Raw genomic sequence first — 71,855 nt, forward strand, 5'->3', positions numbered from 1 at the left:
CTCCTGCAAACACAGAAACACATGCTATCTGTCTGGGATAGCATCCCAGATGTCCCAGACATTGCTGACTGGGATTATGAATAAGACACTAAAGGAGAGAAGCCTGATAGAAAGTCCTGAGCAGAATACTAATTTACAGGAAAATCAGCAATCAGCACAACTGCATAGTACAAGCCACAGCCCTATACCTGGGCTGAGTAGGGCATTGCAGAGTATCACTAGATTATGTATTTCCTAAGTGTCAAGTCCTTAACTGACTGGCTCACTGTGGTATTGCCCACACCCAGAATAGTTCCATTCACATCATAGGTGCTCAGTAAATACTGAATAAAGAAATACTGATTCACCCCAGATGGAAAACAGGTTGCTAGGCAGAAGAAGCAGCTTGAGGAGAAAACGGTCTTGCTTGTACATGTACCACTGAAAGAAAGCTACTCTGATTTGGAAAAAAAAAATCTGTTTTTTTTGTTGGCATAAACAATAATACACTATAAAAATATATCAGCTAAACATTGGTTATTCCCAGATGGAAGTATTTAAAATATCTTTTCCTCCTCTAAACTTCTAAAGAACTTCATCAACAATTTTTCTTTATGTTTATGACTCTCTGGCCTGTATTACAGAAATGCATGTACATCTTAACTACTCTAAGACTCTCCACATATTTCCGTATTTTCCTGTCTTTCAGTACTCAACAGAGTGACTTCCAGGCCCTCAGATATTGGTTAATTGATTGAATGAATGCATGAAACAGGTCAAAGCAATGTAACTTTCTTATTCTGCATATTTAGTGAAGGAGATAAATTAGTAAGAATGATGAATGATTTAAATTAATTAGTTTAAAAGAAGATTTAAATTAATTATATAAAAGAAGAGGAATAGCAAGTGAACGTTCAAAGTTATAAGTGGGAGGACTCTGGAGTGGCAGTTTTGGATATAATAAAATATGAAAAAAGCTCATGAGAGAGGTCAATTCAAATTTTTTTAAATAGATTATTCTACATTGTCAGTGAACACAGAAAAAGCAGAGGACTCACCCTGGTGGATCCCTGGTTGAACGTCTTCCTGCAAGTCAAACAAATGAGCGCACATGTCAATGGAGGAACTCTTTCTCAGTGCTTTCATATAGCCCTTGTGCGAGGAATGTTCCTCGTGCCAGCATGTCCATAGCAAGATGCCATTGTGTGCCCAGAGAACATTCTGGTTGTCATTTAGGCAGATCTTTCATTTTGTAGATGAAGAGACTCAGGTCCAGAATAGTTAAGCTAGCTTCCCAAACACAGTTTATACCAGAGCTAAGACATGAATCCACACCTCTGAACTCTTACACCTATTATATTTTTTCCTTTTGGTTTTACAACCACGCCACCTAATCTTATCACAACAAGACTTCTCAGAAGCAGGCAGTCCCCCATCAACATTATAGATGGGTGAGGTGCCCAAAGATGCAGGAAAAGCTTGGAATTTAACTGAGAACCCACATTGTCTTCTCTTGCCCCCATCTTCCTCTTGTTCAATGGAGAAAAGGAGACCAAGATTAAACATACAAATAAATATGTAATTACCAATTGTGATAAAGTATGAATCTAAATAACTCGGTACTCTGATGAAAAATAATAGAAGAGAATCGTAGGCAGTGTGGCCAGGTGAAGCCTCTTGGAGAAAACGATATTTACACTGAAAAGTGAGAAAGATCTAGCATTGAGTAGAATGTGTGGATGTGTCGATGAGCATTTTAGGGAGAAGAAAAACCGTGTGACAATACTCTAAGGCAAACAAGAATTGAGGCATTGGGGGGGAGGGCAAAAGTGGTAAAGGGGGGCATTTGTATGGTAATGGATGGAAACTAGACTTTTGGTGGTGAACGTGTTGTAGTGTATATAGAAGTCAAATTATAATGATATACACTTGAAATCTATATAGTGTTGTAAACAAATGTTACCTTAATAAATAGAAAAGAATTGATGCATTGACTTTAACTGGGAGATGGTCAGTATAGCTGAAATTGCTAACTGTACTTCTCCTCCAGTGGCTGATTAGTTATTTTAGAGTTTCATTTTTGCATAAAAATTAAATCACAGAAGCACAAGATATAGGCTGAGCCTCGACTGATAACACATGGAGGATGGAGAACTTTACTAAAAACATCGCACTACTTTAATAGGTGCCATTCCCATGCTGGGGGTTGTGAGCAGATCTGTAGGTAGAGTGGGTAACAGGATCTATTCATCCTTTACAGTATACTTGTCACAAATCTAGCCTATTTCAGTGAAAAAAAAGGTCATAGTAACAAAATACCAATCCCAATAAATACTAACCGATTTTTCTCTTGAGCCAGCAGCAAAATAATAGGGCAATAGTGGTGGGACAAAGGATGCCAAGCAGCCCCTCAATGACTCCTGAAGTTAGAAGCTCTTTTCTGTCCTCTGTAGGCACTGAGGGGAGAGATCTGTACATGAGCTCCCAAGGAGAAGGGCTAGGGTTTGGAGAGCAGACATCTTGAGTGTGGGTTGAGGCCAAGGTCTGCTCTTCCCAGAGGGAGGGATGGGATGGGATTTATTTATCTAGACACTTGTATCTTATCACATGGATTAAAGAAGAAGGGAGGCACCCAGCCTTCATGTCCTCCATGCCCCAGATACACCTCCCGGAACAGTGCCACCCCCTGAAGCCCCATCTTTGGTAGCACACCACCAAAAACATTTGGGGTCAGCAAAACTCTCCCAGGATACTAGACAAGAGACATTAACCAAGACAGTTCCATAGCCTGAGCTATACCTGTGATGTTGAGTGGCACCACCTCACTGCGCTGGGCCCCCAGGCCATTGTTGGCCTCGCAGGAGTAGTTTCCAGAGTGTTCTGCTGTCAGAGAGAGGTTGAAGGACACTCCTCCTCCAGAAGAAGCCGAGCTGCTCCCCAGGGTGACATCTTCATGATAAAACTTGTACAAGATCGAGGGAGAGCCTCTCTGGGCCTCACAGTGAAGCTCCACCATGTCTCCCACAACAGCCTGGGCCCTGGGAGCCCTGAGGGTGAGGACAGGGCGAGACACTGGAACTGACAGAGATAGTGGACTGTCAGAGAGGGTCTCTGATGATGTGACAGACTCATAATCCCTGCCCACAGAGGCTCAGCCCCATTGAACTTCCTCAGGGTGCCCCAGGGGAACATGGAACCCAGTTTGCGACCTGCTGGCTAAGCTGAAGGTAGTGGAACTTACTTCTGACAGTGATTCTCACTAGCCCACTGAGACTGGGGCCATAGCCATTGTCAGCTGCACAGTAATATTGCTCAGCATCACTCTCCCTCACCGTAGGGATCTCAAACTTCGCTGTCAGTGAACGCCGAGTCTTTGTTTCCAGGTTTAAACCCAGGGCCCCTTTGTACCAGAGGAAAGTGATGTCTCCTGTGCCCCCAGCAACCAAGCAGACAAGAATCAGCTTCTCTCCCTCCATCACGTGTCCCCCTGGAGGTTGTATCTCCAAGCTCACATTACTGACGGGAACTCCTGCAGGAACACAAGATGACATAGGAGGGCCCTGAGTAGGGAGAGTTTCAGGGACCTAGAGTAGGCGTGACAGTCCCAAAAGCAAAGGCCTCAGATAAAGTCAATAATCTATATAGTTTAATGGCAGGGGTGAGGTGCAGCAGAGGGGAGTTCTGCTGATGTGGAATTGGTATTGGTTAGGTTGATAGTGGTAGGGTAAGAAAGATACCATAATATTACTATAGAGGATGCAGCATGACCTCCCTGCCTAGGACAATGTGATTCCCAGAACCCTGATCCCTCAAACTCATTTTTCAAGGCACGGTAATATAATGGTTACGAGTCCAGTTTACAAATCAAACTGCCTGGGTTTGAATGCTGGTTCCAACTCTTACTACGTGTGCTTGATCAAATTACTGAACTTCTCTGAGACTCAATTTCCCATTTGTAAAATGGAAATGATAATGACAGTTATCTCCTATAGTTGTGAAGGTTCAGTTGAACAGCATGTGTGAAGCTCCAGAACAGGGCCTGCAGCATATGAACTGTCCAGTGGTTTCTTTGTGGTGGTCCAGGTTCACCAGTGTTGAGTTTTGAGTGAGTCTGGGAAAGCCCAGCCTTCTAGAAGCATTAGACATTTGCTTTATGGCACAATGGATACGTCTTTGTCTGAGAAGGGGAGAGGATGTCAGAAGTGGCAACACTGACATGGAATAACATGGTTCAGAATCACAAAACTCCTTCTTTTCTTTTTGTCTTTCAAAATCAGTTCCCAACTTCTCCTCCCTAAGCCCTTCCCCACAAAGCCTTCTCTTACCACCTCAGTCAGATTTCCCCCTTCTCTGGGGTTTCTATTAATAGTCAACCCTACACACCACATATTTCGCCCTGGTTGTTTAGGGTGCCGGTCGAGCCTCAGCTTCTCGTAACCAGGGACCATGTATTATGCAGCTATTTCCCCCACACTCTCCAGAACAGTGAAGACACATAGTAAGGGTTTCCTAAACATTCTTCTGTTTGCTTGAATGGGAATAGCAAGGATAAGGGAAGATCCCTTAAGGACTCCGATAAAGAGAGAAGCTCAGGTATATCCTTCAAACAACTCCTATTCCTTCAGGAGCAGAATAAAACAGTCAGGGAAGACCGGCCTTGTGCCTCTGCCCTTCTCAGCCCACCCCAGGAAAGGGCCCCACTGGCACTCACTCTGCACATCTATCTGGATACTCTGGCTCCATATCGCTTTGGGTGATGCTGTCTTTGCTCCACACCAGTAGGACCCTGAGTTTTCCCTCCACATGGTGGCGATCTGGAACTCCGGGAAGCTGTTCCAGCCCTGCCCCAGGGTCTGACCATCTTTAAAGAAGCAGAACTGGGCATCTGACTTCAGTGGAGCATGCTGGATCTTACAAGTCAGGGTCATTGAGTTCCCCTCTATGGGCTGAGAGGGGCTGGCTCTCAGAAACACCACTAGAGAAAAGGATTAAACACATATTACAGGGCAACGGGGGTCAGAGTTTCTGGTAAGAGGCACTTTGTGTTCTCAGCATTTAAGACAAGACTCAAAGAACCAGTCGTTTGGACACACAGACCACCCCTCATATTGTCCCCTGAAGTGGCCCCTGGGCTTTTCTTTGCCGTCTGCTCACCCCCAGCACATCCTGCCCCTGTACAGCATCACCTCCTTCCACAAGGCAACTCTTACCTTTGACTTGGTTCTTAGTCTTTGTAGTTTTATCCATGAACTAAAAAGACCTTTTTCGGAGACAGTGCAGGGTTATTGATGACTGTCACTGGAGTTAGCATTGGAGATGACGATGCTTGAAGTTTTAGGAAAAGTGCTATATTGATTATTTTCTTCTGTTCCCTTTCCTCTGACATCTCAGACCCACACTATCTCTTTCAAAAACAGAATATGAGAACCAGAGGATCAATCAGTCTGGGAAAGACTTAGAGGAACTCAATTTCTTCTTTACTATTTCTCGCCTGTCCCTATTACTGCTATTACTAATGGAAGGGACAGGCATGCACTTGCCTGGAAATGCCCTGCATGCACACATCAGGGACTTCTATACAAACTTCTGTAGAAGCCATTGTCATAAGGAGCAAATTCAATCCATATCTTACGCCTCAGGGATGTATCCCTTTTTGGTCATAGGGCTCTTTTCTGTGTGAGTTAAAGATGGGTCAAGTTGTGTCCTGCTTTCATCTCATCCCCTTATCTGCCCCAGTTGCAGCAGCCCATGAAACATCAAAGCCCTGGTAGCACTGGCTCTTTGCGCATTTGTCTAGCCACTCTTCAGAGCCTCTGCTGTTTGGGAAATTTTAAGAATTTTCCTAGGAAAAGCCTTTTTCTCTCCACATCAGATGAAAATGCTAAGTGTTCTAGATCGCTGAGAGATGATTTCTGGTCTAATATCTGTAATCTCGAAGACTTCCTATTGGAATGCTTTACCCTGGAACTTTTAAAAAGTAAATTCAACCATGGTAACAGAATGTTTGCTCTGTGCTGAGTCATGGAATACCCTGTACATTAGAGTTACTGTCTCTCCTTGGAAAACTGTAGTCCACAGAGGACCGAGAAGCAGAAGTCCCCAGAGGACCTGCTCAGCTTTGGCGGCTGAGCAGAGAAAGGAATAAAATATGCATTAGGCACCTGTAACCAACTCTTCTGAATGAGGCTGGGGTGGGGTTGAAGTAGGACACTGGACAGGGTAGTTTGCAAGGGTCTGGAGCTTGGTCCTGCAGCCCAGAGTTTGTTTCACATAATTCTCAGCCACAGAGACTATCTGGAAAATTCCTGGTGACAGAAGCTTTGTTTCTTCATCCTGGATGTGGCTTTGGATTTCTGCTTAGGCTAGGATTGGACACATGCAATTATGAGGTAAAAGCTGGGCCAGGTACAAGGCATCATGGCATTAACACAAGGCATGAGTTAGAGTTGGGCAAACATCGGGTAAGGAACCCAGAAGGCTGAGTTGATTCTAAATATCTCTAGTCATGGGAATTCCTAATCCTGTGTTCCCTAGTTGCACATGCAGCCTGTGTTCTTGAGGTGGAAGGATAACCTCTTTTAACCCTGTGGTTGGTATGTACAAGAAAGCAGCTCTGCCATAGACTAGATTTAAACACGCTTTAGTGAAAGATTCCTTGTGGGGGAAAATTTCCTCCTCTCTTCATCTGGTAAAAGTAAGACTTTAAATCAGGATCAGAGCAATGAAGTAAGTTTGCAGAAACCAGAGTCTGAGAGAGAGAAATTGCACAGGGGTAATAGTTGTGGCTGTAGAGCAGGGCTGAAAACAGGAAGGAGGCAGCAGTACCACTTTGTTTTGCACATGGCCCGAGGATTGAGTGTCATGTTCTCCATGAATGTGTGACTTCAGCATTTCCTCCATCACTCCTGGTGGAGTACCCAGCTGGGGAATAAGCAGGACCCTGGGAGCCCCTGAGGCTGGGAGGGCAGAGATGCTTCTAATATTAATCTTCGACACCCCCTGACTTCCTTGTGCAAACAGCATCTTCCTCCCTAAGCTGGGATTTCCCAGAAAAAAGACTGTGGTTTTGAGAAGGTCAGAGCAAAAGTGCCCCTGAGCTGAGCAGGCATGTGTCAGGTACAGAACCTGGTGTGAACACAAGCAGCTTGGGCCCAAGGGAGCTGCTGTCATTTGTATATCTCAGGGGCTGTCACCAGACATCAGACAGCCATCCACAGGCCTCTTGCATTAGCTCAAGTGACAAGACACCCACTGACCATGAAGAAGAAAGGGAAGTGCAACTCACCAGTTGGTTCACAGAGTGGAGCTAGGAGAGAATTCAGCAGATATCAGTACAAAGCAGCAAATCCCAACTGTACACAAAGTTTAACATCCCCAAGAGCTTTCCCAACAACACATCTGCCTTCCCCCATGTCCTCCCCACGTCTCTCCCTTCCTCTCTCCATTACTCTTTCTCTCTCTTTCCTTCTCTTCTACTCTTCTTCCCTCCTTCTCTCCTTATTTTTCTCTCCCTTCCTTCTTTCTCTCTGTTCTTTTTCCCACATTCCACATCACCCACAAAACATCTGCCCACAAAACAACACATAGTTCATCTTTATGATCAGAAAGTAATTTCCAATAACTTCTCTAACCTATGGTTAGGAGGTGGTGCCTTTGTCCTCTAACAACCTGGCAGCTCCCTTCTCCAAGTCCCTGATTGCCATCCCCTCATCTCGAAAGTCTTGATGATCCAGCACTAGACTGGCTGACTCATGGTAACGACAGTCAGGCAAGGAGAGTGGAAGGGCTGGTGCTCAAGACATGATGCCCCTTTATTTACCAACTTCAGATCAGAGGAGGCTTAGATCCAGAGAATGAATTCAGATTCCTCCAACGATTCTCTTAACTCTCAAGGATTTGACTATAATACTATGGCATAATAATCAAGAATGGAAAATTCTGGGGAAAATGCAGAGTCTGCAGCCAGATGGCATAGATTTGAATCTTGGCTCTCCCTCTTCCAAGCTGTGTTACCCTAGGAAAAACACTTCATCTCTCTGTGCTTTAGTTTCCTTTTCTCTAAAATGGAGATAATTATAGACCTACCTCACAGAGTTTTTGTGAGGATTAAATAAATTGATATCCATAAAATGTTTAGAATAGTGCCTGGAATTTATTTAGCATTCACTAAATATTATCTCACTATTATTATCTAGTCTAGCCCATTTTTAGTCTGAAATGCCTGCTTTCTTTTAGGTTAAATGCTTATTTGAATAATTATTTCCTCAAGTAGGAGAAGGGAATCAATGGCGGCTAGCGTGAAAATCACATTTTATTTATTCATCCATACAACAAATAATTTTGGATGCTTACTGTACGCCAGACATTATACTTGGCACTGGGGTTACAGGAGTAAATACGAATGACAGTCTTTGCTGTCAAGTAATTTACATTATAGTGGTAGAAAGCCAATTAAAAAATAAATATATAACATGGTTTCAGAGAGTTATCAGTGCTATAAGAAAAATAAAGCAGCAAAATAAGTTACAGAGTATCTTAGGATGGTCTTGACTGTTTAGATAGATGTCAATTGAGTAGAAACCTGAATGCAATTAGAGAGCAAGCCTTCTGAATATTTGAGAAAGAGCATCCCCGGCAGAGAAATAGCAAATGCAAAGACCCTGAGAAGGAATGAGTTTGTCCAAGGAGGAATGAGAAGGCAAGTGTACCTGGAACTGACTAGGTAGGGGGACAGTGGTAGATATTGGTGTGTTCGAAGTAGTCAGGAGCAAGTCATGGAGAGCTTTGCAGACTTGGTAACAGTTTTGGATTTCACTTGAGATGTGATGGGGAGATATGGACAGTTCTGACTTAATTTGCATTGATAAAATCACTCTTACACTATGAGAAGAAAAGATGATAGTCATGCAACAGAAGCAGGGAGAACATTAGCAGCAATTTAGTCTGGAAGAGTGAGGATGATGGCTCAGGTTAGGCAGTACTGGTGGTGTGAAGTGCGAGATTTCAGTATAAATTTTGAAAGTAGAATCCATAAGAATTACTTATGGATTGGATATAAAGTATAAAATAAAGAGAGGAATTAAGTATGATGCTTAGATTTTTGGCTACAGCAACTGGAAGAATGGTGGTGATATTTATGGAAATGAAGATGTGATGGGGAAAAGTAGCTTAAGTTTTGTGGTAGTGGTGGTACACATGGCAGATCAAAAGATATGTTTGGACATGTTGAATTTAGGATATCTATTAGACAGCTGAATAGCAGTTGAATCTCTGAAAGGTGTTCAAAGGAGAGATCAAAGCTGGAGAAAAGCTTGAGTTTAAGCAGTTTAAGCTCAAAGCGGCTCAAAGCGGCTGTACAGTACTAAACTGTACAGCTTGGGAAAGTGATTACGGATGGAGAAGAGAAGTCTAGGTACCAACCTTGGGAAAGTCAAACATTTTGAGGTCAGAAAAGCAGCAGGTATTGAGTTAGAAAGAAAATAAGCAGAATATGGTATTCCAAAGCCAAGTGAAAAAGTATTTCCAGAAGAGGGACTGGTTGTGTCGAATACTCCTGAGAGGCTGAAGAAAATAAGAAATGAAAATTGAATCCTGGATAAGGCAACATGGAAGTGGTTGATGATATTAGCGAAAGCAGTTTCAATGGAGTGGTGGGGATGAAAGATTGAATGAAGTGGGTTCAAGGAAGGATGAGGAAGAACTATAAGGACCTAGAACAGTTTAGCAGTTGCCAGGGGTTAGGAATGGGGGAGAAGCTGACTATAAAGAAATTGAGGGCATGAGGAAATGTTTGAAGTGATGTAAATGCTCTGTATTTTGAGTGTGTCAGTGGTCACATGACCCTAAATATTTGTCAAAATCATAGATGGTATATCAAAAAAGTGAATCCTACTACCCTTAAGTTAAAAATGAATTTAAAAAAAGAAAAGGTGGAATCAGATGAAGTAAATGTAGCAACTCACTGAAAATTTTATAAAAGGAGATAAGAGAAATGGTTCAGCAAATGGGGAGAACACTACGTCACATTTCTATTATTTTAAGATAAAAGATATTGTAGCATGTTTGTATATTTAGGGAATAACCCAGAATGGAGAAAACTTTTGGTGATGGAGCGAAGTTTCTGAGAAAGCAAGAGTCTGGGACCCAACATACAACTGGAGTGTTCTGTCTTTGATAGGATTAATGACAATATATTCATGATAGGATGAAGAACAATATATTCACGATAGGATGAAGGACAATATATTCATGATAAGGAGAGAAAAGGCGGAGTGTGTGGATGCAAAGATAGGCAGGTTGACAGGCATGGCAGTAGGAAGGGGAGGCAATTTTCTTCTGATCACTTTTATTTTCTCAGTGAAATAGGAAGCAAGATTATAAATTGAGAGTAAGAAGGGAGAAGTTTGAGGAGAAAAAAGAAGGTATGAAATAGTGGTCACCAAGAATGGAAGAGCATTGACTATGAAAGTGTGGGAGGATTGCCTGGCACTGCTGATGGTCACCTGAGATTTGTGGTCCTACATTTAAAGAGAGATAAGTCAACACGATTGGGCCTTTTGTTTTAAAGTCACATTCAGCTGCTTAGGCACGGATGTGAAGCATGCAGAAGAGTGTGTTAATCAGAAGAGTGCTATGGGGGAAGAGCGATGAAGGTGTATCCAAGGGAGTATTTTGATGGACTACAGGATCTAAGCTGAATGCTGTGAGAAGTGAGGACATGGAGTGTAGTAATTGGCGATGGAAAAGTAATCCTGGGGAGTTGAAGACGTGTTGGAGATGGAGTGTTAGAGAAAGTAAGCTGGAAATACAATGTAGTTGTGGGTGGGAGGGCACAGTGGGGATGCTGAAAACAAAGATTTTGAAAGTGGGGAAGTTGTTAGTGATGATAAATTCTAAGGTTAGACGGTAGGACTAGGGAAGTCAAGAAGGGATAAAGGGAAATAATGCTGATAGTAGGAAGGGCAAGGAACTAAGAGGGAAATTTGTGGTATGAATTATCTCTGTGATTATTGAAAACACCAAGAACAAAGACAGAATTAATATTGGAAAGAAAGACAGACAGAGAACACTTCCTATGACAGAAAATCTGAAGTGGAAGTTTTCTTCAAAAATTTGGCTTTCCAGTATTTCCCACTTTCTGCCTGACTCTGAGCCCTCAGTTAGAAGTAGAGATATCAGCATCCCTGAGCATCACCAGGCAGAAACTTAGTCCTGAGGAGTCCCACAGCTCTTCAGGAGGCAGGGCCCCAGTGGTTGGAATCCCAAACCCTGCTCTGAGTTGTCCTACTCACCGCAGATCAACAGCAAGAGCCTCAGCAGCATGAGGACCAGGTGGGGCACTGCAACTGGAGATGTTCTCTCATTGAAAAAAGAATTCACCTCATAGTCAAGAGGTGGTGGCTTGTCAGATATTTGAGGAAGTCAGGATCGGAAGTCACTCTGTTGCACAAGTTTACAGAAATAGAAAAAGGAACAAGAGCCTTCAGATGACCCCTCTCTATTTCCTCTCCTGTGGAGGCTGAAAAATAAAAAGTGCTCCATTTTATAGTCTGGTTCAATTTCCACAACTTGAAGGAAATACATCAGGTCCTTCTTCAAGAATTGAGCTTCTTGAAGGAAGTTTCCCAAAGGCAGTTTCTGACTTTGATGAGAGTGGTATCAGGCTAGTCCTGCTGAAATTCAAATGGCATACTTTTCATATTTGATAGGGATGTCTCCTGGACTATGTCAAACAACACATTCTTTTGTTTCTCAGCAGCCTCTATTGTAGTCACACTATGCAAACATGTCATTAAGCCAGGGACTGATGAGCTGCCACCCAGGTTATGTGTAGTGTCTGAGAGTTGTTGCATATGATGATTTGTACAGAGTCAAGCTATTCATGAGATACTAGCTTCTGTATTTAAAGTTTCACAGAATACCAATAAGTGAGCATGAAATGGCTGAAAAACAAAATCACAGGAAATCACAGTCTGGTGGATGTTTGAAAATTAAATACAGGAAATAGGCATATGCAAATTGGCTTCTGGGCATTTGGAGAGAGTTCACTATTATTACTAACCCTGGCATTTGTGATGTTACTTCTGCCTTCACCCAAAATCAGGATATTTGTAATCTCTCCCATTGCTTCCTTCAGCACATTGGGACTATCTGTTTTTGGCCCTTGAAGTCTATATGTAATTCAGATTACGAATTAGAGGAGAATAAGCTATCTTAATTTTCAGCATTTTTTAAATCTTTGAGTATCTAATATCAAAAAGAACCAGATAATGTGTGGAAGCTAAGTTTTAGGCAACATGGGAAGATGCTATTCAGTAATGACATCCAAGTCCAGATATCAAGTTTGAAGAGGAAGACTGACAAAAGAAACAAGCCATCAGTGATGTGCAAAACTGGAGGGAAGAGGGAGCAATGTTGGGAACCAGGAAGAAAATTCAATAAGAAATGCGGAGCCTCTAAACCCAGGGTTTTGCATACACTGTGCTGCCTGCACAATTTCTTCAGATTAAAATATCTCTCCTCTCCTTCCCTATGGGTTTAAAGGCTCTGCATTTTTTGTTAAGCTCTCACATTTTTATTTTCATAACATAATAATTGATACATCCATGCTAAGAAATGTAACACGTATATTACTTATGAAATACTGTGATGAAATAAAAAACCATGAACCTATCCACCAAGGTTCTAACGAGGTAAATGGGGATAGGATCTGATTCAGAAGGCAGTGAGTGAAAGGGAGCACCACTGGGGAGGAGAGAAATGTGAAAATAATTTTATCACTGGGGTCCAAAATCAGGTTAAGAATTTTCATAAGATAATGGATCTGGAATTTCTACTGGGAAATCAGCATCTTTTGCTCCATGGAGTAGTAACGAAGGCACAGAGGTGATCTGAACTCAGAAGCAAGAGTTTAGAGAAAGAAATACCATAGTATAATGCAGAGGAAAAAGATTTACAATGCTTCCTGGCCATATCTAACAAGCTGGGGCTTGCCTTCTGTAGGGGAAGCTAATATGGTTAATTTTATGTGTCAATTTTATGGTGCCCAGATAAGTGGTCAAAAGGAGGAAGCTTTATTCTCATATATTAGGGATGAAGAAAATGTGGCCTGCAGAATAAAAGAAACTTGTTTCAAGTCACCGTAATAGATTGGATTACGGCTTCCAACTATTGGCTGCCTTCTTAGAATTATACATACTTTCTCATTATCAGGTGACTTGCTCAAGTATCTTTTGGGAGGAGGGGATGTTCCTGATTCCCTGGCTTTTGGCTTGGCTATGTGATATGTTTTGGCCAGTGGGATTTAAGTGTACAAGGTATTTGCTGCATCTGCAGACACTTAATTGCAGTTGCATGGTTTGGCTTGGCTGCTCCTTCAAACCACTTCCCAGAATGAGAAGACAGAGGAAAATTGATTGCAGCCCACAGCCTAGAGTCAAGCCCAGCTGAGGCCAGCTGATCCCACCAAAACCTCAATTGACCTACAGCCCTCAATTAGCCTGGGCAAGAAATAAAAGTTTACATTGTAAGCCATGAGATACTGATGTGGTTTGTTACCACAGCAAAAGCTAACACAGTTACACATAGGTTTGTGGCTGGGTACTAACATGCATTATCACTTTGATTTCACCTTCAAATTAATATTACTCACTTATTTACTTGATCTCTGCTATGCACTGTTAGGAGTACATATCCTCTACTCCTTATGTTTCCATAAAAGGGAGAGATTTTCTATCCATACCTCAGGAAGAAAATTATCAAGAAGATGTGACTTATTTAGGAGAAGCAACTAAGCATGCTTGGCTTGGTGCCAGCTTGGTTCTCTCTTTGAGCTGCCAGGCCTCAGCATTCTCTAACCTGCCATCAGCCATACAACAGGTGTCTGCCCCTGCTGCAGAGGCTCATGATTGTCCAGAAGCCTGTCGCCGGGATGGTAAATCTGCCTAGTATAGTGGTGAGTTATAAGAGAACCCACTTAGGTCACACAGCTAAGGCACTTCCTCCAAAGTAACTTCTATTGATGAGAAAGCTGACGTTTGATCCCTTCTGCATGACTCCTGTTACTCTCAATTTGTTCCAAACTTGGATGAGTAAGAAAGGGGTGTTACCTATTGTTCTCTGAAGATGGCACTATGTACCATGCACTATACAACATGTTGAGTATAAAGACATAAAAAACACATGTCCCTTAAGTGCCAAGAATTCACAGTACAGTAGAGAAGAAAGATGTATAAGCAAACAAAACACAGGAAGGTGTGATAAGCATGATGACTGAAATGGTAAAAGTACAGAAGTAACATAGGGGAGAATCTAATTGAATTTATATTAGGAAAAGGGAAGGGGTATGGGAATTAAGCAAGGCTTTCCAGAGCTGTGATGTCTGAGCTGACTTTCCAAGGATGAATAGGAGCTCAGCTAGCTGTCTAGGTATGGAAGAACATTTTAAACAGAGCAAAGAGAGCATACAAAATCATAAAGTCATGAAATAGTGAGGCATTTTGCCAAGATATTTGTAGTTTGATGTTGTTGGGACAAAATGTGAGGAAGTACTGACATGGAATGAGGCTGAAGAGACAAAGATAGAGGATAAATCATTAAAGGCTTTATACGTTCTACTGAGAATTTGGGAATGGACACTTCAGATGGTGAGTTGGGCCAGGTGGGGCTGTGACGGGCTGGAGGAAGCCTTCCCCATTTAAGGGAGGAGTTGCTACTCTGTTTCAGTTGGTCATTGCCATGAGGTTAAAAGGACATGTTGCCAGATCACCTGATTGCTCAAGGAAACCAGAATTTCATGTAAAATCTACTAATTTTTAAATGTTTGAGACTAATTTTTAAAATTGTTTAAAAATAAAGCATTTCTGTTGAGCACCACAGCTTTGTGACCTCTGCTCTAGGTGACTAGGGTGATGGTCAGAGAAAGACACAACTAAACATATAGAAGGTGAATTGGTGAGGGGATGACCTGGACGTGATGAAGATCTGAAGCAGAAATCGGATTGGAGAGTAGTGTACTTAATTGGGGAAATGTTTAAGAGGATGTGCTAATACAATAGCCATTAACCACACGTGGCTTTTGTGTACTTGAAATGCAGCTAGTCCAAATTGAGATGTACTGTAAGTATAAATTACATGCTAGAATTTGAAAACTTAATAAGAAAAAAAAGAGAATGTAAAGTACCTCATTAATAATTTTTTATATTGATTACATGTTAAATGATAATATTTCAGATATATTGAGTTAAATAAAATATATTGTTAAAATTAATTCCACTTGTTTCTTTTTTACTTTTTTCCAATGTGGCTACTAAAGAAATTTAAATTATATATGTGGCTCCTATTACATATCTATTGGACAGAGCCTCCCTAGACCATGACTCTCAGCAAGAAGATGCATTGTAACTCTGGCCACAGCTAGTCAGTAGACAACACCTGGACTTGGGCCATTAGACATACTTTTCCCATTATGGCGTGTCAAGCCTCCATAAGGTGTGATGCCTTCACCTCAGAGTAGAAGAAAAGACACACTAGGAGGGGAAAGCATGAGTTAGAGGAAGAGTGAAAATGAATTATCTAGTTTCCCAAGCATCTCTGAGGAGCATGCTGGACCTGAGATCCTGCATCAGGAGCAAATCATGAGATGAGAACATTCTCACAACTTTCAGAAAATCTTCATGGATCCAAACTGAATTGTGGTCCAATCCTATTGAATACTCACAATCTAGATCATCTTCCCCTCAGAATAGATTACTGAGTAGTCCTGATGAAGAAATACTGAGGTAAAGACCTAAGGAAGGGAGAAAAGGATCATGGGGAGGAAGCAGTCAAGGAATCAGATTCCCCTTATCCACATTTTGGATCCTTTGTGTGTTTGCTCTGGAGGGAAAAGAAGGTGTTAAGCTCTGGGCAATAATGTCATACTTTCTATACATCTCCATCTTTTCAAATGCAATTCTCAAGTATTAACCATCCCTTAATGCTAAAATGAACATAAAATTTATTATCCAAACCAGGATACTTTTGAGAGTGAAAGTGCTCACTAAAAATTATTAACAGAAATTAACTGATCCTCAACAGACATCAACCAATACTGTCCCAGGCAAACTGGGAGCAATTCTCTTTAAGACTTCAGCAATATGAAAAGCCTTCCTGCTAAACTAATATTTTCAAAGACTTTCCCTCTCTGTCATCAGATAACCAGGGATTACCTCCAATGTTTTCCTTCCTACTTTTCTGACCTTGACAGGGATCCCCTCCTGTGTCCCTGGGATAACTACTTGTGGATAAGTCTTGTAACTACTAGAGATAAGATTTATCAGGTCCCAATTCATGCAGAGTTTCTCAAAGAGACAGAGTCCAGCAGAAAGGAGACTTGGATACTGCAGTTTCCCTTTCTCCTTCTCTGGAGGGTTAACAAGGCTGAGTCTCTTTCCAGGCTGTCACTGAACATCATCTACAATGAGAGCTTGGATTACGAGCATCCACCAACACAGCAGGGATGATGGTATCACTTGGGTCTGCTGAGTCAGTCAAGAGTAGGTACCACTTCAGATATTGCTTAGAAAGAGGCTGAGAGAGCAGCCTGGACAGGAAATAGTTGGAGGGATATCACCTTCTGACTGTTCAAGAGATGTCATGGACATGAGCATGCACTGAAGACTAATATTTCTGGGATGTACAGCCACCTGCACAGTTGGCACCAGCTCTGAAATGCACAGCAGATACAAATCAGAGTCAGAACTATTTTCCAGTACTCACCTTATTCTTCCAGCCTCTGGTAGATGCTCTAGACTTGGGAATATACCACTTCTTCAACAAATGAATTTTCTAAAAGAGAAGATAATTTCTCACAGGGACTTATATGAAAGACTTTTCTTCTAATCTGTCTGTTAGATATTTACCATCCCAGACACAATATTGAGTCACTTATATACTGGAAATATCTTGACCTCAGAATACCTGGGACAGAAAGAAATGTCCCTTGGTCCACAGCTCATGGTTCCTTTCTACAAGCCCTTCTTGCCTGGCCTCACCTTGGTTCCTGCCCAACAAAGACTCCACAGCATTGACTTCACACACTTGCTGCAGCTCTGTTGGGGTAGTTGATTGCACACAGTAGGCTCTTGAGAGCCTGGGCTGCAAAGCCCCCTGTGAAACAGAAAGTCCCCTAATATTCTCTGGGACAGTGAATGAGATAAGGAGAGAGCCAGGCGTGAGAGATAGTGTGGAGGGTAGAAAATCCATTATTTATGGATTATGTTCCCTTAAACTCACGCAAAGGCAGTTTTAGAGAAAACATTAAGGGGGAGAAAAATGACCAAGACAGACCTCAACCTGAAGTATTTGCGTACACAGCATATGGCAGCGCCAGAGGACAATAGTCACTTATTTGCAAAGTCCCATAGGTAGAGTAGCTAAAAGTGTCATCATTACAGCCAGTTCATTTATCATTAGCTTTATTACCCCTTCCTCAATTTCATTCCCTTCTCAAACCATTCACATTTGGCTTCTGCCTCAACCACTCCACTGAATAACTCAAATTAACCTTCCATGGCAGAAGGAAGGAAGGGAGAAGTAAATGGAAGAAAGAGGGTGATAAATTCCACAAAACCAGGGAAGTGGGTGGCTCTGACTTCTATATGAGGCAGCAACTTGAGTCCTATGCCTTTGCAATGCCCTAGGAAGATAGCAGAACCTCAAAGGGGAGTATTTCTGTTTTGCATCTATGGACAGTGGACCCCATGATGTAGAACCCAGTAGTGAATTCTCAGTCATCTTATTTAACCTATCAGCACAGTTAATTCATGTCTCCTTCTTGAAACACTTTCTTCAATTGGCTTCCAAGATACCACAGGCTCATGTTTACTCCTACTTCACTGTGTCCTACATGTGTGGTGGATAGTTCTTGTACACACTGACAGCTTTCCACCTCAAGTGCACATATTTCTGGACTTTTCTACCTGTGGCTTTCACTGGTTCTCAGGAGGTTGCTCAAATCTGTATACAGGATTTAACACCAACAGGAGCAACTTCAATCCAATAGGATATAGGAGTTAGTAGATAAATACCCCAGCTTCCCCATCCCTTGGGGAGACAATTTTGAAGTGGTTTCTACACAGTTCCTTAGAAGACTCCCAGTGGGATGGAGACCCAGTTGCCCATAGCAGTAACCAGCTCATTAGTACTCACTTTGATGAATTATCTCCCTTTCCCACTTATTTTCTTCAATCCCTCACCAGTGTTTCCTGGGATTACCATCCAGTTGAAAATCTGCACATAAATCCTTGTTTCAGGGGAATTCAAGCTAAATGTTGTGGTGCCCTGAGGCTCGGTCCTTGAATCTCATCTCTTTTTTCAGTCCTCACTCATTTTCTTGTGACTGAAGTCCTCCAGTCTCATGTCTTTAAATACATTGTATATGCAATGATTTCCCAGATTATGTCTGAAGCCCAGACCTCTCCCCTAAACTTTTACTCAACATCTCCACATGGAAATATAAAAGGCATCTTAGACTCAAAACAACCAAAACAAAACTCCTGATAGCTCCTCTCCCCCAAAACCTATTCCTCTGGACAACTTCCCCAGGCTCAGCAAATTTGGTTCGTTTGAGGAAAGCCCACATGACTGGAATGTGCTGTTAGATGAAAAGAATAGCATGAAATGAGATTGGAAGTTTAAATGGGGGCCAGATCATGCACAGCCATTCAGGACAAAAAAGAAGTATGCATTTAAATTATGTGCAATGGGAAGCTCTCAAAGGGCTTTAAACAGGGTTATGAACTGATATAAGTTACATTTTGAAAGAGAAATGAGCCTTTAAGAATGATTAAAAGTTCACCAGGTAGAAAAGTTGAAGAAGAGTGTTTCCAACTTAAGAAGCAGAACGTATGATTGGCTGTCAGAGTTGCCTATCTTCTATAACCACTTTCATTGATCTTTAATTAATCTAAAATTTTTAAGATTTTTTTCAAATTTATTGAGATATAACTGACATACAACATTGTGTAAGTTAAAGGTGTACAATGTAATGATTTGATACATGTATATATTATGAAATGATTACCACAATAAGGTTAATTAATATATCCATCACCTCACTTAATTACCATTTTTTAATGTGGTAAGAACTTTTAAAATCTACTCTCTTAGAAACTTTTAAGTATACAATATAGTATTTTTAACTACAGTCACCATGCTGTACATTATATCCCCAGAACTTATTGATCTTATACCTGGAAGTTTGTACCCTTTAAGTACCTTCATCTATTCTCCTCATCCCCTCCCAAGCCTGGAAACCACCCATCTACTCCCTGTTTCTATGAGTTCATCTTTTTCTAGGCTTCACATATAAGTGAGAACATGCAGTATTTGTCTTTCTCTGTCTGACTTATTTCATTTAGCATAATGCCCTCAAAGTCCATCCACGTTGTTGCAAATGGTAGGGTTTCTTTTTTCATAGCTAAATAATATTCTATTTTGTGTATATATTTGTATATATACGTATCTCACATTTTTTAGTATTAATCTGTTAGTGGACGCTTCAGTTGTTCCCTTGTCTTAGTTGTTGTAAATAATGCTGCAATGAACATGGAGGTACAGATATCTCTTTAAGATAGTGATTTCAGTTTCGTTGGATACATACCTAGAAGAAGAATTGCTGGATCATATGGTAGTTCTATTTTTATTTTCCTTGAGGAACCTCCATACTGTTTTCCATAGTAGCTGTACCAATTTACTTTCCAACCATCAGTGTACAAGAGTTCCTTTTTCTCCACACCCTCACCAGCACTTGTTATTTCTTGTATTTTTGATAATAGCCATTCAACAAATGTGAGGTGATATCTCGTTGTGGTTTTGATTTGCATTTCCTTGATGATTAGTGGTGTGGAGCATCTTTTCATGAGCCTGTTGGTAATTTGCATATGTTCTTTGGAGAAACATCTATTTGGATCCTTTGCCCATTTTTAATTGGATTATTGTGTTCTTTGCTATTGAGTTGCATAAATTCTTTATACATTTTGTATATCAGTCCCCTATCAGATATATAGTTTGCAGATATTTTCTTCCATTCCATAGGTTGTCTTTTCATTTTGTTGATTATTCCTTTTGCTGTGCAGAAGTTCCTAGCTTTGTGTAGGCCTACCTGCTTATTTTTGCTTTTGTTGCTTGTGCTTTTGGTATCATATACAAAAATTTATTGCTAAAACTACTGTCAAGAAGATTTTCCCCCATGTTTTCTTCTAGGAGTTTTACACTTTCAGGTCTTAAGTTCAAGTCTTTCATTCATTTTGAGTTGATTTTTGCATGTAGTGTAAGATAGAGGTCCAGTTTCATTATTTTGCATGTGAATATCCAGTTTTCCAACACCAATTATTGAAGAGACTATCCTCTCTGCTTTGGGTATTCTTGGCCCCTTTGTCAACTATTATTTGATAGAATATGAATGGATTTATTTTTGAGTTCTTGATTCTACTCCACTGGTCTTTTTTTTTTTTTTATGCCAGTACTATACTGTTTTGATTACAATAGCTCAGTAATATAGTTGTAAATCAGTAAGTGTGATGCCTCCAGCTTTGTTCTTCTTTCTCAAGATTTTCTTTTCTTGTGGTGTCCTTATCTGCGTTTATTGTCTGGGTAATGCTGGCCTCATAAAATGAGGAGTGTTCCCTCCTCTTCTATATTTTGGATGAGTTTCAGAAGGATTGGAGTTAATTCTTTAAATGTTTGGTAGAATTCACCAGTGAAACCATATGGTCTTGAGGGGTTTTGTCAGGAAGTTTTTGACTATTGATTCAGTCTCCTTATTCATTATTGGTATTTAGATTTTCTATTTCTTCATAATTCAGTCTTGGTATGTTGTATGTTTTGAGGAATTTATCCATTTCTTCTAGGTTGTCCAATTTGTTAGAATATAATTGTTCATAATAGTCTCTTATTATCCTTCGTATTTATGTGTATCAATTGTATTATCCCTACTTTCAATTATAATTTTCTTTATTTGAGTGCTCTCTCTTTTTTTCTTGCTTAGTCTACATAAAGGTTTGTCAATTTTGTTTATCTTCTCAAAAAACCAACACTCGGTTTTATTAATCTTTTCTATTGTCTTCCTATTTCCTATTTTATTTATTTTTATTCTACTCTTTGTTATTTTCTTCCTTCTGATAAATTTGGGCTTAGTTTGTTCTCTTTTTTGTCCTTTTTTCTTTTTGCTTCTCTGACTAGATAATTTCAAAGGATCTATCTTTGAGGTCACTGATTCTTTCTTCTACTTGGTCAAGTCTACTATTGAAGCTCTCTATTGAATTATTCAGTGTAGTCATTGTATTTTTCAGCTCTAGGATTTTTTTTTATGGTTTCTATTTCTTTGTTGAAGTTATTTTGTTCATGAATTGTTTTCTTAATTTCATTTAGTTGGCTATCTGTGTGTTTTTGTAGTTCAGTGAACTTCTTTAAGAGGATTGTTCTGAATTCTTTGTCAGATAGTTCATAGATCTCTGTTTCTTTAGGGTCAGTTATTGGGACTTCATTAGATTCCTTCAGTGGTATCATGTTTACCTGATTCTTGTGAACCTTTTATCCTTGCACTGTTATCTGCGTATTTGAGTAAGTAGTCCCCTTTTACAGACTTTAAAGGTTCACTTTGGCAGGGAAAGACATTCCTCAGTCAGCTCAGATACTGGATGCGTGAGCTGCTAACATCTGCTAGCAGGGGGGGCTTGCTTCTGGGGTCTCTAGTTGCCAATGCCACTGCCTGTGCTCTGAAATCAGGGAGGTGCCACTGGCTGGGCTTTGCAGTTGGGTGGGTCTGCTGGTTAGGCTCTGCTTTCAAACAGGGCCACTAGGTGGACTCCCTGGTCGAACAGAGCTTCTGGCTGTGCTCCACAATCAGGTCAGGCCACTAGCTGGCCTCTACAACCACCTTTGATTGGGCGAGGTCAAGGGCTGTGTTCCTTGGCCTAGAGGTGCCATTGGTTGGACTCTGTGATTAGGCAGGATCACAGACTGGGCTTTGTAATCAGATAGGCCACTGGCTGTGCTCTGCTGTTTGGTGAGGTCACTGGTCAAGCTCTCTGGTCAGGCAGGGCCTCCAGCTTTATCCTGCAGTTGGGTGAGGCTGGAGATTGTGCTCTGAAGATGACAGGGATCACTCTCTGTGCTCCCTGGTCTGGTGGAGCTTCAGGCTATGCTCTGTGATTTAGCGGGGTTACTGTCTGGGCTCTGAGGCTGCCCAGGGTCACTATTTAGGCTCCCTAGTTACATAGGGCCAGAGCCTATGCTCAACAGCTGGGCAGGACTGTTGGCTTGGCTCCTTGCTCAAGTGTGGCTGTAGGATGGCTCTGTGGCTGCCTGGGTTCTCCTGGTTGGGCTGGACCAGAGGGTATGCTGGTCATTTGGGTGGGGCTTCAAATTTTCTTCCCTGCCAGGGCTGTAAAACAGACTCCACAGCTGATATGGCCCATTGTGTGGGGCCCTAAATCAGGCAGAACTTCCAACTAAGCTTCCTGGCCAGACAGGGCCATTGACTCAGCTCTGCAGATGGGCAGAGCCACTGGCTAAGATCTCTACTTGGGAGCGACTGCAAGCAGGAATGCAGTCTGCCAATATCCAAGCACTGGTTGCTATAAGCTCACCCCACTTCCCAGTCTCCATCTGATCCCCAGTGGTCAAACCCTGTAGATTCACTCAGTGATTCCCATGAGGCAAGACTTGAGTGACCCCCTGGGAAGCATCCTGAAATGTTGGAGAGCTGGATTTCCACCCTGGACTCTCTTTTCGTACTGAAGAAACCATAGGGCCAGAGGGGCCCTCTTGGTATGGTGCTGTGCCAGCCTAGGGGAGGGGCAATGCAGTTAAAGTGAAACTACTTCTCTTACCTTTCTAATGCAGTCTTTTTCAGTCTCTGAGACCCAGGGTTTTTTCATCCTCATCCACAGGCTCTGGGTTTTTCACAACGATATCTTATCTATGGGTAGTTGATAGCTGGTCTTCTTGTGAGTGAGACTGAGTCTGGAATGACCTATGTCGCCATCTTGATAAGGTCACCTCAATTCATCTGTGTTTTAGTAAGAAGAGCATGAGCTATAAATGTCACCTATATAAACAGATTGATTGGTCATCCATCCAACCAGAACCACTCAAGGGTAATGTATTGTAGTGGTACCTCTGTGATAAGTCCTGGTACTTATCTTTTCAGATCCATAAACTTGATTTTATGCAATGAGGGTTATTCATTACTAATAAATGGGCTTATCTAACCAACGTTACACAAGATGGGTAAATTATCACTTTATTAATTTAAAATGAGAAAATTGGTTAGGGTTATTTTGGTTAGAATTATAAAAACCAATGAGATAATTCATTAAAATATAAAATATGTATATATATTGTAAACATACAGCAGTTTATCACAGAACCCAAGACCAGGAATGCAGTTGGACTCCAGGAAAAGACAAGAACCAGAAATTGAAAATTCAGTCTTGGTTCTCACTATGTCTCTCATCTATGTTCCTCTCTGTGCATCTGTTTCATTCATTTCCTGTATCTCTGTGGAACAACTTCCTCTCGTTCTCTGATCCACATGGTATAAGGAAAATGGTCATACACAGCTCCTGGGTTAACCTGTTACAAGTGTAGTTACTTGGAGAAACTAATCTACTTTCTATCACAGTTCCCATCACCTGGGAAGGGCTGACTGATTCACCTTAGGACAGATGCCCACTCTTGGTACTAATCAACTGTGGCCAGGAAGGCAGGATTGTGTTGTTGAAAAATGCACCTTAGCATTTACCCAAAGGAGTTGAAAACTTATATCCACACAAAAGTCTGCACACAGATGTTTATAGCGGCTTTATTCATGATTGTCAAAACTTGGAAGCAACAAAGACATCCTTCAGTAGGTGAATGGATAAATAAACTGTGGTACATCCAGACAACAGAATATTACTCAGAACTAAAAAGAAATGAGCTGGGGCCGGCCCGGTGGCGCAAGCGGTTAAGTGCGCGCGCTCCGCTGCGGCGGCCCGGGGTTCGCTGGTTCGGATCCCGGGCGCGCACCGACGCACTGCTTGGTAAGCCATGCTGTGGCGGCGTCCCATATAAAGTGGAGGAAGATAGGCACAGATGTTAGCCCAGGGCCGTCTTCCTCAGCAAAAAAAAAAAAGAGGAGGATTGGCGGATGTTAGCTCAGGGCTGATCTCCTCACAAAAAAAAAAAAAAAAAAAAAAGAAATGAGCTATCAAACCATGAAAAGACATGGAGGAAACTTAAATGCATATTACTAAATGAAAGAAGCCAACTTGAGAAGGTTTTATACTGTATTATTCCAATTATATGACTTTCTAGAAAAGGTAAAACTATGAAGACAGTGAAAGGATCAGTGGCTGTGAGGGGTTGGGGGGGATGAGGGATAAATAGGCAGACCACAGAGGATTTTTAGGGTAGTGGAACTACCCCGTATAATACTATATTAGTAGATACATGTTCATAAATTTGCCCAAATCCATAGAACAACACCAAGAGTGAACTCTAATGTAAACTATGGAATTTGGAGGATAACGGTACGTCAACGTAGGTTCATTGATTGTAACGAATGTACTACTTTTGTGGGGGATGTTGATAATGGGGAGGCTATGCATGTGTGGGGGCAGGAGGTATATGGGAAATCTCTGTACCTTCCTCTCAATTTTGCTGTGAACCTAAAGCAGCTCTTAAAAAAAACAAAGTCTTAAAATACGCACACTTAAAATGCCTGCAAGGAACTCTCCATGAATGTGTTGGGTATAGTTTTGAGAAACAAAAGGGCTCAGAAGACTGTCAAAAATCAATATTAAAATAAAATATAATAATGTATAGTAAAACTAAAATTATGAATGGGCCAGGTCTCACATTTCATGATTAGCACGGAATATTCGATATTTAGAGGCTATTGAGGAAGTCAAATAATCATCAGAAAATTTTATGGTGAGCTTTGAAGCAATGCAATTGATTTTTTTAAAAACTAACTATGTCTGTGTTAGTAATATAAGCTAACTGCTGTAAATAAACCACCCAACACCTCAGTGGCATAATACAAATAATGTTTATTTCTTATGCATGACAGTGTCAGCAGAGTATGGGTGAGAGACTCAGGCTCCATCTAGACATTCAAAGATCCAGGCTCCTCCCATCTTCTGGTGCTGCCTTCCCCTACGTCCTTGGGGTCTTGTCTAACAAGCCAGCAGATAGGGAGAGAAACAGAATGGAGAAGGCAAATTGTCATTAACTGCCTTGATGTGAAGTTGTCATAAATCACTTTCATTATGAGAACTGGCCTCATGGCCCCACTTACATACAAGAGACACCTAGGACCCGTGGTTGCTGAAGAAGCTCAGGACACTGTCATGTAGCAAGTCCAAATGTATAGACTGTCACCAATTTACAGCTGCTGCATCAGGGCAATTTTCAACAGGTGGGCCCCTCCACACTGGAGACTATGCAGGTGGTTGGGGCCGGGCCACAGGTCCACAGGCCTGGAGGGCTTTACCGCCCAAGGGTGGCTGAAGGTGTGTGTACTGTGCGTGCACCTACTGCACAGTTCCAGGGACCTGGAACACAGCACTGGTTGGGAGAGGCCTTTTCACAGGAGCAGGATATTGGAGACACAATGCATCTGTCTAATTCCAAACGCTAATCTACACAAAGGCGCATATTCCTTCTGAAGACAGAGCAGCAGGAGTCTGTCCTGCCTTGCCAGAGCTGGGCTCGCTGACTGGCTTGAGGCCCATGATGATAATCTAATAAAAGCTTGGGAGCTGGAGAATCCTGGGACCCCGTCAGGCAGCAAGTCCAAATGGGAACTGACTGTTGCCAATTTGTAGCAACCGCCTCAGGGTGATTTTCGGGGGGAGGGTACCCCCACCACACTGAAGACTGGAGGTATTTAGGACCAGGGCTCAGCTCCACAGGCCTGAAGAATCCAGCTGCCGCAGGCTGATTAACAGCATGGATAGTGCGCATGCGCGGCCCGGCCAGCTCAAGGTAGCCAAGTATTTGGAACAGGGCAATTGTCAGGAGATGCCGGGTCACAGGACCGGGATCTTTGGGTAAAACTTTCTGCCAAATCACAAGCCCTACCTACCCAATGGGGAATACTCCCCACTGAAGGCAGAGCTGAAAGTTATTCAACTGCCTTGCCAAGGAGGGGCCCAGAAGGCTGGCCAATAAGAGACTCCTAGGAGCCTTGGTTGCTGGAGAAGCTCAGGACCCCATCACGCAGCAAGTCCAAATGGGGATTGAATGTGGCCAGTTGAAAATTGCTGATTCAGAATGATTTTTGACAAATGGGATCCCTCCACCCTGGAGGCTATGCAGGTGGTTGGGGACCGGCCTGAACTCCACAAGATTGGAGGACCATGGTGGCCAAGGCCAGCTGCGGGGTGCACACTGCACATGCGAGGGCCATGCAGTTTATTGTAGCTAGGAATCTGGACCCTGGCAAGTGTGGGGAGTGGCCGGGTCACTGGAGGGGCTCTCAGGGGACAAAGTGTGTGCAAAATCTCAAGCCCTAACCTACCCAATGGGCATTGTTCCCCCGGAATGCAGGGCTCAAGGTTGCTGGACTGCCCTGCTAGGGCAAGGCTGGGAAGGCTGGCTGGGATATCTTCTGAAAATAGATGCCTGGGAGCCCTGGTTACCAAAGAAGCCTGGAACTCTATCAGGCAGCAAGTCCAAATGGGGACTGTCTGTCACCAATTTGTAGTTGCCACCTCAGGGTGATTTTTGGGAAGTGAGTTCCCTTCACACTGGAGACTATGCAGGTGGTGGGGCCGAGCCCCAGCTCCACATGCCTGGAGGGCCCTGGCTGCCCCAGGATAGCTGAAAGGGTGCATACTGCGCATGCACATGCCGAGCAGTTCAGGGCAATTTGGGATCCGGACCTGGACAAGGGTGGGGAGAGGGTCACAGGAGAGGCTCTTGGAGGACAAGACATATGCCAGCTCACAAATCCTAACCTACCCAGTGGGCAATATTCCCCCTGAATGCAGACCTCAAGTTTACTGGACTGCCTTGCCAAGGCGGGGCCGGGAGAGATGACTGGGGTATCATCTAAGAGAAACCTGGGAGAAACCAGTGGCATGACCAGGAGGAAGAAGCAAACATGAGTATTTGTGAGCACTGGCAGTCTCTGACACCATGCTAATAATCTCTTCAACTCTGATGTACTATTTTATCTTTGGCTGTCAAGATTAAACAGCCATATTCTTAGTCAGGAAATCATCTTCTATGGACAGTGCTAACCAGCCCATGTTAACTTTGTCTTTCAGCTTCTCGATTTCCTCTCCTTCAATGGCGCAATCATATTGGACTTGCTAGCACTATGAGGCTATTGTCAGGTCTTGCTTTCAGAGTGGGATTCACCCCATCTCCTCCAAGAGCTATTACTTTTATCTGATTGGTTCTCAGAGGTTTTACGGGGTTAGAATTTTACAAAAGAAATTTTAATATAGACCTTAAGGGGATATCAAATTTTCTTTTGTGAAATTCCAACCCTGTTCTACTCTCTCAGGATAAAAAAGCTTTTCAATGACTCAATCAAGGCAGTTCAGCAGGCCTCTAGATTCCAGGTAACATGTGGTAGGGGCAACAGGATATTAGTCTGTGGGGAACATCTGGAAGACCTGTGAGAACTGATCAGAGAAAAGCAAAATCTCTTTGAGTAGACAGAGTAGATCCCCAAATGTCTGTTAAGGAATTTTCTTCTCTTCTGTGAAGTTAGATTTCTCTGCTTATTTTCCCATGCTAGAAAACAGACAGTGAGAGAGTTCTACGTCCAGACTAGAGAACTATACAACCAACATATGGTTGTATCTCCTGGCAGGTTCTCTTCTACCTAATCCTGCCTAAAAGGTCATCGCTGCATAGCTGACACACCTGCTTCCCTGTGGGCAGAAAGAGCATATCACACAGAGCGGCAACTGTGGAGACTGTGAGATCTACTTTATTAGACAGCATTAATGTAGGCAAGTTACAGGTACTCAACTTAGCCCCAGAGTCTAAAGTTGTCAATTTTTAGCATTAAGTCTTGATTCTCTCCTTAGTATCATTCTGTCTTGCCTCAGACTTGCAGATCCCAAAGTCTGAGTTGATAAAATGAGAATGATATTATCTGGTTAGCATGAGGCACAACTTTGGACATCCTCAAACTCTTTCTGCCTCTTCCTTTCCCTTCTCCCAGTGGCAGCCCCATAGCCAATACAGTTTTCCTTGGATAAATTAAAATGCACTTGTGAGATTCTTCTTGTTTAATGCCAATTATGTTGGCAAGTTGTATGCACATGGCCAAAAAAGATGTTTTGTTGTGGGCATTCAGGGAGCACAACATCTTTTTCCAAATGTCATGAAAAAGTCTAGGATTACAGGATACTACTCTGCTCCCGAAAGAAGAGTCTACTCTCACCAAGGAATAGGAGAGTAATGAGATGTTATTAGTTGTTGTGATCACCCGAAACTTGAGAAAAAGAGTTCAAAAAGACTCTAAGCTTTCCCCCAAGTTCCTTGTAATTGTCTACCCACATTTACTTTCAAATATTCCTTTCATTGTCTGCTTACGGACGTAGACCTAGCCTCGGTAATGGCCTATACCAGTCACAGTAACAGGCTTTGGGATCCAAAGCTGGTTAGGAAGAGGCAGAAAAGGCCAGAATAAATGCCAAGTGGTCAGTAGTGAGGAGAGGGTGACTGGGAGCTCATCTTCTCCAGCAAGAGAGAATTCAACAACTCATATCTCCAGGCAATGATGGGGGTGCTTGGCTCTGAGAGCAAGGCCTAGGCACAGTGTTCAGACTCCTGCTGAAGGGCTGAGGGAGTTGTGGCTAAAGCCTACAGGACCAGAGCTCATGCTGGGCCAATTAGGGCCCATGAGAAAGTAAAGGACAGTCAGGGCCCATAGGGGTCAGGTCAAGCATCAAGGCTGCTTTTCTGTAAAGAGAAGAAGAATGTACAGTAAGGATAAGGATATGCCACAAAGGGGTTATTTCATTCAAGCTCAAAGAGGCTAAGAAAGAAGAGTGGGTCCCAGAATAGGGAAGAGACCCTCCCAGAGCCTAATCACGCACACATTCCACACCAGTGGGAGCCAAGTCAGAATCTGGCGCAGTATTCTAGGGACTTATTCACCAGCTTCCATGTGAATCACAAACAGTATTTACATATATTAATGCATCTTATCCTCACACAATCACAAATTTTTTCAAGGCAAATGAGACAAGTGTTTCCCTATTTTGCAGATGAAAACACTGAGGTCCTGAGCAGTTAAGTGACTATCTAAGATTACATAACCTCAAAATAGCAATAGCAAGGCTCAAACTCTAGTCTTCTGTCACTAAATCCCTCCTTTTCTGGGTACTAGCTGCTCCTCACATCCTTGGTCAACTATCAGCTCTGACCTAGTTCCATAGCTGGGTGTTTAACCAAGTAGCCCTGCACAACCAGCTTCCTACCCTGACTACAAAGCTGGACTTCAGATCTGTGGCTCTCTTGAGTCAGCCACCCAGGGGCTGCACTTGCATTTCCTGGCTTAAGTTGGGAGAAGGCTTCTTCGTTGAAGAGGTCTACAGTTCAGGGCTGGTATCCTGGCCTCTCTGAAAAGACTGTCTCATGGACATTCCCAAAGAGCCCCAGCCTCATGCCCACAGATTAATTTAAAATCTGGGGAGTGACAACAGATAGAACGGCATGACACAATCTTCTATAGTTTAAAATTAGGGTTTGAGGGTTGGGGTCTTCTAACAGAACTAACCCTGAGTTAAAAGTCAAGACTGGTCATTTTAGTTCTACTCTATCATTTGACAGCAATTTTTATGTTTTTCACAAGTCGCTTATTTTTTCTGACTCTCACTTTCTTCGTGTTTCATATAAGGATGTTGATCCAATAATTTTCAAAACCCCTCTTGCTCTCACACTCAATAACTGTATGGTATGGGTTTTTAAATTATTATTCTATTCATTACCAGAACACCTCGATTATATCCCTTGAAGTGCACGTAAAGTAGGTGACTACTATGGACAGCTATATGGGACTGGTAGAGCTACCCTCATCCCAGAGTTCGCCCCCACCACCCCTTCCTCACTGCCCTCCACGCCAGTCCTCATGAACTCCATCTACAAGACTTACCTGAACAGATTACAGCCACATCTTCCTTGTGGTTGCAGTTGTGATATCCCCAGAACCTGTGCCTGCACTGCTCCAGGGACCTCTCCTCCCCTGAGCAACGAACATCATCCAGCCAGATGCGGCCAACCCCAGGGCCAAAGCTTCTCCGGGCTTTGACAGATGGAAAGAGGGACTCTCCACAGCCCAGTTGCTTGCACACCACCTGGGCCTCCATTTCTCCCCAGCCATCATCACAGACAGTGCCCCATTTGCCCTTGTGCAGCACCTCCAGTCTCCCAGAGCAGCTGTTGTCTCCTCCTACCAGCCTCAAGTCAAAGGGATCTGCAGGGCAGAGGAAGAAGTCAGGGGATGGAGAGAAGCATGGAAAGAAGAAAAAATAAGAAGATCATCCCCCACATCCTCATTCAAATCCCATCAGCACTTTTGAAACTCTCCTCCGGTGTTTCTGTGATTATAGCCCCTTCTCTAGGTTCCAATCCGTGTGGTCCAGGTCCATTCCCTAACTAAGATCTTTTCACTTTCCCATCCATTTTACAAAAATCTAATATTTATAAGTGACTATCTAGTGGTTTTTAAAAGTTGAAGAATTCAACAAGTACATGGAATGTTGTGCCTTGTCTCTATTCTATAGAATTCAATATAATAATAGTTCACGTTAATAAAGTGTTTAAAGCATTTTCAGATACAAAGGCAGATATTATCTTCTCTATTTTAAAAACAAGAGAATTGATGACTGGCACAATTAAGTAACTCTGTCATGGTCACTTGATGCATGAGTAGTTCTTGTAAATATTGGTTGAATGGAATTCCATTTAATCAAATTTATGAATGAACCAAGTCTCTTGGCTCATAGGCATTACCTTCACATTCGACACACATGTCCTCATCATGGTTGCAGTTGTTATTCCCCCAAAGCCCAGAGGGGCAGTCCTGAAGCTCTTCTTCTTTTCCTGAGCATGACACATTGCTCAACCAGATGGGCCCTTGGCCCTGGAGAGTTTTCTTGCAGCAGCTATGGGTCAGTATGGCCCTCCCACAATCCAGCTCACGGCACACCACCTTCGCGTCTGAGAGGCTCCAGCCTGTTTTGCACACTGTGCCCCACTGCCCTTGGTACTTCACCTCCACTCGCCCCTTGCAGCGCCCCGGGCCACCAGCCAGCCTCACGCTCTCTGGGAAAAGAAAGAGAAAGCGTCTATTTCCTACAAGATCACAGACTTCCCAGAAAATGTACACAGGCCCAATGTATACATCTCTCTGTTCTTCGTCTTTAGTGCAATGTATACTAGAGTGCTCAGCACTGACTAACAGATGCTTGCTAAAAGAGTGGATTAGTGAATCAATGAAGTGAATGTTATTTTGCAGTTCCAAGTGGAATCATTAATTATGTCTGTGGAATCTGTTATTTTCCAATTTATTTTCACATTCAAATTCTCATTTTTTCCTCACAAGAGGCAGGTAGAGGAATTGCATAGATTTAAAAAAACAATAATAAAATACAATAATAGCATACGTGATGGGTCCAAGACCAAAAATTTTTGGCTCAATTTCGGCATTATCACCCAAGTATTCCAGATTAGTAGTCCACACTCTCAATCTTTCTAAGAAATAGGAATGAGACCTCAGTGTCAGGGCACAAAGATTTAGTGATTGTTTCCTTGGTAACAAACTGGACTGACAAAGGGAAGAGGTGGACCAGTGTCTCAACCAAATCACAGTCTAATGAGGGAGAAAGTGTACACAGAGAGGGGATACATTATTAATACATAGAAAGCAAATATATGAAGAGAGCAAAGCAATAAAACAACAAGATATATGCATACAGTTGTGTTGTGTTGGTTTTCTATGAGCATCTCTTGTCTACATAACTAGATGGTGGACTCCTTGAGAACTGTAAAAGCATACCTTACACTTTGCAAGCTCATTTCTTCCCCATAACTCCACCCCAAGGTCCAGATATAGGGTACACTATTTAACAAATATTTAGTGGTCGATGGATCTGTGCATGCTCATATGTGTGTAAACAAGAAAAACAGGTTCTCTTATAGATTGAAACAAAGAAGAATCATTAGTTCAACCAAGAAGGAGTAACGATTCTAGGTGAGGATAGTGTTTGTCTCCCAACCCCACAATTGAGAAAGTGTGAGATATGAAGGACAAGTAGCCAATTAGCCCTTGTGAGAAAGTCCATGGTGGGGAATAAAGAAAAACAAGAGTGGTCATGTGGGGTATGAACAGTAGGCAGATAGTCCTTGAGCCCTGCCATACTCACTTTCACACGACGCTCTTGCAGCCTTACTGTATGAGCAATCCAAAGCATCTTGAAGATCACATTGAGACAGTTTATGTTCCATCCCATTGCAATTGACATCTTGGATGAAGATTTTTTGCTCTTCTTCTGTTGATGGTTTATATAAAATACCACTGGTTGTCCCCTTGGCTTCTCCACAGCCCAGCTCTCGGCATACCACGGCCACATCTTTCATGTCCCAGCCATCATCACACACGGCACCCCAGCCACCTTTCTGTTCCACTTGCACCCATCCTTCGCAGCGGTGGCGGCCTCCTACCAGTCGCACTCTGAATGAAGGTTCTGCAAAGAAATGGAACATCGGCTGGAGATCTGGGAGGAGCACAGAGAGTACTCAAGCATCTACTCAGTCATCTTGGAACTCCTCCACCATTCACAGACGGTGTGAAAACTTGGGGCATGAGAAAGGAGGGATCAAAAGGGAAGGAGAGAAGAGCTTCAGGACCCCATCTCTGAGTTCTGGTTTTGCAAGACTCTTAATTGTACCCTACCAAGAACTCCACTTCAAGACACCTAGATAGGACTGCTGGCTTATGAGTTTGAAAATTAGGAGAAAGAGCATCGTTGAACACCTAGCCGTTTTTAGAATCTCTGGTGGTCAGAATTGGAAGGACCTACAGGGATCGTCAAGTCCACCCCATGATTTCACAGATGAGGAAAATGATCCTCACGAAACTGAAGGTTATATGGTCCCACTGTCAAATAGTGGAAGGCTCAGGTCAGAACACGAGTGTAGAGATAATATCTGTTTTGCTCTTTCTTCTTCATGATGTTGTCTCTGCCCATGGCAGCCAGATGGAGGCAGAGTGTCTCGATATAATTTGGCCTGAACAGCCTGACCCTCTCTCTCCCAATATCAATGATCTACCCTTACCATCCTTGCTGCTTCCTATGATATTTTCCCACATCCCAGAACCCAACTCAGAAGTGATTGTTTCCTTGGTAACAAACTGGGCTGGCAAAGAGAAGATGCAGACCAGTCTCTCAACAAAATCACAGTCTATTGAGGGAGAAAGTGTATACAGAGAGGGGAGAAATTATTAACACATAGAAAGCAAATATATGAAGAGAGTAAAGGAATACAACAACACTATATATATATATATATACTTGTGTTGTGTGGGTTTCCTATGAGCATCTCTTGTCTATCTAACTAGCTGGCGGACTCCTTGAGAACTGTAAAAGCACGCCTTACACTTTGTGAGCTCATTTCTTCCCCGTAACTCCACCCCAAACTCCAGATACAAAATATACTATTTAACAAATATTTAGTGGATGATGGATCTGTGCATGTTTGTATGTGTGTAAAGAAGAGAAAAAGTTTCTCATATAGATTGAAGCAGAGAAAAAAGCAATAGCTCAACCAAGAAAGAGTAACGATTCTAGATGAGGGTACCATTTATCTCCAGGGCCCAAAATTGAGAAAGTGTGAGATGTGAAGGACAAGGAGCCATTTAGCCCTTGTGTGAAAGTCCAGGCTCTGGAAAGATAAATAAGAGTGGTCATGTGGGGTATGAACAGTTGGCAGATCGCCCTTCAGCCCTGCCATACTCACTCTCACACGACGCTCCTGCAGACTCATTGTATGAGCAAGCAAAAACATCTTCATGCTCACATTGAGACAGTTTATCTTCCATGCCATTGCAATTGACATCTTGGATGAGGATTTTTTGCTCTTCTTCTGTTGATGGTTTATATAGAATACCACTGGGTGTCCCCTTGGCTTCTCCACAGCCCAGCTCTCGGCATACCACGGCCACATCTTTCATGTCCCAGCCATCATCACACACGGCACCCCAGCCACCTTCCTGTTCCACCTCCACACGCCCTTCGCAGCGGTGGCGGCCTCCCACCAGTCGCACTCCGAATGAAGGTTCTGCAAAGAAATGGAACATCGGCTGGAGATCTGGGAGGAGCACAGAGAGTACTCAAGCATCTACTCAGTCATCTTGGAACTCCTCCACCATTCACAGACGGTGTGAAAACTTGGGGCATGAGAAAGGAGGGATCAAAAGGGAAGGAGAGAAGAACTTCAAGACCCCATCTCTGAGTTCCGGTTTTGCAATACTCTTAATTGTACCTTACCAAGAACTCCACTTCAAGAAACCTAGATATGACTGCTGGCTTTTGAGTTTGAAAATTAGGAGAAAGGGCATTGTTGAACATTTTTAGAATCTCTGGTGGTCAGAATTGGAAGGACCTACAGGGATCGTCAAGTCCACCACACGATTTCACAGATGAGGAAAATGATCCTCATGAAACTGAAGGTTATATGGTCCCACTGTCAAATAGCGGAAGGCTCAGGTCAGAACACGAGTGTAGAGATAATATCTGTTTTGCTCTTTCTTCTTCATGATGTTGTCTCTGCCCATGGCAGCCAGATGGAGGCAGAGTGTCTCGATATAATTTGGCCTGAACAGCCTGACCCTCTCTCTCCCAATATCAATGATCTACCCCTACCATCCTTGCTGCTTCCTATGATATTTTCCCACATCCAAGAACCCAACTCAGAAGTGATTGTTTCCTTGGTAACAAACTGGGCTGGCAAAGAGAAGATGCAGACCAGTCTCTCAACTTAATCACAGACTAATGAAGGAGAAAGTGCACACAGAGAGGGGAGAAATTATTAATACATAGAAAGAAAATATATGAAGAGAGCAAAGCAATAAAACAACAAGATATATGTATATAGTTGTGTTGTGTTGGTTTTCTATGAGCATCTCCTGTCTACATAACTAGATGGTGGACTCCTTGAGAACTGTAAAAGCATACCTTACACTTTGCAAGCTCATTTCTTCCCCATAACTCCACCCCAAGGTCCAGATATAGGGTACACTATTTAACAAATATTTAGTGGTCGATGGATCTGTGCATGCTCATATGTGTGTAAACAAGAAAAACAGGTTCTCTTATAGATTGAAACAAAGAAGAATCATTAGTTCAACCAAGAAGGAGTAACGATTCTAGGTGAGGATAGTGTTTGTCTCCCAACCCCACAATTGAGAAAGTGTGAGATATGAAGGACAAGTAGCCAATTAGCCCTTGTGAGAAAGTCCATGGTGGGGAATAAAGAAAAACAAGAGTGGTCATGTGGGGTATGAACAGTAGGCAGATAGTCCTTGAGCCCTGCCATACTCACTTTTACACGACGCTCTTGCAGCCTTACTGTATGAGCAATCCAAAGCATTTTGAAGATCACATTGAGACAGTTTATGTTCCATCCCATTGCAATTGACGTCTTGGATGAGGACTTTTTGCTCTTCTTCTGTTGATGGTTTATAAAAAATACCACTGGTTGTCCCCTTGGCTTCTCCACAGCCCAGCTCTCGGCATACCACGGCCACATCTTTCATGTCCCAGCCATCATCACACACGGCACCCCAGCCACCTTTCTGTTCCACCTCCACCAGCCCTTCGCAGCGGTGGCGACCTCCTACCAGTCGCACTCCGAATGAAGGTTCTGCAAAGAAATGGAACATCGGCGGGAGATCTGGGAGGAGCACAGAGAGTACTCAAGCATCTACTCAGTCATCTTGGAACTCCTCCACCATTCACAGACGGTGTGAAAACTTGGGGCATGAGAAAGGAGGGATCAAAAGGGAAGGAGAGAAGAGCTTCAGGACCCCATCTCTGAGTTCTGGTTTTGCAAGACTCTTAATTGTACCTTACCAAGAACTCCACTTCAAGACACCTAGATAGGACTGCTGGCTTTTGAGTTTGAAAATTAGGAGAAAGGGCATTGTTGAACACCTAGCTGTTTTTAGAATTTCTGGTGGTCAGAATTGGAAGGACCTACAGGGATCGTCAAGTCCACCCCACGATTTCACAGATGAGGAAAATGATCCTCACGAAACTGAAGGTTATATGGTCCCACTGTCAAATAGTGGAAGGCTCAGATCAGAACACGAGTGTAGAGATAATATCTGTTTTGCTCTTTCTTCTTCATGATGTTGTCTCTGCCCATGGCAGCCAGATGGAGGCAGAGTGTCTCGATATAATTTGGCCTGAACAGCCTGACCCTCTCTCTCCCAATATCAATGATCTACCCCTACCATCCTTGCTGCTTCCTATGATATTTTCCCACATCCAAGAACCCAACTCAGAAGTGATTGTTTCCTTGGTAACAAACTGGGCTGGCAAAGAGAAGATGCAGACCAGTCTCTCAACTTAATCACAGACTAATGAAGGAGAAAGTGCACACAGAGAGGGGAGAAATTATTAATACATAGAAAGAAAATATATGAAGAGAGCAAAGCAATAAAACAACAAGATATATGTATACAGTTGTGTTGTGTTGGTTTTCTATGAGCATCTCTTGTCTACATAACTAGATGGTGGACTCCTTGAGAACTGTAAAAGCATACCTTACACTTTGCAAGCTCATTTCTTCCCCATAACTCCACCCCAAGGTCCAGATATAGGGTACACTATTTAACAAATATTTAGTGGTCGATGGATCTGTGCATGCTCATATGTGTGTAAACAAGAAAAACAGGTTCTCTTATAGATTGAAACAAAGAAGAATCATTAGTTCAACCAAGAAGGAGTAACAATTCTAGGTGAGGATAGTGTTTGTCTCCCAAACCCACAATTAAGAAAGTGTGAGATATGAAGGACAAGTAGCCAATTAGCCCTTGTGAGAAAGTCCATGGTGGGGAATAAAGAAAAACAAGAGTGGTCATGTGGGGTATGAACAGTAGGCAGATAGTCCTTGAGCCCTGCCATACTCACTTTCACACGACGCTCTTGCAGCCTTACTGTATGAGCAATCCAAAGCATCTTGAAGATCACATTGAGACAGTTTATGTTCCATCCCATTGCAATTGACATCTTGGATGAGGATTTTTTGCTCTTCTTCTGTTGATGGTTTATATAAAATACCACTGGTTGTCCCCTTGGCTTCTCCACAGCCAACCTCTCGGCATACCACGGCCACATCATTCATGTCCCAGCCATCATCACACACGGCACCCCAGCCACCTTTCTGTTCCACTTGCACCCATCCTTCGCAGCGGTGGCGGCCTCCTACCAGTCGCACTCCGAATGAAGGTTCTGCAAAGAAATGGAACATCGGCTGGAGATCTGGGAGGAGCACAGAGAGTACTCAAGCATCTACTCAGTCATCTTGGAACTCCTCCACCATTCACAGACGGTGTGAAAACTTGGGGCATGAGAAAGGAGGGATCAAAAGGGAAGGAGAGAAGAGCTTCAGGACCCCATCTCTGAGTTCTGGTTTTGCAAGACTCTTAATTGTACCCTACCAAGAACTCCACTTCAAGACACCTAGATAGGACTGCTGGCTTTTGAGTTTGAAAATTAGGAGAAAGAGCATCGTTGAACACCTAGCCGTTTTTAGAATCTCTGGTGGTCAGAATTGGAAGGACCTACAGGGATCGTCAAGTCCACCCCATGATTTCACAGATGAGGAAAATGATCCTCATGAAACTGAAGGTTATATGGTCCCACTGTCAAATAGTGGAAGGCTCAGGTCAGAACACGAGTGTAGAGATAATATTTGTTTTGCTCTTTCTTCTTCATGATGTTGTCTCTGCCCATGGCAGCCAGATGGAGGCAGAGTGTCTCGATATAATTTGGCCTGAACAGCCTGACCCTCTCTCTCCCAATATCAATGATCTACCCCTACCATCCTTGCTGCTTCCTATGATATTTTCCCACATCCCAGAACCCAACTCAGAAGTGATTGTTTCCTTGGTAACAAACTGGGCTGGCAAAGAGAAGATGCAGACCAGTCTCTCAACAAAATCACAGTCTATTGAGGGAGAAAGTGTATACAGAGAGGGGAGAAATTATTAACACATAGAAAGCAAATATATGAAGAGAGTAAAGGAATACAACAACACTATATATATAAATATAGTTGTGTTGTGTGGGTTTCCTATGAGTATCTCTTGTCTATCTAACTAGCTGGTGGACTCCTTGAGAACTTAAAAGCATACCTTATACTTTGTGAGCTCATTTCTTCCCCGTAACTCCACCCCAAACTCCAGATACAGGATATACTATTTAACAAATATTTAGTGGATGATGGATCTGTGCATGTTTGTATGTGTGTAAAGAAGAGAAAAAGTTTCTCATATAGATTGAAACGAAGAAAAAAGCAATAGCTCAACCAAGAAAGAGTAACGATTCTAGGTGAGGGTACCATTTATCTCCAGGGCCCATAATTGAGAAAGTGTGAGATGTGAAGGACAAGGAGCCATTTAGCCCTTGTGTGAAAGTCCAGGCTCTGGAAAGACAAATAAGAGTGGTCATGTGGGGTATGAACAGTTGGCAGATCGCCCTTCAGCCCTGCCATACTCACTCTCACACAACGCTCCTGCAGACTCATTGTATGAGCAAGCAAATACATCTTGATAGTCACATTGAGACAGTTTATCTTCCATGCCATTGCAATTGACATCTTGGATGAGGATTTTTTGCTCTTCTTCTGTTGATGGTTTATATAGAATACCACTGGGTGTCCCCTTGGCTTCTCCACAGCCCCGCTCTCGGCATACCACGGCCACATCTGTCATGTCCCAGCCATCATCACACACGGCACCCCAGCCACCTTCCTGTTCCACCTCCACACGTCCTTCGCAGCGGTGGCGGCCTCCCACCAGTCGCACTCCGAGTGAAGGTTCTGCAAAGAAATGGAACATCGGCTGGAGATCTGGGAGGAGCCCAGAGAGTACTCAAGCATCTACTCAGTCACCTTGGAATTCTTCCACCATTCACAGAGGGTGTGAAAACTTGGGGCATGAGAAAGGAGGGATCAAAAGGGAAGAAGAGAAGAGCTTCAGGACCCCGTCTTTGAGTTCTGGTTTTGCAATTCTCTTGATTGTACCCTACCAAGAACTCCACTTCAAGACACCTAGATATGACTGCTGGTTTTTAAGTTTGAAAATTAGGAGAAAAAAGTTGGTTGAACATCTAGCAGTTCTTAGAATCTCTGGTGGTCAGAATTGGAAGGACCTATAGGGATCGTCAAGTCCACTCCGCTATTTCACAGATGAGGAAAATGATCCTCATGGAAGTGAAGGTCATATGTTCCCACTGTCAAATAGTGGAAGGCTCAGGTCAGAACACGAGTTTAAAGATGATATCTGTTTTCCTCTTTCTTTTTCATGATGTTGTCTCTCCCCATGGCAGCCAGATGGAGGCTGAGTGTCTCGGTATAATTTGGGCTGAACAACCTGACTTTCTCTCTCTCTCTCCCAATGTCAATGATCTGCCCCTGACATCCTTGCTGCTTCCTGTGACATTTCGCATGTCCAAGAACCCAACTCAGAAGAAATACGGAGAGCACTGGGAGAGGGAAGAGTCAGAGCCTCAGAGTCTCAGAACCCCAATACTTAGTCTAGAAAATTCTAGGCATTGGGGATAGGTGGGAGGCTCCACAGGGCCTCCAGATATGCTCTGAGTAATCCAGGATTTGTTTCTACTTCTGGACTACAATTCTGGGGGTAAAAAAGACTAACAGACATTCTCTCCCTTCCACCAAGAAATAGAAGTAAAGTAGAGATGGCTCTGTAGGGAGACCAGAGAAGAGCCCATCAAACAACAGACTTTTGTTAAGCACATACTACATACCAGGTAATGTTATGAATTTGGGGAACAGTGATGAACAAGATAGTCAGTATTGTTGCCCTCAGGAGATTATTTAATAGGCTTGAGGCAATCCCACTAAGTCTGTTGCAGCCCCAGACTGATAGAATGATATTGAAGAGCTAAATTTGCCAGGCCTCCATGAAGTGGGGCAGTTTACTGAGAGAAGCCTGGTGCACCTGTAGGGGCCACCTTTGGACTGATGGACTGTGTCCTATTGGGATATAAAAAGTATAACATATGACAACATAGGCCACATGGGATGACCCAGATGTCTGCGTGAATGAATTATGACTTCTGAGGACCAGATTTCCCACTGCCTACCTTGTCTCAACTCTGCACAAACTCCCTAGAACTTGGAATCAACCCCAGAAGAAGAACTTGAGGGAGAAAACTCTGACCTGGCTGATTTTAAACTGCACTGAGAAGTTCATGTTTGATTTGATCATTTGTTTTGTTTTTCTGCTTTTCTTCCATAATCTTTTTGGGGGAAAGAAATATGAGGAATGGAGGCTAGAGATAGAAATTAAAATATACCTATAAAAGACTAAGAGAAGTTTCCATTTTTGCAATCTAAATTTAAGATGTATATACCAGAGTACAAATATAAATCAGGAGAAGTCACCTAGAAATAACTTTTGGGTCATTGTAACTAAAGTTAGAGTTTGGATAGGGATTATTGTGTACTTCAGGAAATATTAGCTATCAGGATCCTTCCCAGGTTATTTTATTTTATTTTGAACTATAAAATTCTGACGTTAAATGAGTTTTCATTTTCCATGGAGTGGAGGACTAGAACACCTCCTAGGAAAGAAGAAATATGTAAAAAAGAAACAAAATAAGTATAAAAGAAATACAGCTTGAGGAGAGAGAAGGGCTGAGAAAAGATTTGAAAGCTAGAAAGAAAAGCAGAGGGGCTCATCAGGGCAGCTGTGTCCTAGGCAGTGCCTTTAGCCTACTTTATTAGCTGAGGGCTTAAGAGAGGGACCCAGGGGTGGAGAAGCAACATCCTGGGATGCGAGAAGGCTGTAAAGAGAGCAGCTGTCCTCCTGCACCAGCAGTGAAGGACAGCCCTGGAGGCCAGAGAAAAAAGACCAAGTAATCTGAATGTTGGACTGAGAACCAAGAAGCAGCACTCCTTTAGGAATCAAATTGAGCCCAGCAAGGTGTGGGATCCTCCACATCCATAGCAGAGTTTGTAGCTTCCCCTCTCTGATAAAGCCTCTACCATCAAGAGAAAGAGTAGATTGAAGGGATAATGTAAAAGAAACTGATAATCCATAAACAACGCCCTTAAGTTTGGACCATCATAGCCTTCCTCTCCCACAGACTCGTTCTGCCTGTGCAGCTACATTTTCTCCTTGGTTGAGCAGTTTGTGCATTGCTCAAAGACTCTTCGCAGAGATGGCCAGTGGTGGCTGAAATCCAGCCTGAATTCTGCTGATGAAACCATGTGCTGCAAGAAGCAGATGCATTTCTAGTTCAAAGGTGCCATTGTGGCTGACAGAAGGACCTGGGAACCCTGCAGGGCAAAAGGAAGTTTATTTCCCAAATATGCCCCCAGGGGGTAAGGTGCCTTCTGAGCCTGAAACAAAACAATCTGATACTTGGAGGTGGCCAAGAGTCTTGGGCCACAGAGGCCAAGTGGAGAGGGATCCACTTGCAGGATAAACCACCCAAATTCCTTCTAGGTTCTGGAGGTGAAAATCCACCCACATAAGACTGAGTAGGGAGGTTGGGAAACCAGAAAGGAAACCTACTGGGGCTGTTTTCAACCAGAGCTTCTCTCCATGGCCCAGGAAGCTTCAAAATTTCCACTCTCCAGAGCTTGGAGGCCTCCCTCTCACGATCCCCAAAAATCTTACCTGTGAGGCCAGATCCGGTGCAAATGGCTGAGGAAAAAAGAAGGAAGTGAGTGAGATTATTTAGTCAATTTCCAAGCCTTTGTTCAAAAAACATAACTCTCTAGAAAGCCTTTGCCAAACTTTGAGGGACAGTTAGAGTTGTAGATACGCAGCCTCCAAAGTCATTCCTGTTGGGACCTCTGCTTCTGGAATGACCAGCCTCGAAGGATATATGGACACTGGCTAGGAACCACAAACACCAATTCTATCACAGCTAACTGACCCATCATGTTCCCTTTACATTTGATATTGGCTCTACCCCCAGGCTTGGATAGATTTGCTTTTCTATTCTAGTCAATTAGACTGATTGGTGATTACTGCCTGAAGTAGAAGTGTGGTGATACAGCCTCTAGACTCAATGGGAAAGCATGCTGGAGGCCACCAGGAGGATGCACTGGTGAGGGAAAGTTAAGATGTCATGAGGGGCAGCACAGAGAGTAGGGGAAAAGGGCAGGATTTGTCTGTGTTCACTGGTACTGCATTTAAACCAGGGCCAGCAAACTTTTTCTGTAAAGGGCCACATCATAAATATTTTAGGCTTTATGGACCATGTAGTCCCTGTTATGGCTACTCAACCCTGCCATTGTAGCATGAGAGCAGCTATATATATGTAAATGCATGAGCATGGCCATGTTCCAATAAACCTTTATTTATGGACACTGAAATTTAGACTTCATGTAATTTTCATGTGTCACAAAATATTACTCTTCTTTTGATTTTTTTCCACCATTTAAAAATGTAAAAACCATTCTTCGCTTGTGGGCTGTAGTTTGCTGACCCCTGGTCAACAGGTCAGAAAGCAGTTCTACATTTAGTTCCAAACCTCCAGGTTTAAGCAGCTGCTAGTACATCTTCAAAACAGAGTTCCTTCCAACAGGATCTCTACATGAATCGACTGCTCCGTCCATTAGTCTCCCTACTAATGCTGTAGAGTCCTGATCCTTGTGATTGTCACTGGTCTTTGAGGCCTGGGCATTTTATTTTTTTTTTTAATTTTATTTATTTATTTATTTTTCCCCCAAAGCCCCAGTAGATAGTTGTATGTCATAGTTGCACATCCTTCTAGTTGCTGTATGTGGGACGCGGCCTCAGCAGCGCTGCGTCGGTGCGCACCCGGGATCCGAACCCAGGCCGCCAGCATCTGAGTGAGTACACTTAACTGCTAAGCCACGGGGCCGGCCCTGAGGCCTGGGCATTTTAAACTGCAGAACTCGTCATCCCCCACCACCCCAATTTATAGGATATTTCTGAAGAAGCTAATATCTTTGGACCTCCAGCCTAGAACTTTTCAGGTAGATCCAAATACAGTATTTCAGTGGCTTCTCCTGGAATATTTTCTTCTTTTGGTTTCCAAATAATTTCTTACTAACCCCATGCCCTTAATCTTAAGGATGTGGCTAGTTCCAGACTCAGTGAGACCTTGTCTGCAACTGTCTAAAACTCAAGGTTATGTTATACGTAACACCCCATATGTCTAGTAAAGAACACAAAACATTTGTACACGCAAAGGAAATTGAACGTGTCAAGCCTGATATGTGAAGCGATATAACCCCAAAGTGACTTGAAAGCTCTGTAGCAGAGTAGATAACTATGAGTAACAGGGACCAGAAAGGCTTCCTGAAGGAGGTGGGACAGAAGGTAAGCCTGGGAGATTCAACAGTACATTCATGATGGGCGGGACTAGCTGTTAGGTGATACAGGGGATGGATAGATGTTTAAGAATATGGCCAGCACCCCACATAGAACACGTAGGTGCCTGAGTGACCCATGTGGGCTTCAGTGATGCACTGGATCCTCAAGACAATAAAAATGGATGTGATTGATTAGGGAAGGAACCTAGCAGTCATTGTTAGATGCCCTAAGTTAGTTATCTTGTGAAAAGGCTCCTAACAAACATCTAAGGAACATCATATTATCTTCAACTCATAGATGAGAACATGATTTCAAGAAATATGGTAACTTAAAAATTCAGACAGCTAAGAAATCAAAGAAGAAGGATTGAAACCCAGGTCTCTTTGACTCTGAAATTCCCACTTACTCTAAATTAATCTAGGTAATAAAAAACTGGAGGAAACATATGAAACACTTTTGACAGGAAACTGAACAATATGATCAATAAAGGTGTTTGTCTTACAGGTCTACTTCCTTTTCTTGCTATACCTGCTGCTACCCATGGTCCATTTATTTGCCTTTTTATAAATAGTACATTTAAGGATATTAATGTAAAAAGGGAAATGGGATAAACTATTATAAATTTGTTCAGTGCAAATATAGGGAAATAGAAAAAATCTGGTAAAGTTGATTATAAATTGGGTATATATTAAGTGACTTTTTGGGTTTAGAACAGTTGCTAGATATAGAAAAAGGGCAGAGCAGAGAGAAACCTCTCCTTGCAAGATACCTGGATGTGCACCAGGTGGGCAGGGAGAGGATTCTCCTGGTCAAACTTCCAGAGTACTCTGAAGCCTAAACCAACAGGGGCAGCGATACTCACCAAGGATCAAGGAGAATAGCAAAGCCATGACCCAGGAAGCTGAAGGTTATGAGCTGAAAATTAAGGCTGGAAGGAGGCCCCAGAGCAGTAATATTCAGCTTTGGCTGCAAGTGTGCTAAGAGGAGGGAGGCAGGCAGGTCCTGTCTGCTGCAGAAGCCTTACCAGATGACCAGAAACCAATTGGCTCGGGGGCAGAACTAATAGAGCTGGACTTGCTGAACTCAGCATATCACCAGAGGAAGGGAGGTGGCTGGAACTGGCAGAAAGATGTTGAAAGCAAAAGAAAACAACAACAACAAAAAAAACCCAAATGTTATGTTGTTATGACTCGGTTCTGCTGTAATCCCAGCTCCATCCATTTCTGCTTCAGTCCCTTCACTGTGTAAACAGGGGAAAGAGCTCCTACAAGGAAAGGTGGGTACCAATAATGGGGCCATTTCACACTAGAAGTTCAGGCAATGCTTGACTTCCATGTATGGTTCATGAGAGCAATAGGCCAATTTTGATTCCTTCACTCCAGATGGAAGTGCCTAGAGAATATAGAAACCAGAGACCATAGAATAAATCCAGAGTTGCCTTTGAAGGCACCATAATCCAGTGTCACAACCACAATTCAGAGTCAAGGTGTCAATGTCTGCATCCAGGGCTGGCTTTATTTCCTTCAAATCAGCTTTTCCATTGCTAAGCAGAGAGCCTAGTACACGGATCTGCTCTTTTTCAGTGCTTGTCCTGGTGAATGCGCATCTTTGGAAGCTGAGTAGGAACAGGTCCCTGTGGTAATGAAATCAAGTCATTCTTAGGTCTAAGATATCACGGACAGAAATTGAGCAGCAAGACCCTCAGTATTCCCAGGCCCCCTGCCTTGCTATTAAGAATAGCTATGCTTCAGAGCTATTCAATTCCAGACCACTCGAGTACTCAACCACATATGCTAACATCACTCCCTACTGTTTCAAGCAGGGTAATTTTTCCTCTACAATGAAACGTCTTAGCTTCTCTGTTATATTCAGGTCGCTCCTCATAAAGCTTGGTTCATTATAGGCATTCATTTATAATCCTGTATTTCCTTATTTGCTTATCATTGTAGTCAGTAAAAAGTTTTCAGCAGCCATGAGTGCCAGGTGAATGTGATGGGTGGAGGAAGTACACTGAGGAATAAGGGATAGTTTGGCGTACTAGAAGGGTATGGTCTAATAATTTTAATAGCATGTGAAAACAACTGTAAGAGAAGAGAGTATAAGAAACTTTGGGAACTCAGTGGAGGAAATGGTTACCTCTTCTTGGAGATAATCAGAGACTTCACAGAGATGATGACATTTGAGCAGGAGTTAAAGGAAAAGTAGAATGGAGAATCAGAATGAGAAAAGGCTTTGCTATGCATATGCAGACAAATGAAACAGCATTCCCCCCTTAAGCAACAACAGGTATTTTGGAATGGCTGAATCACAGCCTGCTTGTTGGTCAGGTGTCAGGAGCTATTGTTGTTGAAAGGTATAGACACTGGATGATATGAAGGTATGAACAGGATCCAGCTAATGGAGGGTCTATTATAAATGGGCTTGCAAATGCAAATTACTCACATCCTTCCCTCTCCAGATTCTGAAATGATGCAGTAACAGACACAGAATCCAGAAAAGGCTCAAAATATCAGCATTATTGTTGATGAAGCTACATTAGATTGCAGCTGTGATCTAAGATTTTATGCATTTACCTTCAGCCTTCAGGAGCCAGACCTGCTCCACTGAGTTTACTTAGAGGAGAAGACTTCATGTGGCCTGTGGACAGACAAATTCATCAGAGAGCTCAGCCCTCAATATTAAGATCTATTTCTCGCCATCCCATGTAGAAATCGAGTGAAAGAAAAGGAGAGAAAAAATAAAGACAAATCTTTCTCCCAATATATTATTTTGTTGACAGAGTCAAGAACATGAAAAAAGGAAAAGTCAGCTTTCTCAGTCAGAAGGGCATTGTTTCCAGGGCACAAGAAGACGCTGTAGGATGTTATGCATTTTAGATTGTGTGTTCTGACTGCAGTGTGGAGGAGGAATAGGAATGCGGGAATTCTGGAGCCAGGGAGACTCATGAAGAGACCACTGCCCCAGTCCAGAGAGTGCAGAGGAGGGTCTGAACTGACAGGGTGGTGAGGTGTGTTGAGGGGAGGAAATGAGTATGAGAGAGAATTAATTGTAGAATCTATAAGAAGACTTTGCTCTTTGGATGTGACATGAGGGGTAATTAGTGGTTTAAGATGATCCCCAGATTTCTGGAAGGGAAAACTATCACAGAGAGTGAATAAAGATAAATGTCCGCAAGATAGGTGGAAAGTAGAAGACCACTTCTCAGTGTTTTGGGGGTAAATGGGGGATAAGTTGCTTAACAGGAGCCAGGGAGGCTGGGTTCGACAGGGAACTTCTGAAAAGTGGTAGAGGTCTGAAATAATCACTGAGAGGAACAGGGACCTGGATAAAGACAAGTAATGTGACTATTTTTCAGCACTGAGTTGAAAACCTGCATTTGTAAGTGGCACCAATGTGCCCAGTTGTGAGGTTCCCTCAAGCTGCAGTCAGAGGGTTGAGTGTGAGATTATCAGCCTGATTGATTCAGAGTTGGAGACTTGTAAGGAAAGTATGCTGGGAGGTTAATAAAGCCAGGGATTCAAGCTGAGAGAGCAACTCAAGTGGCTTAAAGACTTAGAGAAGATGAGGAAATGGGCTGATAAAAAGTGAAAACAGAAATAAGTTGTAGGAAAGGGGATCTCACTGAGGACGGGCTGGGGGAAAGGAAAGTGTTAGAAAGTTCAAGAGATGGAAAGTGTCCAGAGATTTGGAGAGGCATATTTACAGTTTAGAGGAAAAGAAGTTCTGGACAGTAACAAGTCCCAAGTCAGGGGATTGAAAGAGAGTGAAGGTGGAAGTTTCAGAAGCTGAGAAGTTTAGGGAATTGAGAAGAGGTTATCAGTAAGAGGCTTATCCAGATGAGGGAGATGGGATGGGATGCAGGAGGCAGGAAAGTCCAAAGCTGTGTGGAAGTAGATAATTGTCTGGAGGACATCAATATGTAACACATAAGAGCATAGAAGGCACTCTGTGGGGTACTCTAATGAAGGATGAGCTACATGTTCTGCTGGTTTGGCATCAAGGTGAAACCCATCTGACAAATAATTGAGTATATCAATTATTAGTGGTCTCTATGAGAATAGGAAACCATCTGAGTTGTTCCCCCTGAGTTATTCCCAGTGCTTAGCAGGCAATAAATGATTGTTGACTCTGTGAAGGAATGAATGATTATACTGGCAGCCAAAGAGCATCACTGAGTCTTTTAACCATCAGAACACCATCTCTTGTCAATTATGTCCATATTGTCTTGTATGGGCCAGGGGATAGAGGTCATAGGGTCTCCAAGAGGAAAAACTGTTAGGAAATATGTATTCTGTCTATCTGGGGTTTTCATAATCAGAGGAAGATATGAAGAGCTAATAGAGTGCCGAGTCAATCAGGGGTCCACCACCCTAACAATGGGATAGATTATTTTTCCAGGAAGACTCGTTCCAGTCACCTTTAGTGGGATGAGGTTTTTAATGTGCACCTATCTTACATAGAATTGACTTTGGAACTGGGTGGGACTGAGCCCACAGGTGAGAGTCACCAGTGTGTGTGCTTCCTGGGTGGGAGAAGGTAAGAACTGACATTCTGAGATGGTTGCCAGAATGACTAGGGATCTCTCGGGCTGCCTTTCTGTAATAATTGTTCTAGAAAACAGGATTCTGGTGGGTTTGGCTGCTCTTTTCTGCGTACCTCTGCAAACACCTGTAAATAACACCATTGATTCCCTTCTGTTTTTCTCCTTTGTTTATCTGCCTCCCTCCCCTACAGTGGCCAGGATGGAGAAGGAGCTCAAAATGAGGACTAGAACCAGGACTGCGGCTTGAGGGAGCACGAGCACAGTCTTCTGGCATTTATAATAAAATTGTTTTGCGGAGTTCCTGAGGAAATAACAAGACCTACATATACATACTACAGGAAATTATTTTTTTTCAACTGATCACGAGAAAAACCTAAAGACAGAATAGTTTGTCCCAGAGAACGTGAACTATAACTACAGGTGTTTATTCACATGGCCTTTTTCATAGATATTCCATTATTTATGGTTGGTTATTATTAATTTTTTTTTGTCATAGAGTCTCAAGGTTGCAAAAACATTCTAAACACGGTGAGGAAAAAGATCCTAAAGACTCGTTAAAATACCAGCAGCAACCTCTGTGAGTCTGAGGGCCCTTGTGCATGCTGAGGGACAGGCAGGACACCTGGGCTGTGGCTTCCCTCAGGGCAAGACAAAGCCATAATGGCCTCTCATGCTTCAGGCACCAGAAATGAGAAATCCAAGAGGAAAGAAGCCCAGTGATGGGAGTCAAAGGAGTGGAATCCACAGGGAGGAAACGCTGTAGGCCTGTCTGCATCCTGCCTGGCTGTGCATGTCCTGCTGGCAGTAATATTGGCCCTGGCTGTCCAGTAAAACTATGTCCCTGGTGTGCTCTGCCCTGGAACTTCAACCTGTGTTTTTCTGGACTTTCCTGGAACCACCGTTACAAAGAGGCATTACAGTGCAGAGGCTAAGAGCATTTGCTTTGAAGGCAGGTGGACCTGCTACAATTTCAACTCAGACTTAATAGTCATGTGACCTTGGGCAAAAAATACTTTAACCATTTGGCATAGTTTCATTGAACAGGATTTATACCTTTTTTGCTAGAATGATCAGTTTTCATTTCTGCCTTTTATTAAATACATATTTAACTAATTTAATCTTGCTTAAGCCACTTTCATGTTCCTCTTTTAAACGGGAAATCAAATGTGACAGCAAAGCAAGTTGTTTACAGGATGACTCCTTAGATAAGCACCAAGCAGAGGAGGCCAGCTTACCTCTTAATGCTAATTAGCCTTAGTTAGTTCTTCTGTGCCCCAAAGCTAGTTCCCTGGACATCCCTGATCCTAAACCTAAGTCTTATGAAAGGCACTGCCATGTGAAAAAGCCCCTATTTTCTGGTAACATAAGAATAAATGGTTCAGTACAGGGCCCAGGGGAAGAGAGCAAGAGGAGCTGTCTGAGGAGTTGGTCCCAGATTGGGAAGTGCCCCAGGGGTTACTGGACATCACTGCACTATGCTGCCTCACCATGGAACACATTATTCTGATGGTGAAATCAGAGTTCCGTAATGAGTCACATGCACAGTTTACTCATGTGTGCTTCCTACTTAGCCAAGGGGAGATTGTACTGTCAAATTCCAATCCTTCCTCACCAAAGACATGATGATTTTCCTTCATCTGTGTGATCAAGAGAACTGTTTCTGTTCTATCCAGTCCTGATGTATCTTCTTCAGTGTCTATGGATCCTCTTCTGTATGTCCACATAGTTTGTTCCAAGTTGTCTGTGCAGGGGTCTCAGTTTCTTTTTCTCAGGATCCTCACTTCTCTTTTATCAGCTGAAATATGCCATCTCTTCTTAAAAAAAGATTGGACATGGAATAAAGAGATGATAGTTATCTCACATCTATTGCTGGTATTGTAATTGTGTTAATAGACCCAATAATGTGTTTTATTGGGACTTTTCCCCTCCAGGATCCAGTGGGGGTTGCAGTCTATAGTCATTTAACTGTTATGTCTGTTTAGTCTCCTTCAATCTGGAACATTCTAAACCTTTTTTTTTTTCTGTTTCATATCACGGCCACTTTTAAGGAACTACTGTTCACTTGCCTCTTTTTTTTTTTTTTTTTAAGAATATTTCTTGTTTTGGATCTGCCTGCTGTTTCACATGAATTCCCAGCCAGAAAACTACAAAAGTGATGCTGCATCCTCAGGATACCACACATTGAGGCTCGTGATGGTCATCTGTCCTTCACTGGTGATGTCAATTTTCATCATCCAGTCAAAGTGTTCTCTAATTTCTTGTCTCTAAAGTAACATTTTCCCCTTGCACTTAATATGCAGTTTATGAGGAGACACTTTAAGACCAAGCAAGTATTCTGCTCCTCATATCAAAATTTCATCCCAGATTTACTCCATTGATTGCCTGAAACAATCTTTACCATCAGGATAACAAAATGGCGATTTTCCAACTCCGGCACTCCCTGAACATGTGCCACTTAGCATTTATCATTCTACTGTAAGCAAGAGTCTTCCCTTCTCCTCCTATGAACTTCAGTACCCGCTTGTCTAGCTCAATGATGAGACAGCCTAACCAAATATAAGGATGTCTTTCCACTTGCTCAAGTCTACTTTTGTGACTTCAGGAGTGTTTTAGATTTTTGTTCATACAGATTTTGAATATTTCCCGTTAATTCCTAAGTATTTCATGTTCTTATTGCTGTTTAAGTTTTTTTCATCTATTATTTCTTCTAACAAATTTTCATTGAGTATATAAGTGTTATTGATTTCCAGATTAATTTCATATCTTACTACCTTCTTGAATGATTTTATTGTTTGAGTTAGTTTTATCATTTATTCTCCAGTGTTTTCCAGATACACTATAAATTTATCTATAAACATCAATAATTTTGTTTCTTATTTTCTTCTTTTACCTCTGTTTCCTCTATTTGAACTGCATTGGATAATACCTCCAGAACAATTTTAAATAGGTGGAAATGGTGGGCATTCTTGCCTTGTTTCTGACTTTAGTGAGATTACCTCTAATGCTTCTGCATTAAATAAGATCCTGGCCTTAGAATTTAGGTAAATGTATTTTAACATGTTAAGGGAGTATCCATAAATCCCTATTTTCTCAAGAGATTTCTATGAAGAACAGGTGTTGAATTTCATCAGAGACTTTTTCAGCATCTGTGAAAATATTCATATTTATTTCCTTAAACCTATTAATATGGTGAATTACGTTAATATATTTTCCAATATCAAACCATCCTCAAATTCTTGGTATAGACATCACTGGGTCATGGTGTATATAGACTATTAATTTTAATTGCCCAAGCCCCACCTGTGCCCCCAAATGGGTTTCCTGGATGACTTTATACTAAATCTAGACCTTATGTGAGACAGTCACTCTCATGTTTAAAAAGCTCGGTTCTGGTTACTCCAGAATTAACTGTTCAATACAAGGGCACGTTAGAAAAAGTAAAAGAGCAAATAGGGATCTTCTTGAGGAATAAGACATGTTACATGTTGTAGTAGTTTCTAGTGCTTAATTTCAGTCTTTCCTGGCTAAGAAAATAGTGTTTCTCCCTAATCAGTTTCATCGATATAATACTTTCTGTTTTCTTCCCATCTGAATTCCACTTCTTTCAGACTCCTCTTGTATTTACACCAATCTTTTTTGTTTTAAAGAATGAAAGAAAGTTTGAGACATATTATTTTTAGCAGTTTTTAAAAATTTTATCATTAAAAGACACATATTATCTTATAAATTTTTTCAACTATTTTATTGAGGTATGACTGATATACAAAAAGCTGTACATAGTTAATGTATACATTTTGATAAGTTTGGAGATAAGTATGTACCTGTGAAACCATTCACATCAAGGCCATAAACTCATCCGTCACCTCCAAAAATTTTCTCCTGCCCTCTTTATTTATTTATTTATTCTTTTGTGGTAAGAACACATAACATAAGATTTACCCTCTTAGCAAAATTTTAAGTACACAATACAATATTGCTAACTATATGTCCTACGTTGTATAGTAGATCTCCAGAACTTGTTTATCTTGCATAACTGAAACATTGTGCCCTTTGACTGACACCTCTCTATTTCCCCTTCCCGTAACCCCTGGTAACCACTATTTTACTCTTTGGTTCTATGAGTTTGACTATTTTGGATTCCTTGTAAAAGTGGGATATGCAGTATTTGTCCTCCTGTGTCTGGCCTATTTCACTTAGTATAATGTTCTCCTGGTCCATCCATGATGTTGCAAGGGCAGGATTTCCTTCTTTTTTAAGGCTGAACAATATTCCATTGTATGTATATACCATATTTTCTTTATCCAATCATCTGTCAATGGACATTTAGGTTGTTTCCGTTATCTTGGCTATTGCAAATAATGCTCCTATGAACATGGGAGTGCAGATATCTCTTTGAGATATTAACTTCAATTCCTTGGATATAATATTCTCAGAAGTGGGATTGCTGGATTAAATGATAGTTCTATTTTTAATTTTTTGAGGAACCTCCATACTGTTTTCCATAGTGCCTGCACCATTTTGCCTTCCCACCAACGCTGTACAAAGGTTCAGTTTCTCTACATTCTCAGCAACACTTGTTGTCTTTATTGTTTTGATGATAGCCATCCTGACAGGTGTGAGGTGATATCTCTTTGTGGTTTTGATTTGCATTTCCCTCATCATTAGTGATGTTGATCATCTTTTTATATATTTCTTGGATATTTACATGTCTTCTTTGGAGAAATATCTATTCAAGTTCTTAAACCATGTTTTAATTGGGTTATTAGATTTTTTTACTGTTAAGTTGTAGGAAATTAACCTTCTATATTTTGGAGGTTAACTCCTTACCAAATATATGGTTTGCAAATATTTTCTCCCATTCCATTGGCTGACTTTTCATTTTGCTGACTGATTTCTTTGTTGCACTGAAGCTTTTCAGCTTGATGTGGTCCCACTTGCTTATTTTTGTTTTTGTGGCCAATGCTTTTGATATCATATCCACGAAATCATTGCCAAGATCAATGTCATGAAGATTTTCCCCTATGTTTTCTTCTAGGAGTTTTACAGGTTTAGTCTTATATTTAAGTCTTTCATCTACTTTGAGTTGATTTTTGTGTATAGTTATGATAAGTGTCCAATTTCATTCTTTTGCATGTGGATATCCAATTTTCCCAACACCATTTGTTGAAGAGACTAACCTTTTCCCATTGTGTATTCTTGGCACCCTTGTCAAGATAATTGACTGTATATGTGTGGACTTATTTCTGGCCTCTCTATTCTGTTCCATTGGTGTATATGTCTATCTAATGCCAGCACTACACTGTTTTAATTACTGTAGCTTTAACAATATATTTTGAAATTAGGAAGTGGGATGCCTCCAGTTTTATTCTTCTCTCAAAATTGCTTTGGCAATTTGTGGTCTTTTGTGATTCCATATGAATTTTAGAATTGTTTTTTCTACTTCTGTAAAAAATGCCATTGGGATTCTGATAGGGACTACATTGAATCTGTAGATTGCTTTGGGTAGCATTGGCATTTTAACAATATTAGGTCTTCCAATTCATGAACATGGGGTGTCTTTCCATTTGTTTGCATCTTGTTTAATTTATTTCATCAGTGTTTTATAGTTTTCAGTATACAAGGCTTTTACCTCCTTAGTTAAGTTTATTTCTAGATATTTTATTCTTCTTGGTGCTATTATAAATTTGAATTGTTTTCCTAATTACTTTTTCAGATAATTCATCATTAAATATAGAAATGCAATTGATTTTTGTGTGTTGATTTTGTATACTATAACTTACTGAATTAGTTTATTAATTTCTAACATCTGTGTTGATGACTAACGTATTCCCAGTGTCCACAGCAGTGCCTGGTACACAGTAAATGATAAGTAAATATTTGTGGGATTAAGATCCTTTTCTCCACAGCTTTAGCAAAAGATTGTGTTATCTTTGCAAATCTGATAGTATTTCAGTGTAGGTTAATTCACATTTCTCTTAATATGAGTGAGGCTGAGTGCCACAGATATTTTTATTTTTTAAATCATCTGTTACTATTTGTTGTTGGATCGTTGCTCTCAAGTCTCCACCCTGATCTGCATTAAAATTATACATTCATAGCTTTTGCCTTGTGACTTTTCTTTAACTCCCATTAGACTGGGTGGTATATGTTTTCCCATCCATTGGTGCGCTTGTCAGGTGACTTGTTTTGGCTAAGAGAATCGGGATGGAAATGACAGTGTGCCCATATCTGAATCAAAGCCTTAAGGGACATTGTGTATTTACACTGGCCCTTTTACACCTCTGTGATCCACCATGAGAAGGGCATACCCTTCTGTAGCTGTTGGTCCAAGAAGAATAAGGAAACGTGTAGAGCAGACCTAAATGTAGTCTGCATCATCAAGCCCAGTTCAGCTTATCCTGTAGGCAAACCCAGCAGACCCCCACACATGTGAGCAAGAAAATAAATGTTTGTTTTTAAAAACAACTCTGATTTTGACTTTACTTGTTATGAAGCCAAAACTAACAAAATATCCTCTACTCACTTTTAGATGGGGTATTTGCTCTTTCTCTTATAGATTTATAAATTAGGGAATTTAGGCTTGGTGATATAAATAGAATTCCTTTTTTTTCCTATTCGTCATCCCTCTTTTTACTTTGTCTATGGTGGTATTTGACCTGTAGAAATTTAAGAGTATGCTGTGACTTTAGAGTTTTGTATCTTAGCCAGAAATGCTTTTTTTACATATAGATTATAAAAGAATGCCTTTAAAGTTTCTTTTAGCGATTTTATGATTTTACTTTTTATATTTAAATTTTTTGATATATTTGGAATTTTTCTGGTGTAAGTTATAAGATTTAGACCCAATTTCATTCTTTCTAGGTCTACGTTAGAGTCCCCAACTTGATTAATTGAGTAATCCATCTTTCCCCCATTAATACCTTTATCATATACTAAATTAACATGTATTTGATTTTTTTAATAATGTTATATTTTGTGACACTTACTCATACACCAGTACAGTTCTGTTTTAATGATCAAGAATCTATAACAACTTCTTTCGGTTGAAGTCTTATTAGTGAATGATAAAATGCACAGATCTCAAATGTTCAGTTTGATGTATTTTGACAATTGTATCTACTCATGTACCTACTTACTCCCAATATAGAACATATCCATCACCTCAAGAAGTTCCCTTATACCTCTTTCTGACCAGTATACATTCCTCACCCTGGAGCAAACTCTTTCTGATTGTTTCCACTGCCTGATGTTGGATATCATATAAATGAAATCATATAGAAGGTCCTCTTTTGTTTAGGTTTGCTACATTACATAATGTTTTTGAGAATAATGCATGCTTTTGTGTGTATTAGTAGTTTGTGTTTTTTTAATTGCTGAGTATTTTACCACTATATGAATATATTACAATTTATTTACTTATCCTCCTGTTGATGAACGTTTGAATAGTTTCTAGTTTTTGATTATTATGAATAGGTCACTATAAGCATTCTTGTACAAGTCTTTTTGAGGACATATATTTTTATGAGATGTGGGATAAATACCTAGAAAGGGAATTCCCAGGCCACAGGGTAATGCATGTTTAAATTTAGAAACTTCAAAATAGTCCTTCAAAGTGATTGTACCATTTTGTACTATCACTGGCAATATGTGAGAGTTCCACTTGCTGCACATCTTCAACAATATTTAATGTTGTCAGTTATTTAAATTACAGCCATTCTGGTGGTATTTTATTGTATTTTCCATTGTGGTCTTACTTCATATTTCCCTGATGATTAATGATGTTAAGCACCTTTTCATGTGCGTATTGACCACTCATACATCCTCTTTGCGAAGTGCCTACTCAAAGATTTTGACCAATTTTAACTGGATTGCTCATCTTTTACTGTTTCATAGAAATTCTTTGTATAGTCTAGTTACAAATACTTTTTCCTATTCCGATTTGTCCACTTTTTTTAAATTGTGCCTTTTTACAAGAAAAAATAGTCATTTTGATAAAGTCCAATTTATTAAATGTTTTTTAATAATTAGAGCTTTTTGTGCCCTAAGAAATCTCTAAGCAGACCTTAGGTCATCAAGATATTTTCCCATATTTTCTTCTAGAAGCTTTATGGAACTGTATTTTATGTTTAGAGCTGTGCCACTTCTCAATTTTGTATTTATTTGGGGAGAGTGGACATCTTAGTGTTGAGTCTGCCCATCCATGGACATGGTGTAACTCTCCATTTATTTAGGTTTTTAATTTATCTCAAGGATGCTTTGTAGCTTTCAGCATAGAGGTTTTATACATATTTCATTAGATGGTTTACTAGATATTTGATGTATTTTAATGCTATTGTAAATGATGCTGTTTTGAAATTTTATTTTCTATTTTCTGGTTCCTAGTATAGTAAAAGGCAATTGACTTTGTATTTTGAACTTGAATCCTCTAGTCTTGTTAAATTATTTTTTTTCCTTTTGTAGATCACATAGGTTTTCTATGGACATAACCACATATTTTCAAGTAATAATAGTCTTTTCTTTTTTTTCCAATTTGTCTGCCTTTTATCATTTTGTCTTGTCATATTGCACTGGCTAGGGCAAATGATACAATGCAGGATACAGGTGGTAATGGTAGACTTTGACTCTTTCTGATCCTAGTATGTCAACTACAGGTTCTTCATAGTTATCCTCTATCAGTTTAAGGAAATTTTTCTCATTTCTAGTTTACTAAGAGTTTTTGTTTTGTTTTTAATCATGAATTGAGATTGAGTGGAGCTCTTGAGAAGATTCTACTCTCTGGGCCTTATTCTTCTAGAGTTGGTGGGAGTAAAGAGTGCTTGAATTATGTTCCAGGATCCACATATGGGTCATCCATGTGAGAGATCTGACTGGTGGAGAGAAGTGAACAGGCTTTAGCAAAGAGAAGCTTCAAGAGTTTTGTTTGTTCAATATGCTGGTTATATATTCTTTGGCAATTTTAAAATGAAAAAACTGAGTTCCAAAGAGACTGTCTAACTTGTTCAAGATCATACAATAAAGTAGTGTATTGATACAGTTGCTGTTAACATTGGATACAATGTCTTTAGAGGAAACAGAGTAGAAGCAAGGCTGTAGTATACACAGATAAAATAGTCAGAAGTAGACATTGGTGGTCACCATTCCACAAATCTGCACCAATGCTAGCTGACCCAGCACCCTCCCCTCTATATTAGAATCTGGCCATTACATTGCGCAGCTAATACAAAGCTGGGGAAAACCTACTTACAGTTTTGTTGTGTGTAACAGGGTGTGGGGGAAAGGTACCACAATGTGCTGGAAGGAATCAGGATCCAGGGCTCTAGAGGCAACTGTGTCCTGGCTGCATTGTCTGACCTTTGCCAAGTCATTGGATCTCTCTGGTTTTCAGTTTCCATTTGAAGAGAAAGGGCCTGAACTAGAGACCAAGAGTCCTTAATGGATGGTTCATAGGCCAAGATCCACCATCAGATCCCCTTAAAAAGGAGTGAAAGATAGTCATGTATGAGACATGAGGAGGGCCCTCAAAATCTCTCCTATTCTTCCCCCATTTCCTCTTCCCTCACCTCCAAAATATCAACAGGAGTTTCCTTCCTTCAAGGCTGAACCTGGTCCTTCTTCATATAGTGGGATAAAGTCCCTGGACCAGTTGGTTTCTGTTTTCTTCCAGCTCCGATATTCTGAATATGTGGAAGGATCTTCCCTTTAGTCCTGTTAGGAGGCTTGAAATTCTGCCATCTAATTAAGGTCTGTTAGTCACTCCACAGGTTTGCTTATCTTAGGGTAATAAAATTATCTGCATCATGGGGATATTGTGAGGTTCACATGAGTTAATTCATATAGAGTTAGACACTAGTGTGTGGCATCTGTAAAGGGCTCTACAAATACGAGCTATTTCCATTACTATTTCTTTCACTGTGACAAAAATGTATTGATCAGAGTTGTTCAAGATTTAGCACAACTGTAGGTGCAGGGATCCAGAAGAAGGAAGTCGACTGGAGTGGGTGGAGACCTGGTCAGTTCTTAGGAACAGTCTTCTGGATCTCAGCCTTCACAGCTGGATCCTACCTTGCATGTGGCTCTTACATTGGTGTGCCTCAGTCTGAGTAAGACTCAGGGCTTAAATGGACTTTGGCAGCTCTGGTTGTTAATATCAGAGCCTACAAGACTGGATAGAACTTTGTTAGATCTGAAGTCCACACTGCTTGCTAAACTACCCCAGGGCAGGCAGCACAGAGCCTTTGCAATGTTTTCCATACAAATGAGGCAAGAGGACTACCCTGTTGCTACCAGAAGCCACAAAAACATTCTCTTTATCTCCCTTGTGTCTACAGTTCACATCACACCTAATGGGGTGAAAATCTTTAAAATTTCTTTAGACGGAAATTTCTCCCAAGATTTCTCTAGTAGCCAGTTGCTTTTTTCAATTGCAGGAACATGTAAATCTTGTTGCTAGTCTGTTACCCAATAGAGAAGACACTGTTCACTATTTGCTGCTCTCAGCAAAACCACACTGACTTTCAGATCAGACATCTGTGGGCCTGCAAAGATAGTGTATCTCCTGAGAGTGAATCAGGCACATACATTTTCTTCCATGAATGAGTGATGTGCAGGGTCCTGACTGCTAGCTCCAAGCTTGAAAAACAAAGTGTACAGTCAGACAATTTTGTCTCCCGATCCCCACTGTTACGAGTTCAGTTATGTCTCCCCAAACAGATATGTTGATGTCCTAACTCACAGTACCTGTGAATGTGATCTTATTTGGAAACAGGGTCTTTGCAGATGTAGTCAAGTTAAGATGAGGTCATTAGAGTGGACCCTAATTCAACATGACTGGTGTCCTTATAAAAAGGAAAGATTTGGACACAGATAGACAGGGAGAATGCCATGTGAAGACGGAGGCAGAGATTGAAGTGATGCATCTACAAGCCAAGGAATGCTTGGAGCTGTCAGCTTCTGGAAGAGGCATAAAGGACCACCCCTTAGAGGCTTTGGAGAGAGTGTGCCCTGCCAATATCTTTATTTTGGATTTCGAGCTTCCAGAATTTATTGCCAGTCAGGTAATAAATTTCTGTTGTTTTAAGCCACCCAGTTAGTGGTACTTTCTTACGGCAGCCCTAGGAAATTAATACACCCATCCTCCTTAGGAGCTCTTCTTTGCCTCAAAGCCTCAGAAAAGAATGTAAACTGAAACTCATTTGCACTGAGGTACACATAACAAAAAACCAGCTTAAAATGTTAGCTCTCCCAGGGCCACTTGGTGTCTTCTGAGGATTACACCCTTAAGCTAAAGGAGTCACTGGAGCAGTGAACACAGTGCCTGGCTTAGAGTCAGTAGACTTTTCTTGGCTTCTCAGTTTTCCGTCTGTTAATTCCATATAATCTCAAAGATGCCTTTCAGATCTGGCATTTATTGATTCTTTTGAGTCTAGGAATAAAACTCCAACAGGAGAATTTCAGATTTTACCTTGGTGGAGGGAATGAATTTGCTGTAACTAGGGCCTTCTGCCTCTCTTGAAATCAGTTCAGTTGATTCTCTGGGCTCAATTCTCTCCATTGCTTTCCAACTCAAGCCCTCACTGTCCCTCTCCAGACTATAACAATATTCCCTAGGGATATTACCCCCCTGGGTCCACCTCTCCAGCCAGCCAGAGTTATCTTATGGCTTTATTCACACCACTTCCCTCTTTAAACTTTTCCATCATTCCCAAATGATAACAAAGCAGTGACCAGACTCCTTACCCAAGGACTCAACAGGGCTTATGCCTTCAACTCTCTTCATCTCTCCAGACTCCTACCCCATCACATTCTTCTGCATACCCTCCACTGGAGTCACATGGCTTACCTCCTCATTCTTAAACATGCTTAGCCTCCTGCCCTTGTGTGATATTGATAATGCTCCTTAATATGGAGCATCCTGCCTGTATGGTCTACTGCTACTTTACTTATCCTTCAAGGACAACCTCCTAATCAGACTTAATTGCATCTTTTTCTGTTCTTCTTGCTTACATTTTAATCTGTGTTCCAACATTTCTTTTATTATAATTTATTTATGAATCAGTCTCACCCACTAGCTGTAACCTCCTTGAGGGAAGATACTGCATTACATTTGTCTTTGTTCCTTCATGTTATCTACTGTAGTGCCTGGTACATAATATGGTTAAATTAATCTTTGCTGATATGCACTGAATTTGCCAAATGGAATCAACTATGTTATGTAGCCAGATGAAATGTTCTCATTGACCCTGAAAACTGTTTTTTATTTTATTTCATATTTAGCTACAATTTGCCTACAAATAAGTAGAAATAAATACAAGCAATTCATAGAGAAGTTATAAACATCACAGAGTTACAGATCTCACTGTTTTTATACCTAACCTGTACTTCTTGATTTCTCCCTGAAATTGTAAATGAGAATCCTGCCCCATCTTCTCTTTATCATGAGTCTGTGTTCACCAAGCTTCACTGTGACTATGATGTTGGGTACCGTTAGAGCCTGTAGTAGGAGAACTGTGAAAAAGAGTATTGTCTGTGCGCTTATTTTGGGGAGCACCTAGAAAGATGTGATTTATGGAGACTGCACATGATGCAAAGCCTGTCCTAGGGGTCATGAGAAAGGGCCCAAAGAAATTTGGAGCCTGAAGGATGTGAAGAAGGAAGATGCATGGATCCCTTCTGGAGTTGGGAAGGGCCGTAGTTCTGCTAGTAGATGAGCCCACATAAGCACCCTTAATGTGCATCTCTCCTTACTCTGCAACCTCAAGAAGGTCCAGCAAGATCCTGCATGTTAAGATACCAGGTATTGCAGCCAAGGCACTAAACATATAATGGCAAAAAATAGTGTGGCTATAGTACAGTTCTATCCCAGCACCTGCGGTAAGATGTGGGTCTGGATAGGCAACCCTAAGTCTCTGTGCTGGCCAAGGTGATGTCAGTGTTAAAGAGTGTGAAGAGGAAGGAGCAGGCAACTCAGGACCATTGCTGACCTGAGCTGAAGGACGGTAATGGGCCAAAAAGCAATGACGTTTAAAACTTCTCAGCATGTAACCCTCTGAGAAGTTCTTCAATCTCAGTGAAGTTCTTTTTCCCCCTGCTCTACTTTCCCCACTCTTATGAAATAAAAGCATGTAACACAAAATAGCTGAATTTTCTCAGGAGTTCCAGTCTCTATCCCTTCCTACCTGAGAACTCTGACCTGTAACACATGGTACAAGAACAGGGTAGGGAGGAGGCATGGTGGGGAAGATGTTCACCTTTCTTCCCCTCAGATCCCCCTTACCTCCACCCAACCTTAGGTCTAAGTCAGGCTCCAAGTCTGGAGATTGTATATCTTTCTTAGTAGACTCCCACCTGGGTCCTGGTCTAGGACAGATTCCTGACTCTCACAGTCATCTTCAGAGAGGCGACTGTCTGGCCAGATGCTCCAAGTCCTTGCCGTATCCATCATGGCATCTGTAAAGCAGCAGGTACAGTGGAGGCTTCTAGACAAGTGGGCCTAAGCAGTGCATGTCAGAGACCCAGGGGTTCCAGGGCTCCAGCAGGTGCACAGAGGTGATGAGAAGACCTCTGTGCTGGCAGCGCCTGGAGTTTGGATGAAAAGGCTGCAGAGTATGAAAAAAAATCATATTTCACTTTCTTCCTGCTGATGATTTAAAGCAAATGGTACATACCACAGAAATAGGCAGTAGGTGCCAGCAAAATAGCCCAGAAAGACTAGATGGAATTAGCCACAGTGATAAGACCAGGCCACTCAAGCATTGAGGAGATCAGAGAGGAAATTCACTGCCCACAGACCCCTCCCTCTGTCACCTCCAGGAGAATAAACTCCCCTATGGCTCCTTTCTCTATCCCCCAAGCCTCCCTCCTCCACTCCCCATGCCTCACTCATCTACTCCCATTTACCATGTTTGGAAGGAAAACAAAGAGGGTTCCTTTGTGAAAGGGGATAAAACAGCCCTTTGGGGAGTTTAAATTTTGAATTCACTGAATATGTATGCAAAAGAGACTGAATTAGGAGAAAAGGGACTATTTAAAATCAGATAAATCAGAGGTGTATTTAATTGACAGGTTTAAATTTTCTTATGACATAAGCAAAGGTGAGAACTCAAAATTAAGATGTGACTGGTTATAGATAAAAAGTAGAGTTTAAATACTTTGCCCACATGAGTTGTTCTCCCAATGCCCAATTTCACAGTACTCATCTCTTCTTCTCATTTCCAAAGTAAACCTCCTCTCCAGAAAGCATTATTGAGTATAACTTTATTTAATTCATTAAAGTTCAGTTTATTAAATTACTTGGTAGGGTGCAAAGGGAAAGTAATTTTACTATTTCCCACTTTGTTGAGTCTATTTATTTTTCTAAACTTTGTTGAGTGCTTTTATTTTTCACCGCTAAATGAAATCTCAATCACTCACAAGTATCAATAAGTAGTCTTCTCCTCCAATAGTAAAAAAAGAAAGAAAAGAGGACAAAAGAATAAACCTGGTCCATTCTAAAACTTGACCTTCTCATCTGACAGCCTCTTCCTCATCCCTCTCTCAGCTCAGAGTTGACTCCTACTTGGAAATCTGCATCGAGGAAAGAGAGGATGTGATCAGTTTCTTTTCTCTTTTTTGCTTTACTTCCTTCCAGACTCATTAGCTGCCATTTTGGGTCCCTCAAGAAGTGGGGAGGAGCAGGATGGGAGTGTTAATGGAAAAGGGCAAAGTCTTCTATGAGAAGGGGGCAGTTATAACAAGGCTGGCACCCCTTGGACTAGGCCCGTGTCCACCAGCTGTCGCTTTCTCTTTAGTAGCACTTTTGTAGCTTCTTCAGAGATTCCGCCAGATGAACATCCACCTGCAGCTTCCTGATGCAATGATGCTTCCTCCACTGTCTACTTATAAGTCCCCCCGCAGCTCCTGCGCCTTTCTCACATGCTTCTCTGTAAAGGTCACCTCACTCTCTCAGGCATATTCTGGGTGGGGTCACCTTCATGATGATTCATTCTGGTGCACATTAAACCCTGGAAAATTACATCTTTCCCAGCTGAAATTTAAATGCACCAGCTATTCCCAACAGAGCTCCAGCCAGCTGCTCACCTGTAGATATTTACAGAAGTGAGCCCGGTGCTGGTCCAATGCCCCCCAAACTGCAGCAGATACGTGTAAAATTTTCTATGGAGTTGCTGAACCCTTCATTTGGTTTGTTTGGGAGAAGGTAGAAAAAGTACACAGTACACTGAAAAACATTTTTAAACAACTTCCTTGTTACATATTCCTTATTACTTAATGAATTCTTGGCACTTTCTTATAAAGCCCAGATGTGTAAGGTGGACTAATGATAGCAGCAATCAACTTCACAATCTTCTTTTATCAGCTTTATTGAGGTAAAATTGGCAAATAAAATTGTAATACACTTAAAGTATACAGTATGATGATTTGAAATATGTGTATATTGTGAAAGGATTCCCACAATCGAGTTAAGTAAAATATCCATCACCTCATATATTTACCTTTTGGGGGGGGTGAGAATGCCTAAGATTTACTGTTTTAGCAAATTCAATTACGTAATAGAGTATTATCAACTATAGTCATCGTGCTATACATTAGATCCTCATACATTATTCATCTTATAACTGAAAGTTTGTACCTTTGTACCAACCTCTTCCCATTTCCCCTACTCCTCAGCCTCTAGCAACCATTCTACTCTTTGTTTCTACAAGTTCAATTTTTTTTTTTTAGATTCCATACGTAAGTGATACCATGAAGTATTTGTCTCTCTCTGTCTGGCTTATTTCACTTAGCATAATGCCCTCCAGTTTTATCCATGCTATTACAGATGGAAGGATTTACTTCTTTTTTAAGGCTGAATAATATTCTATTGTGTGTGTGTGTATATATATATATACATACACACACACATATATCACATTTCCTTTCTCCATTCATCTATCAATGGACGCTTAGACTGTTCCCATACCTTGGCTAGTGTGAATAATGCTATAATGAACAGGAGAGTACAAAAATCTCTTCAAGATACTGATTTAATTTCTCTTGATATATACCTAGAAGTAGGATTGCTGGATCATATGGTAACCTATTTGTAATTTCTTGAGGAACCTCCATACTGTGTTCCATAGTAGCTGTACCAGTTTATACTCCAATCAACAGTGCACGAGGGCTCTCTTTTCTCCACATCCTTGCCAGCAATCTCGCCAAAAATCTCTTGTCTTTTTGATAATAAACACTCTAGCAGGTGTGAGGTGCTCTCTCACTGTGGTTTTGATTTGCATTTCCCTGATGACTAGTGATGTTGAGCACCTTTTCCTGTACCTGTTTGTCATTTATACATCCTCTTTGGGAAAATGTTTATTCAGATCCTTTGCCTATTGATTTTCTTTGTGAGGAAGATTAGCCCTGAGCTAACATCTGTTGCTAATCCTCCTCTTTTTGCTGAGGAAGGTTGGCCCTGGGCTAACATCCATGCCCATCTTCCTCTACTTTATATGTGGGATGCCACCACAGCATGGCTTGATATGCAGTGCATAGGACCGCCCCAGGATCCGAACCTGTAAACCCCGGGCCACAGAAGCAGAGCACGCGAGCTTAACCACTACACCACTGGGCCGGCCCCTGCCCATTTTTCAATTGGGTTATTTTTTTGCTATTGAGTTGTGTGTGTTCCCCTTCTCAGATATATGGTTTGCAAATATTCCCTTCCATTCCATAGGTTGGCTTTTCATTTTGTTGATGGCTTCCTTTGCTCTGCAGAAGTTTTTGAGTTTGATGAAGTCACAGTTGTTTATTTTCACTTTTGTTGTCTTTGTTTTTGGTGTCAAATCCAAAAAGTCATTGCCAGCAGCCCAGGGTTCGCCAGTTCGGATCCCAGGCGTGCACCAACGCACCGCTTGGCAAGCCATGCTGTGGCGGTGTCCCTTATAAAGTGGAGGAAGATGGGCATGGATGTTAGCCCAGGGCCAGTCTTCCTCAGCAAAAAAAAAAAAAAAAAAAACCAAGAGGAGGATTGGCAGATGTTAGCTCAGGGCCGACCTTCCTCAAAAAAAAAAAAAAGCTTTCCCTTATGTTTTCTTCTAGTTTCATGTTTTCAGGTCTTACATTCAATTCTTTCATCATTTTGAGTTTATTTTTAGGTATGGTGTAAAATAGAAGTCCTGTTTCATTCTTTTGCATATTGCTCTTCAGTTTTCCAAACACCATTTGTTGAATAGACTATCCTTTTCCTGTTGTGTATTTTTGGTGACTTTGATGAAAATTAATTGACCATATATGCATGGGTTTATTTCTGGGCTCTCTATTCTGTTCCATCGATCTATGTGTCTGTTTTATGCCAGTAGCATACTGTTTTGATCACTATAGATTTGTAAGATAGTTTGAAATTGGGAAGTGTGATGCATCCAGTTTTATTCTTCTTTCTCAAGATTGCTTTTTACATTTGGGGTCTTTTACAGTTCCACACAAATTTTAGGATTGTTTTTTCTGTTTCTGTGAAAAATGCCATTGGAATTTTGATAGTGATTGCATTAAATCTGTAGATTGCTTTGGGTGGTGTGGACATTTTTAACAATATCAATTCTTTCAATCAGTGGACACAGAATATCTTTCCATTTATATGTGTCGTCTTCAGTTTCTTTCTTCAATATTTTATAGGTTTTAGTGCAGAGATCTTTCACCAACCTAGTTAAATTTATTTCTAAGTATTTTATTCTTTTTGATGCTATTGTAAATGGATTGTTTTCTTAATTTCTCTTTCCAATAGTTCATTGTTATTGTATAGAAACTCAACTAATTTTTCTATGTTGATTTTGTACCCTTTGCTGGAGTCTAACATTTTCTATATATAAGATTATGTCATCTGCAAGCAGAGACAATTTTACTTCTTCCTTTTCAATTTGGATGCCTTTTATTTCCTTTTCTTGCCTAATTTCTCTAGCTAGACTTCCAGTACTATGTTGAATAAGAGTGGTGAAAGTGGGCATGCTTGTCTTGTCTGATTTTAGAGGAAAAGCTTTCAGTTTTTCACTGTGGAGTATGATGTTAGCTGTGAGCTTATCATATATATATGGCCTTTATTATGTTGATGTACATTCCGTCTATGTCTAATTTGTTGAGAGTTTTTAACATGAAAGGATTCCAATTTTGTCAAATACTTTCTCTGCATCTATTGAAATGATCAAATGAATTTTAATTTTCATTTTGTTAATGAAGTGTATCACATTTATTGATCTGTGTATGTTGTGCTATCCTTGCATCCCAGGGATAAATCCCACTTGATCATAGTGTATGACCCCTACTGTGCTGTTAAATTCAGTTTGCTAATATCTTGTTGAGGATTTTCCATCTACGTTCATTAGGGATATTGACCTATAATTTTCTTTTCTTGTAGTGTCCTTGTCAGTCTTTAATGCTGGTCTTGTAAAATGAATTTGGAAGTGTTTCCTCTTCTTCAATCTTTTGGGATAGTTTGAGGAGAATTGGTATTAATTCTTCCTCAAACGTTTGGTAGAATTTTCCAATGACAGTATCTGGTCCTGGACTTTTCTTTGGTGGGAGGTTTTAGATTACTGATTCAATCTCTTCCATCATTATTGTCTCCTCAGGTTTTCTGTTTCTTCATGATTCAGTCCTTGTAGGTTGTATGTTTTAGGAATTTCTTCATTTCTTCTGGGTTTTGTAATTTGTTGCCATATAATTGTTCATAGCAATTTCTTATGATCCTCAGTATTTCTGTGTAATCAGTTGTAGCATCTCTTCTTTCCTTCTGATTTTATTTGAGCCTTCTCTTTTTTTCTTAGTCCAGCTAAGGTTTTGCCAATTTTGTTTATCTTTTCACAAAACCAGCTTTTTAGTTTCATTGATCTTTTCTATCACTTTTCTAATCTCTATTTCTTTTATTTCTGCTCTGATCTTGGTTCTTTCTTTCCTTCTACTGATTTTGGGCTAAGTTTGTTCTTCCTTTTCTAGTTCCTTGAAGTGTAAAGTTAGCTTCATTATTTGAAATCTTTCTTTTTTCTTGATACAGGCATTTATCAGTATAAACTTCCCTCTTAGAACTGCTTTTGCTGCACCCCATAAGTTTTGGTATATTGTGTTTCCATTCTCTTTTGTCCCAAAATGCTTTCTTGATTTTCTTTTTGATTTCTCTTTGATTCATTGGTTGTTCAGGAGCAAGTTTAATTTCCAAATATTTATGAATTTTTCCTTTTAATTGATTTCTATTTTCATACTACTGTGGTTGGAAAAGATGCTTGATATGATTTCAATGTTCTCAAATTTTTTAACACTTTTTATATTGTGGCCTAATATATGATCTATCTTGGAGAACATTCTAAGTGCTCTCGAGAAGAAGGTGCATTCTGCTGCTGTTGGATGGAATTTTCTGTATATATCTGTTAGATCATCTGGTCTAGTGTATAGTTTAAGTCCAATGTTTCCATAGTGATTCTCTGTCTGGATGATTATCCATTGCTGAAAGTGGAGTATTGAAGTCCCCTGTTATTATTGTTTTGCTATCTAATTCTCCCGTCATATCTGTTGATATCTGCATTATATATTTAGATGCTTCAATGTTGGGTATTTATGATTGTTGTATCCTTTTGATAAGTTGATCCCTTTATCATTATATAGTGACCTTCTTTGTCTCTTGTTACAGTTTTTGGCTTAAAGTCTATTTTGTCTTTGCTTTCTTTTGGTTTCCATTTGCATGGAATATCTTTTTTCATCCCTTCAATTTCAGTCATTGTGTGTTCTTAAAGCTAAAGTGAGTCTCTCTTGTAGGTAGCATATATTTGGGTCTTGTTTTTTAATCCATTCTACCACTCTCTGCCTTTGGTTGGAGAATTTAGCCCATTTACATTTAAAGTAATTATTGACAGGTATGGACTTACTATTGGCATTTTAGTAATTGTTTTTGACTGTTTTGTAGTTCTTTGTTCCTTTCTTCCTTTCTTGCTTCTTCTTTTGTGATTTGATGATTTTCTATAGTTATATGCTTTGATTCCTTTCTCTTTATCTTTTGCGTATTTACCATAGGTTTTTTTCTTTACAGTTACCAGGAGACTTACATAAAACATAGTTATAACAGTCTATTTGAAGCTGATAACAATTTAACTTCAAACTCATACAAAGGCTCTATGTTTTTACACTTCCCTCCACGTTTTATGTTTTTGATATAAGAATTTATATCTTTTTATACTGTGTATCCATTAACAAATTATTGTAGTTATAGTTATTTTTAATACTTTTGTCTTTTAGCCTTTATACTAGAGTTATAAGTGATTTACCCACCACCATTACAATATTAGAGTATTCTGAATTTAAATATATATTTATCTTTACCAATGAGTTTTATACTTTCATATATTTTCCTGTTACTAATTAGCTTATTTTCATTTAAGCTTGAAGAACTCTCTTTAACATTTCTTGTAAGGCCAGTCTAGTGATGAATTACTTCAGCTTTTGTTTGTCTGGGAAACTCTTTATCTCTCTTTCAATTGTGAAGGACAACTTTACCAGGTAGAATATTCTTGGGTGGGGGCTGACCTGGTGCTGCAGTGGTTAAGTTCCCATGCTCCACTTCTACAGCCCTGGTTTTGGATCCCAGGTGCAGACCTACACACCGACAGTCAAGCCACGCTGTGGCAGTGGCCCACATACAAAATAGAGGAAGGTTGACATAGATGTTACCTCAGGGCCAATCTTCCTCACCAAAAAAAAAAAAAAAGACTTATTTCTTGGCAATTTTTTCTTTCAGTTGATAGTCTTATGGGGATTCCCTTGTATGTAACAAATCACTTTTCTCTTGCTGCTTTTAAGATTCTCTTTTTGTCTTTAACTTTTGAAAAATTAATTATAATGTGTCTCAGTGTGGGTCTCTTTGAATTAATCTTTTTTGGTATTCTTTAGGCTTCCTGGATCTGGATGCTTTTTTCTTTCCCCAGATTAGGATATTTTCAGCTATTCTTTCTCTGAATAAGCTTTCTACCCATTTGTCTCTCTCTTCTCTTTCTATTCCCCTATAATACATATATTGATCCACTTGATAGTGTTCCGTAAGTTCCTCGAGGTATCTTCACTCTTGTTCACTCTTTTTTCTTTTTGTTCTTTTTGTGTGTGTGTGTGTGAGGAAGATCAGCCCTGAGCTAACATCCATGCCAATCCACCTCTTTTTGCTGAGGAAGACTGGCCCTGAGCTAACATCTATAGCCAATCCTCCTCTTTTTTTTTCCCTCCTTTTTTCTCCCCAAAGGCCCAGTAGATAGTTGTATGTCATAGTTGCACATCCTTCTAGTTGCTCTATGTGGGACACCCCCTCAGCATGGTCCAACAAGTGATGCGTCAGTGCACGCCTGCAATCCAAACCAGGCCGCCAGTAGCAGAGCACGCGCACTTAACCGCTAAGTCACGTGGGTGGCTGTTTTTGTTCTTGATTGAATGATTTCCACTGCCCTCTGTTTCAATTTGCTGATCCTTTCTTCAGCTTGATCTAGTCTGTTGATCTTATCTATTAATTTTTTCAGTTCAGTTATTGTATTCCTCATCTCTATGATTTCTGTTTGGTACTTTTTTATATTTTCCATATCTTTGTTGAAATTCTCACTTCGTTCAAGCACAGCTTTCCTGACCTTGGTGAGCATTTTTATTACTATTATTTTGTACTCTCTATCAGGTAAATCACTTATTTACATTTCATTAAAGTTGCTTTCTGGAGATTTATCTTGTTCTTCTGTTTGGAATATATTGCTTTGTTTCTTCATTTTTCTTGACTCTCTATGTTGGTTTCTGCACATTAAATGTAACTTCTCTCAGTCTTAAGAGACTGTCCTCAGGTGGGAGATGAACCTTGTCAATCAGGCTGACCCGAGCTCCTGGTTGCCTCTCAAACTCTTGTGATTGTCTAAGCTTCTGTCTTTGTTCTTAGTGACTTAGATGAGTGTGTGCCAAAACCTGTCAGTGTCCCAAAGGCATAAGAAATGCTCATGCACCTGTTCAGACTTCCAGAGGACTACTAATTGTCTGTCCTTTCAAATTTCCACTCTAGACTAATTGGAAGCCTGACCTTCAGGCAGTAGCTGGCAAAATCAGGATGTTAGATATGCTGTCTAGCCCCAGTCAGGGAGAAACTGGGAGCTTTATGTATTTGCCTATTCACTTTGGGCTAAGCCAGAGGGAAGAGGCACTGATAACGCTTGTGTGCCCAAATAGAACCACCTCTTTGTTTTGTGTGGTTCTGGGGCATTTGTGAATGCCAAGCCCTGCAGCTCCCAGAGCCAGGTGATTTGAGAGCCAGTCCCTTGGGTGGTAGCTGTATCACTTGGGGCACTAGAAGTTTGGACACGCTCTTCTAGAGAGAAGCTGGATACTGGGTTTTACTGTTGGAATGAGCCAGGGGGAGATGCCTGCCAGCTTTTTCAGGCCCTCAGGAGGATCCCAGTCAGATCCTATATGCAGGATGATTATAAGTTGGAACTTAGGCAGCAGCTGGGAAAGTATACAGTTGAATCTCTTCCAGGGAGAAACTGGGAGATGGGAGTTTTTGCCTGCTCCTTCTGCACTGAGCCTGCAGTGGGGGGAAATAACTGTGGAAAGTGTTCATGCAACCATTTAACAACTGCTTCTTTGTTTACTACGGATCTCACAAATGCAGGTCTCATCAGCTCTCAGGTGATTTACAGGCCCATCATTTGGGTGGAAGCCATAAAATTTGGAGTGCTAGATGTGTGGTCCAAACCCTTCACTTCTCAGGGAGAAGCTGGGAGTTAGAGGTTCCCTCCTGATCGTAAGGTGCTTTGCCAGGGGTGGGGCTTTTGGTGAGAGTGTGTCTCAGCCTTTCCTACCTGTTTCAATGGGGGAATTTTCTTAGTTGTACAATGTGTAGAAGTCACTCAACTAGCTTCTGGATTTTTCTCAGAGGGAATTGATCTGTGTGTAGCTGTATATTCAGTGTGTCCACGGGAGTAGGGAAATTCAGGAGCCTCCTATGTTGCCATCTTGGTGAAGTCCAAAAAGGGCTTAACTCAAGTTGGCTTGCAGCACTTCAGATTTGATTATAAATTTCAGTCTCTTGGTTTTACAATCTTTGAACATGTCCTGTAAAAATGGCCTAGAACTTAGTTTTCCAGACCTTAAGTCCTCTGCCGAAACTGCAACCGTATGAAAAATTATATTTATGAGCAAAAGAAAAGCTACTAATGATTTTATAGGAGAGATCTGAGAGAATTTAGAAAATTTACATTACCCCCTCACAACAAAAATAAAACCAAATAGGTTCCCATTAAACATTTTAATTCTTCCCAATGTATCACTTCTCAGCCTCACAGAAATTAACTCTTGACTCTACCCCTGCAAGATATAAGATATCTGTGCCTATGTCTGTGTTTATAACTGAATCTATATCTGTATTAATATACATCTATGTAGAGTTTTCTCCCCTTATTTCCAATTTTATATAGAAATTCTTTTACCCAACTTATGATTCACAACTTATAGAAATTTTCAAGTGTCAACGGTTAATATTAAAATATTAATATTAAAAATATTAATTAAATCAATTATAATTTATATTATTTATGATGCTTATTTATTAATATTATATATGATTATCAATTAGGCCAAATATTAGTATTAACTAAATATAAAGGATGATACTCTAATAATGACAAGAATAAAATAGGAGTTATGAATTTAAAATGTCATTCTAAAAGTGTTACACTTATACTGTAGCATTCAAAATAC

At 41.1% G+C, this 71,855-nt stretch overlaps 3 protein-coding genes across 3 annotated transcripts in view; all 3 read right to left on the reverse strand.

Moving 5' to 3' along the window:
* FCRL1 (Fc receptor like 1) overlaps positions 1 to 11,347 on the reverse strand; it is a 13,680-nt gene extending 2,333 nt beyond the window's left edge. The window contains exons 1-8 of the mRNA XM_058539513.1: positions 11,271 to 11,347; positions 7,265 to 7,285; positions 4,691 to 4,954; positions 3,221 to 3,508; positions 2,779 to 3,057; positions 2,319 to 2,435; positions 1,038 to 1,065; positions 1 to 3 (exon numbers count right to left, since the gene is read on the reverse strand). The exon at positions 1 to 3 is cut by the window's left edge and continues 80 nt beyond it. Coding sequence (XP_058395496.1) covers positions 1 to 3; positions 1,038 to 1,065; positions 2,319 to 2,435; positions 2,779 to 3,057; positions 3,221 to 3,508; positions 4,691 to 4,954; positions 7,265 to 7,285; positions 11,271 to 11,301 — 1,031 coding nt within the window. The 5' untranslated portion in view covers positions 11,302 to 11,347. The remainder of the gene's footprint in view (positions 4 to 1,037; positions 1,066 to 2,318; positions 2,436 to 2,778; positions 3,058 to 3,220; positions 3,509 to 4,690; positions 4,955 to 7,264; positions 7,286 to 11,270) is intronic.
* Positions 11,348 to 27,972: 16,625 nt separating this feature from the next.
* Positions 27,973 to 32,742, reverse strand: CD5L (CD5 molecule like). Its single transcript, XM_058536548.1, has 4 exons — positions 32,403 to 32,742; positions 30,991 to 31,302; positions 30,131 to 30,451; positions 27,973 to 28,935 (listed from the first exon to the last, which is right to left on the reverse strand). The coding sequence occupies exons 1-4, from the start codon at positions 32,740 to 32,742 to the stop codon at positions 28,922 to 28,924; spliced, it is 987 nt and encodes a 328-aa protein (XP_058392531.1). The 3' UTR covers positions 27,973 to 28,921.
* A 1,201-nt stretch (positions 32,743 to 33,943) lies between these two features.
* LOC131401349 (CD5 antigen-like) lies at positions 33,944 to 44,546 on the reverse strand. Its single transcript, XM_058536556.1, has 5 exons — positions 44,448 to 44,546; positions 41,915 to 41,941; positions 38,764 to 39,084; positions 35,731 to 35,901; positions 33,944 to 34,347 (listed from the first exon to the last, which is right to left on the reverse strand). The coding sequence occupies exons 1-5, from the start codon at positions 44,473 to 44,475 to the stop codon at positions 33,944 to 33,946; spliced, it is 951 nt and encodes a 316-aa protein (XP_058392539.1). The 5' UTR covers positions 44,476 to 44,546.
* Between the last annotated feature and the right edge of the window lie 27,309 nt (positions 44,547 to 71,855).

The sequence above is a fragment of the Diceros bicornis genome, chromosome 4 (genome assembly GCF_020826845.1).
Source record: "Diceros bicornis minor isolate mBicDic1 chromosome 4, mDicBic1.mat.cur, whole genome shotgun sequence".
NCBI lineage: Eukaryota > Metazoa > Chordata > Mammalia > Perissodactyla > Rhinocerotidae > Diceros > Diceros bicornis.

Coding starts and splice junctions, on each gene's coding strand:
- LOC131401349 (XM_058536556.1), bottom strand. CDS start 44,475: ATGGCTTTGCTATTCTCCTTGATCCTTG. Junction 41,942..44,447: donor GCTATTCTCCTTGATCCTTG/GTGAGTATCGCT, acceptor TTTTTTCCTCAG/CCATTTGCACCGGATCTGGC. Junction 35,902..38,763: donor TGCAGGAGCGTTGTGTGAGA/GTGAGTATGGCA, acceptor ATTTCTTTGCAG/AACCTTCATTCGGAGTGCGA.
- CD5L (XM_058536548.1), bottom strand. CDS start 32,742: ATGTTCCATTTCTTTGCAGAACCTTCATTCAGAGTGCGACTGGTAGGA. Junction 31,303..32,402: donor TGCAAGAGCGTCGTGTGAAA/GTGAGTATGGCA, acceptor TTCTTTTCCCAG/AGAGCGTGAGGCTGGCTGGT. Junction 30,452..30,990: donor CATGTGTGTCGAATGTGAAG/GTAATGCCTATG, acceptor TCTGCCCTGCAG/ATCCCTTTGACTTGAGGCTG.